At 45.0% G+C, this 72,089-nt stretch overlaps 1 protein-coding gene and 1 long non-coding RNA gene across 7 annotated transcripts; both read right to left on the bottom strand.

The window, feature by feature from the left end:
• Positions 1-22,276: 22,276 nt before the first annotated feature.
• Positions 22,277-36,756, bottom strand: LOC125454786 (uncharacterized). Its single transcript, XR_009446280.1, has 4 exons — positions 36,608-36,756; positions 33,796-35,236; positions 28,087-28,236; positions 22,277-24,796 (listed from the first exon to the last, which is right to left on the bottom strand). It is a non-coding gene; the product is annotated as an uncharacterized LOC125454786 (long non-coding RNA).
• Positions 36,757-48,479: 11,723 nt separating this feature from the next.
• Positions 48,480-59,049, bottom strand: LOC125450304 (zinc finger protein 239-like). Of its 6 annotated transcripts, none has more exons than XM_059649404.1 (3): positions 58,986-59,049; positions 57,985-58,055; positions 48,480-54,326 (listed from the first exon to the last, which is right to left on the bottom strand). In XM_059649404.1, the coding sequence occupies exon 3, from the start codon at positions 52,946-52,948 to the stop codon at positions 51,986-51,988; it is 963 nt and encodes a 320-aa protein (XP_059505387.1). In that variant the 5' UTR covers positions 52,949-54,326; positions 57,985-58,055; positions 58,986-59,049; the 3' UTR covers positions 48,480-51,985. The 6 variants fall into 6 exon arrangements, with proteins under 6 accessions (XP_059505387.1, XP_059505392.1, XP_059505390.1 ...); XM_059649409.1 differs by having other exon boundaries at positions 48,480-53,435; XM_059649407.1 differs by having other exon boundaries at positions 59,004-59,029.
• Positions 59,050-72,089: the final 13,040 nt, after the last annotated feature.

The following is a 72,089-nucleotide window of genomic DNA, read 5'->3' as shown; positions in this document are numbered from 1 at the left end:
CCTGTCCCCCAGGCCCGACCGGACCCCCTTCACTGACACCCTTGTCCACTTAGCTGAACTCGTCCTGACCATTAATAACTTCTCCTTCAAGTCCTTCCACTTCCTACAGACCAAGGGGTTGGCTGTAGGACCTGCATGGGCCCAAGCTATGCCTGGCTCTTTGCAGGTTACATAGAACAATCCCTTTTCCAAAGCTACGCTGGCCTTAAACCCCACCTCTTCCTCCGTTATATTGATAACTGTATCGGTGCTGCCTCGTGCTCCCACAAGGAGCTCAAACAGTTCATCCACTTCACCAACATCTTCCATCCCAACCTTGAGTTTCCCCGGACCATTTGTGATACATCTCTCTCCTCCCTTGGCCTCTGTGTTTCCATCTCTGGAAACCACCTGGAAATCAATATCCATTTCAAGCCTACCAACTCCCACAGCTACCTGGAATACACTTCTTCCCACCCACCTTCCTGCAAAAATGTCATCCTCTATTCCCAATTCCTTCGCCTCCTCTGCATCTGTTCCTGAGATGAGGCTTTCCGCTCCCAGACATCCCAGATTTCTTCGTTTTTCAAGGGTTGCAACTCCCCCTCCACAGTGGTTGAAAATACGCTCAAACGCATCTCTCATGTTTCCCGCAACTCATCCCTCAAACCCCCTCCCATCAATAAAACCAAAACAGAATCTTCTCGTCCTTAGGTACCCCACCCGCCCCGACCACCCCCACCAACGTCCGGATCCAACACATCATCCTCCAGCACCTGTCCCATCTGCAATCTGACCCCACCACCAAAGACATTTTTCCCACGCCACTCTTCCCTGCTTTCCGGAGGGACCACTTTCTCCATGAATCTCTTGTCCACTCCACACTCCCTTCCAGCTCCATGTCACCTGGCTCTTTTCGCTGCAACTGCGAGAAGTGCGGAACCTGCTCCTACCCCACCACCCCGTACCCTCCATCCCAGGCCGCAGGAAAACCTTCCACAACAAACAGATGTTCACCTGCACATCTGCTGATGTATATTGTATCTCCTGTTCCTGATGTGGCCTCCTCTTCAATGGGGAAAACAAGCGGAGCCTTCGAGACCGCTTTGTGGAACATCTACGCTCCACACCCTGGATGACATGTCCATCCTGGGCCTCATCCAATGCCACAACGATGCCACCCGAAGGCTGCAGGAACAGGACCTCATATTTTGCTTGGGAAACCTGCAGCCTAATGGTATCAATGTGGACTTCACAAGCTTCAAAATCTCCTGACCCCCAACTGTGTCCCAAAACCAGCCCAGCTCATCCCTGCCTCCCTGACCTGTTCATCCTTTCTCCCACTGATCCACTCCTCCCACCTCAACCCCCACCCCTACCTCCTACCAACCAGTCTCATCCCTGTCTCCTTGGCCTGTCCGTCTTCCCTTGACTGACCAATCTCCACCCTAACTCCCCACCTACACTCACCTTTACTGGCTCCATCCCAGCCTCCTTGACCTGTCTGTCTCCTCTCCACCTATCTGTTCGTTTGTCCATCTTCCATCCGCCTCCCCCTCTCTCTCTCTATTTATTCCAGAATCCCTTTCCCTCCCCCATTTCTGAAGAAGGGTCCAGACCCGAAATGTCAGCTTTCCTGTTCCACTGATGCTGCTTGGCCTGCTGTGTTCATTCAGCTCGATACTTTGTTATCTCAGATTCTCCAGCAGCAGCAGTTCCTCCTATATCTGGAGACTGCAATGGTAGGGAAAGAAATTCTGCAGACATGTTCTGCACTATGAAGAATCTCGATTAGACATTACTGAAGGTGTTGCTGGTCACAGGGGAAGGGCCGTAGGGCTGTGGGGAATTGTTGGGGGTGAAGGAAGCATGTACCAGTGTGTCCCGGAGAGAACGGTTCCTGTGGAACGCAGGCCTGTGATGCTGCTTGGCCTGCTGTGTTCATCCAGCTTCACACTTTGTTATCAAGGGAGAGGTGATCTGGTGGTGGCATCTCACTGAAAGTGGCAGAAATGGAGAAATGGCATCTGATGATCTTCTAGATGTGAATGCTGGTGGGATGGTCGGTGAGGCTAAGGGGAACCCTATCGCTGTTGCGGGAGGAAGGAGAAGGAGTGAGGGCAGAAGTGTGGGAGATGGATCGGAACTGGTTGAGGGCCCTGTCAACAAAGGAGCTGGGGAATCCTTGGTTGAGGAGGAAGGTGGACATGTCGGAGGCTCTCTTGTCGAAGTTAGCCTCATCTGAACATATGTGCTGGAAACAGAGGAAGTGAGAGAATGGGATGGAGGGAGCCTTTGCGAAAATAAAGACCAGAGTTTGTAGGCCTTCTGGAGCTGAGAGGGTCTTTCAAAACATGTTAGGGTTGTTTGGGGGTGCGGTGGGAATATCACTCACTGGGCTGTGGTGTGGCAGATTGTGTTTAATTTGCATAAATGCAAGACATTTACAGGATTTTACAGGAAGAAGGGTGTGAGGACGTATAGCCCAGGTAGCTGTGGGAGACAGTGGATTTGTAATGAATATTAGTGGCCAGTCTATTCCAGAAATGTTGAAGAAGGGAAGGGAAGGTCAGAGATAGACCAGGTGAAAGTGAGGGCAGGGTGGAAGTTGGAAGCAAAATATGTGAAGCTTTCCAATTCCAGACGAGAGAGAGAAGCAGTACTGATGATATCTCAGATTCTCCAGTATCTGCAGTTCCTACTATCTCCGATGATATCATTGATACAGTGGAGAAAGAGCTGTGGGTGGGGGAGGGTAGCAGAATAGGACTGGGAAAAGGAATGTTCCACGTACCCAATGAAGAGACAGGCATAACTAGGGCCCATCTGGGTGCCGACTGGCAAACTCTCTACCCTGACGAAAATGAATCTCCCCATCACAGGCTGGTCTGCAATCCACACTCCCACCACCACCACCCCACACCTCCTGCTGCCCGCACAAGGCAAACCAAGCTCAGGGTCTTTGCGAAAATAAAGGCAGGAGTTTGTAGGCCTTCTGGAGTTGGGAGGGTCTTTCAAAACATGTCAGGGTTGTGTGGGGGGGGGTGGTAGGAATATCACTCACTGGGCTGTGGTGTGCTAGATTGTGTTTAATTTGCAAAAATGTGAGACATTGCTTTTGGCAAAACAAACAAGGGCAGGACATATACAATTTAAATTAGGGCCTTTGGTAGTGTTGCAGAACAGAGACTCGGCCGTCAGGTATAATTCTTCGAAGTCTGTGTCACATACAGACAGGCTGGTTAAGAAGGTATTTAGTTCGTTACCTTCTTTGCTCAGACCTTTGAGTTTGGGAGTTGGGATGTCATTTTCATGTTGTACAGGATGTAGGTGAGGCATCTTCTGAAGTACCGTGTCCAGTTCTGGTCGCACTGTTATAGGAAGGATAATATCAATCTGGAGAGGGAACAGCAGAGATTTACCGGGATGTCGGTGGGAATGGATGGTTTGAGATATAAGGATTAGATTAGATTCCCTACGGCGTGGAAACAGGCCCTTTGGCACTACATGTCCACACCACCCCTTGAAGCATCCCACCCAGACCCATCCCCCTATAACCCACACACTCCTGAACACTACGGGCAATTTAGCATGGCCAATCCACAAAGCCTGCACATCTTTGGACTGTGGGAGGAAACCGAAGCACCCGGAGGAAACCCACGCAGACACGGGGAGAACGCGCAAACTCCACACAGACAGTTGCCCGAAGCTGGAATTGAACCCAGGTCCTGGTGCTGTGAGGCTGCAGTGCTAACCACTGAGCCACTGTGCTGCCTGTGCCAGGACAAGGGGTGCCATGGGTGTCACTGCCAGAGAGAGATGGTCTGGAATCGGTTTAAATATGAACAAATGGGATGGGTTGGATATATAGAGAGAGGGGGAGATAGAGAGACAGTGCCATGGAAGGATGTGTTCGCAAGTTTCAGAATGCTGACATGTAGACATACTCCCTTACACCGAAACACTGCATGGGTCCAACACTGTCGCCTGATTCAATCCGGATACATCACCACTTCAGAGTGTTTTCAGAGGCTGGATAGGCTGGGACTTTACTGACTTGTGCACAGGAGGATGAGGGGTGACCTGATTGAGGCTTATAAATCATGAGGTGCACAAATAAGTTGAATGTCGGTTACCTTTTCTTGGGGATGGAGGATTTCAAGGCTGTGGGGATGTTTCAAGCTTTGAGGATCAAACATTTTAAAAGAGACATGAGGGGCAATTATTTTACAGACAGTGGTTCGCGTGTGGAATAAAATTCCAGATGAAATGGTGGAAGTGAGTGCAGTTACAACATTTAAAAGACATTTAGAGAAGTACATGAAGAAGAAATCAGTTTGGATGGTGTTGTGAGCTGCTGCCCTCCCAGGCCCTCTCTGAATAAATCCCTGATGGTCCTCATCCTCTGCTGCTGCCTGTGCAGTGGCGTGTGGAGGCCAGCAGAGGGAGGCATCGCTTCACATCAAACAGCACAGAGACTGTCAGAGACAATAAAGTGTGGAGCTGGATGAACACAGCAGGCCAAGCAGCATCTCAGGAGCACAAAAGCTGATGTTTCGGGCCTAGACCCTTCATCAGAGAGGGGGATGGGCTGAGGGTTCTGGAATAAATAGGGACAGAGGGGGAGGCGGGCTGAAGATGGAGAGAAAAGAAGATAGGTGGAGAGGAGAGTATAGGTGGGGAGGTAGGGAGGGGATAAGTCAGTCCAGGGAAGACGGACAGGTCAAGGAGGTGGGATGAGGTTAGTCGGTAGGAGATGGAGGTGTGGCTTGGGGTGGGAGGAAGGGATGGGTGAGAGGAAGAACAGGTTAGGGAGGCAGAGACAGGCTGGGCTGGTTTTGGGATGCAGTGGGTGGAGGGGAAGAGATGGGCTGGTTGTGTGGTGCAGTCGGGAGAGGGGATGAGCTGGGCTGGTTTTGGGATGCGGTGGGGGAAGGGGAGATTTTGAAGCTGGTGAAGACCACATTGATACCATTGGGCTGCAGGGTTCCCAAGCGGAATATGAGTTGCTGTTCCTGCAACTTTCGGGTGGCATCACTGTGGCGCTGCAGGAGGCCCATGATGGACATGTCATCTAAAGAATGGGAGGGGGAATGGAAATGATTCATGACTGGGAGGTGCAGTTGTTAATTGCGAACTGAGTGGAGGTGTTCTGCAAACCGGTCCCCAAGCCTCCGCTTGGTTTCACCAATGTGGAGGAAGCCACCCCGGGTACAATGTATACAATATACCACATTGGCAGATGTGCAGGTGAACCTCTGCTTAATATGGAAAGTCATCTTGGGGCCTGGGATGGGGGTGAGGGAGGAGGTGTGGGGGCAAGTGTAGCATTTCCTGCGGTTGCAGGGGAAGGTGCTGGGTGTGGTGGGGTTGGAGGGCAGTGTGGAGCGAACAAGGGAGTCACGGAGAGAGTGGTCTCTCCGGAAAGCAGACAAGGGTGGGGATGGAAAAATGTCTTGGGCGGTGGGGTTGGATTGTAGATGGCGGAAGTGTCGTAGGATTATGCGTTGTATCCAGAGGTTGATGGGGTGGTGTGTGAGAATGAGGGGGATCCTCTTTGGGCAGTTGTGGTGGGGGCGGGGTGTGAGGGATGAGTTGCGGGAAATGCGGGAGACGTGGTCAAGGTTGTTCTCGATCACTGTGGGGGGAAAGTTGTGGTTTTGAAGAACTTGGACATCTGGGATGTGCGGGCGTGGAATGCCTCATCATGGGAGCAGATGCGGCAGAGGCGGAGGAATTGGAAATAGGGGATGGAATTTTTGCAGGAGGGTAGGTGGGATGAGATGTATTCTAGGTAGCTGTGGGAGTCGGTGGGCTTGAAATGGACATCAGTTACAAGCTCAGATGGAGACTGAGAGGTCCAGGAAGGTGAGGGATGTGCTGGAGATGGTCCAGGTGAACTAAAGGTTGGGGTGGAAGGTGTAGGTGAAGTGGATGAACCGTTCGAGCTCCTCTGGGGAGCAAGAGGTGGCGCCGATACAGTCATCAATGTAACGGAGGAAGAGGCGGGGTTTGGGGCCTGTGTAGGTGCGGAAGAGGGACTGTTCCATGTAACCTACAAAGAGGCAGGCATAGCTGGGGCCCATGCGGGTGCCCATGGCCACCCCCGCTGTCTGTAGGAAGTGGAAGGAATCGAAGGAGAAGTTGTTGAGGGTGAGGACAAGTTCGGCGAGGCAGATGAGGGTGCCAGTGGAGGGGGACTGGTCGGGCCTGCAGGACAGCACGAAGCGGAAGGCCTTGAGGCCATCTGCATGCGGAATACAGGTGTATAGGAACTGGAGGTCCATGGTGAAAATGAGGTGTTTGGTGCCAGGGAATTGGAAGTTCTGGAGGAGGTGGAGGGTGTGGGTGGTGTCACGGACGTAGGTAGGGAGTTCCTGGGCCAAAGTGGAGAAAATGGAGTCCAGATAGGTGGAGATGAGTTCTATGGGGCAGGAACAGGCTGAGACAATGGGTCGACCAGGGCAGGCAGGTTTGTGGATCGTTTGGACGTAGAGCAGTTTTTCCGCCGCCTTCGCCTCCACGCTTACTTCTTCAACCGGGAACCTAACCCTCCCTCCACTGACCCCTTCACCCACTTCCAACACAAGTCCTCCTCCTGGACAGCACCCCCAGGCCTCTTACCCTCCCTTGACCTCTTCATCTCCAACTGCTGTCGAGACATTAACCGCCTCAACCTCTCCACCCCTCTCACCCACTCTAACCTCTCCCCCGCAGAACGGGCAGCCCTCCGTTCCCTCCGCGCCAACTCCAAACTCACCATCAAACCCACAGACAAGGGTGGTGCAGTGGTAGTATGGCACACTGACCTCTATATCACCGAGGCCAAACGCCAACTCTCCGACACCTCCTCCTACCGCCCCCTTGATCATGACCCCACCACCGAGCACCAAACCATCATCTCCAACACCAGTCGTGACCTCATCACCTCAGTTGACCTCCCACCAACAGCCTCCAACCTTATTATTCCCCAACCTCGCACGGCCCATTTCTATCTCCTTCCCAAAATCCACAAACCTGCCTGCCTTGGTCGACTCATTGTCTCAGCCTGTTCCTGCACCATCAAACTCATCTCCACCTATCTGGACTCCATTTTCTCCCCTTTCGTCCAGGAACTCCCTACCTACATACGTGACACCACCCACGCCCTCCGCCTCCTCCAGAACCTCCAATTCCCTGGCCCCCAACACCTCATTTTCACCACGGATGTCCAGTCCCTATACACTTGTATTCCACATGCAGATGGACTCAAGGCCCTCCGATTCTTCCTGTCCTGCAGGACCGACCAGTCCCCCACCACCGAAACCCTCATCGGCCTAGCCGAACTCGTCCTCACCCTCAACAACTTCTCTTTCGATTCCTCCCACTTCCTACAGACAAAGGGGGTGACCATGGGCACCCGCATGGGCCCCAGCTATGCCTGCCTCTTTGTAGGTTACATGGAACAGTCCCTCTTCCGCACCTACACAGGCCCCAAACCCCATCTCTTCCTCCGTTACATTGATGACTGTATCGGCGCCACCTCTTGCTCCCCAGAGGAGCTCGAACAGTTCATCCACTTCACCAACACCTTCCACCCCACCCTTCAGTTCACCTGGGCCATCTCCAGCACATCCCTCACGTTCCTGGACCTCTCAGTCACCATCTCAGGCAACCAGCTTGTAACTGATGTCCATTTCAAGCCCACCGACTCCCACAGCTACCTAGAATACACCTCATCCCACACACCCTCCTGCAAAAATTCCATCACCTTTTCCAAATTTCACAGCCTCCGCCGCATCTGCTCCCATGATGAGGCATTCCACTCCCACACATCCCAGATGTCCAAGTTCTTCAAGGACCGCAACTTTCCCCCCACAGTGGTCGAGAACGCCCTTGACCGTGTCTCCCGCATTTCCTGCAACTCATCCCTCACACCCCGCCTCCGCCACAACCGCCCAAGGAGGATCCCCCTCGTTCTCACACACCACCCCATCAACCTCTGGATACAACGCATAATCCTACGACACTTCCGCCATCTACAATCCGACCCCAGCACCCAAGACATTTTTCCATCCCCACCCTTGTCTGCTTTCTGGAGAGACCACTCTCTCCGTGACTCCCTTGTTCGCTCCACACTGCCCTCCAACCCCACCACACCCAGCGCCTTCCCCTGCAACTGCCGGAAATGCTACACCTGCCCCAACACCTCCTCCCTCACCCCCATCCCAGGCCCCAAGATGACTTTCCATATTAAGCAGAGGTTCACCTGCACATCTGCCAATGTGGTATACTGTATGCATTGTATCCGTTGTGGCTTCCTCTACATTGGGGAAACCAAGCGGAGGCTTGGGGACCGCTTTGCAGAACATCTCCTCTCGAGTCGCAATAAACAACTGCACCTCCCAGTCGCGAACCATTTCAACTCCCCCTCCCATTCTTTAGATGACATGTCCATCATGGGCCCCCTGCAGTGCCACAATGATGCCACCTGAAGGTTGCAGGAACAGCAACTCATATTCCGCTTGGGAACCCTGCAGCCCAATGGTATCAATGTGGTTTTCACCAGCTTCAAAATCTCCCCTTCACCCACAGCATCCCAAAACCAGCCCAGTTCGTCCCTCCCCCCACTGCATCCCAAAACCAGCCCATCCTGTCTCTACCTCCCAAACCTGTTCTTCATCTCACCCATCCCTTCCTCCCCCCACAAGCCGCACCTCCATTTCCTACCTACTAACCTCATCCCACCTCCTTGACCTGTCCGTCTTCCCTGGACTGACCTATCCCCTCCCTACCTCCCCACCTATACTCTCCTCCCCACCTATCTTCTTTTCTCCCCATATTCAGTCCGCCTCCCGCTCTCTCCCTATTTATTTCAGAACCCTCTCCCCATCCCCCTCTCTGATGAAGGGTCTAGGCCCAAAACATCAGCTTTTGTGCTCCTGAGATGCTGCTTGGCCTGCTGTGTTCATCCAGCTTCACACTTTATTATCTTGGATTCTCCAGCATCTGCAGTTCCCATTATCTCAGAGACTGTCAGACCTGCCCCACACAGAAACACACACGAATACACCGATAGTTACACAAATAAGGGGAGCCTATCAGAATTTCTCTGGTTCCGTGGTTTGTTAATAACTGCATTCATTCCATTTGGTGTGGGTCGGGATTCCTGTTATTCCGTGGACAGCATTTCATTATTTGAGTCACTCCATGAGAGTACATCAGTATTTGCTCACTCCAGTGTGTGTGACAGTATTTCAGTTGTTCCATGGATACTGTGACTCTGTGAGATTTTCAATGCTTGATTATTGAAGATGTAAGGACAAGTTGGGAGACTAGTAAATATTACAGGTTAGTTTCAGTATCTGAGCTGTCTGAAGGAGGAGGTGTAGGAGGGAGACTCCATGCTCCCTTCCTGGGAGCTGGTGGAGACGATGTGTTGTGAGCCCACCCTCCTGCCCACCAAGACCATGGGGATTCCATTTGTACCGGCTCGATATAAAAGGGAGATGGCATCAGGGGCACGGTTTCTGAGCTGTGCCAGGTGGGAATGGAACTGACAGTGGGGTTAAAGTGAGAATTACCCTTCACTGAACATTGCTCCTTACTCGGTCGGTGGGACGTGTATATTTTGAAATCTCCACACGGGTCGTCCTGGTTCTCTCCGGCTCATTCCAGGGCCCTACCCATGGGGCGGGGGAAGGTGGGTGAGGGAACTGATGTGGGGAACACCACCGCCCTGCTTGGCCTTTTCTGTCCTATTCCAGGCTGTTCCTCCTGGAATGAGGGAAAGGGAGGGAGGGAATGAAGCTGAATGTGCATGGCCCTGCTGTTAGTGATGGTGTAGGTGAGGGGGAAGTGGTGATGTATCCGGATTGAATCAGTCGACAGTGTTGGATCGATGCAGTGTTTTCAGTTTTGGGGAGTATGTCTACATGTCAGCATTCTAAAGTTGTCAACACATTCTTCCATGACACAGTCTCTCAATCTCACCGTCTCTGTCTGTTTATCCAACCCATCCCTTTTGTTCGTATTTAAAGTGATTCCCCACCATGTCTCTCTGGCAGTGATTTTCACACCCATGGCACCCCTTGTCATGGCACATTGGAGATATGGAGCTGTAAATGGATGGGAGCCCCATATCCTGTCACTTCCAGCATGGGCTGCAAGTTTCCCCAGGCAGGGCAGCAATTTAACATAGCGTTACCGAGCACTGCACTGGGGTGGTCTGTACAGATCTACACGCTGGGAGGGTAACTGCTCCAGGTTTGCAGATCAGTTCAGTGGTGTTCACTTCACAGCCGCCTGTGCTGGAGAGATACCTGGTCCGGGTTTATAGATCAATGCACTGGTGTGGTTTGCACAGCTCCCCGTGCTGGACTGATATCTATTTGACTGGTGAGGCCTGCACAGTGTCCCACTCTGGACAGATTGCCGGGTTGTATTGAGCAGGACACTAGCCTGGTCTGCACAGTGCTCCATGCTGAACAGATATTCCATCTGGGTTTGTGGTGCCTGGGCTGGTTCTGTGAGGTGGATTGAGAATGTGAGATAACTGACCAGTTCAGCTGATCTGGCAATGCCTTTAATTTGTGTTTGCCAGTTGTGTTGAGTTTGGGGAGAGATTTCCACCGCGAGGCTGAGTGGGTCTCACCAAAACTGATGGACAGAAGGGCCTTTGTGATGTGGATGTTTGTGACTCCATCACATTCTGTAACGGACATTCCCCGGAACATTTTGTCACCAACGTTATTTGTGAACGATTAGATGTCACTTAACTGAACAAAAGATAAGATCCCGAGGGAAAAGATCCCATTCCTGGTAGAAGGATACACTGTTTCAAAATCTCCTCAGGCAGTTAAAGGGGTGAGTACATTTTTCCTGTGTTCATGTTTCTTCACAACTGAAAATTTACCACAGTTTAGACTCAAAGACAGAAATTTCCAAACTCTGTTTGTCTTCAAGAAACTGGGAGACAATCCTTCAGGACTGCAACGTCTTCACCGTCTGTATCAGGAACTGTAAAGAAGTGACCTATGCCTGCTCTTGACCGATCGAGTGTGTGGGAATGTTTTAGAAACCATCTGTTCTTATGGATGTCTGTTTGTGTCTTCAGGGAGGGAGAGTTTCTTGTGTTTTACATTACATTTCTTATGAGAAAAAATGAGACATTACTATTTGTTATTTCAGCCTCATTTTCTTTTCAATATATCGGTGATACGTTTCAAAATGTGACTGGGTCTTCAATCAAACTGGTAACTTTGCATCCAGACTGATGTGTAATTTATTTATTTTCTTTCCTCACAGTTAACGTAGTGACGATCTACGTCCTGCTTTACAAAGATTGTGGATTGTCTCCATGTGTCAGACGTTACCTGGGGGCCATGGCAGTGGCGGATCTACTGGTCATTATCCTCGACCTGATATTGAGACACATTCCCATTGTTTATCTGGAACAGTTTTATTTCCTGTGGTACATCCCCGTGTGTAATATCCACGCCGTCCTGCTTTATGCAGCCACTGACTGTTCTGTCTGGTTCACCGTCACTTTCATCTTTGATCGATTTGTGGCCATTTGTTGCCAGAAGCTGAAGAGTATATATTGCAGTGAGAAAACGGCGGCTGTGGTTCTGGGAACAGTGACTGTGCTGAGCTGTTTAAAGAACATTTTCTGGTGTTTTATGCTCACAGCTCACTATTGGCTGATGAACCCCCGCTGGTTTTTTGAGGTAACAGATGATGTTTATGTGTCTCGTGTCTGGGTCACAATCGAGTTCCTCCACCACATTCTAACCCCGACTCTCCCATTTCTCCTGATTCTGCTGCTCAATGTTTTCACCGTCAGACACATTTTAGTGACCAGCAGAGCCCGCAGGAGACTCCGGGCTCACACCAATGGGGACGGTCAGGGTGACACAGAAATGAGAAATCGAAAAATATCCATCATTTTACTGTTTGTGATCTCAGCCAATTTCATCCTGTTATGGTCAATGTTAATGGTGTATTCTGTTTGGGGCCGAATGTGGATGATTGGGTATGACTCTATTTATCTACATGACTTTGTGCAGGAATTGGGCTTCATGCTGCAGCTCCTCAGTTGCTGCACAAACACCGCGATTTATGCCGTGACCCAGACTAAGTTCAGGCAGCAGCTGAAGAATGTGCTGAAATATCCCTTTACCCAAGTTCATCAATCAATCAAATTCACTCATTAATCAATCCATCCAGGATTTTCTCATTTCAGTTCAATGTTTCAGCAATGAAGCAGCCTGTCACTATGGTAACAGACTGAGGGTAGTGCTGGTTTATCCAACCTTATCCCACAGGGATTTACAGGGAAACATGTCAATGTTTCTCTCAACTCACAGGCCAAAGAGAAAAGGCACCATTCCACTGACTGCTTCCATCACTTCAATTTGTAATTTCATCAAGATATTCATTAAAAAGTGCCAAGCAGCATAGCAAAGAATATTGTTGTTTCTCTTTGTGTTGTAGAAGCTGAGCTGGAGAGAGACAGACCCAGCCCCAGGTCCTGCCCTCAGGGAAGGGGTGGGGAATGGGGTCAAGCTCAGGATTTGGTTTTAAGTCACTCTGTCCTTGCTTTCACCTGTGGGTCACCCATTCTGACCTGGCCTCTCCCTTGTTCCATCTTCCTCCATATGTCCCTTTGAATCTCATCATGTCCCTCTCTCTCCTCATTCTTTTTACTCTCTTTTTTCATGGACCCTCTCTCCCGCATTCTCCTTCACACTCTCCCCTTCCCAATCTCCCTCTCTCTCAGCTTTTGACAGCCTCCATGGCTCACTTCATCTAAATCTTCTCTCACCTCCCATTGCTGGGGGAACAGTGTGGATTGGGGAATAGGATTTGGGTGAAGGCCACGCCTGTTGTTAAAGGATTAGTGTAGTGGGGGTGCAGCAGGTCAGTGGTTGGGGAACAAAGTGGGTGTAGTATCCTTGGCATTTTCCAGGGGAACAGTGTTGTTGTGGGGCTGAAAGTCATCTCTGTGTGGGTTATGAACAATGGACACTGCTGTGGGAAACATCTCGGTGTGGGTCCACATGCCATTGCCATGGTCAAGGACTCAGTGTGTCAATCTGGTGATATTAAATATAGGAGTTACTTAAGAATAAACAGTGAAAGCAGCTTGTGATTGGCACAGCTCAGAGACGACCCAAACAGCAGACCAGGTCTGAGCTATGCAGTCCTGCCAAGGGGGATTGTGAATGGAGGTGGGCAATTAGAGCCATAACAGGAAGACGCATCTCCATAAATATTCCCAGAGGCAATGCTGAGGGAACACAGGACATCATTCCACTGACAAGGCAGTACTGTTTGCTTCCATCCTCAAAGAGAAGTTTTGAGTTGATGACCCATCTGTTTGATTTGGTTTGATATATTACTGTCACATGTACCGCGATACAGTGAAAAGTTTTGTTTTGCGTGCAGTACAGGCAGATCACACAGGTATACCTTTTGTATATTCTTGTTGTGGCCTCTTCCTGAAAACCTCAATGTCATTGATGTTAATCTTGAACTAATTTGACTCACTCCATGGAATATCGGGAAACAGCTGAAGGAACTGGATATGACAAAAGCTGTAGATGCTGACAACCGTCCAGCAATAACACTGAAGGGTCATGTTCCAGAACTGGCATGGACACGAGCCAATCTATGCCAGTATATCTGCAGCATTGTCATCTACCCAGAAATGTGAGCAATTGCCCAGCAACGTTCTGAGCGCAAAAGGAAGAAAAAAAAACCCAGTCGAGTGAATTTACATCCAGTCAGTTGTCTCCCAATGTTCAATGAAGTGATGGAAGGGAAGTGGACAGGACTCTCAAGCATCACATTCTCAACAATTCGCTGCTCACTGACACTCTATATCTTCTAATGCTCGCTGTCTTTGTTCATAGTCTCAATTTGCTTCTTGTTTTAGATTTATCACCTTCCTTCCGGCAGGGAGGTGGCGTTCAAACACAATCACATCAAACATGAGCTTTCCGAATGGTGGCCCAGAGCCAAGGGACGAGACCGAGAGGGAGACAGAGAGAGAAAGAGAGAGAAATGTGGAGAGAAATGGGGGTGGAAGAAAGGGGAGAGATGGTGAGAGAGTGGGTGAGGGGGGAGATGGAGAGAAATGGAGAGGGTGAGAAAGGGACAGAGAGAAGGAGAGAGAGAGGATGTGCGAGCTCAGAGATAGAGAGAGGGAATGAAAAAGCCCCCTGTCTCATCACTGACTGGTCCCTTTTGGTTAAAGTGATACAATACCGACATCTGCTGGCCTTCACACGCCACTACACAGGGGATGGTGATGGGTGAAAAGCAACAGAGGTTCAGTCAGAGAGAAAGAGAGAGGAGCTAGCTCACAGCAACAGCAACACACATAAAGAGTGTGCTGGTGTAGAGAGGATTGCAACTGTACTGAGACTGGTCAGAATAAATATGCTAATGTTCAGAAATGTTTGTGTTCCCTCTGCAAATGAGGAAATGGTTTGCCTTTGGGCATTGTCCTGACATTACACACAGTTAATAGAGTATTCCCTTTGCAAGTATATTCAGGTACCTTCGAGTAAACAGTTTTGTGAGGAGGCATGGTGAATCTTATTGCACTTTCTGCAATTTGTCATGTTTTGGAATCTACTCTCCCAGATCCTAAGCGGGAAAAAAATTCAAATGTGAAGGGAGTGAGATACGCAGTGGGTTTATTCATGCCTCATTCTGTTCATATCTCAGGGACAACATCTACCGGACAAAACTGCTTTGTGTCTCCAAAGACATTGGTTGAAGAACAAAACAACTGCAACCAGAGAGGTTCAGAGACTGTGATGCCTTGTGAAGCGAAAAAGAAAATTGGTGGCTTGTGTAGTGTCGTGGGGAGGCAAGAGGGAGCAAGAGAATGAGTCTTTGATTCATAACTTTTTAATTCCTTCATGATTCATTTGTTCAAATTTCCCCCCAGGGAGTCCCACTGCAGCCAAAGATAGAAATACAGATGCAAACACACAGAGACACACATTAACAGGACAGGTGTATCACTTTAAACAAAAGAGGGAGAGACAGAATGAAAGAGGAGTGGGGGCAAAACACATTTCAATGGATTCACCCCCAAGACAAGAGATAGCCCATTGAACAGAGACACAGGCACAGAGACACAAACAAAGAGCGAGACAGATACTAATGCACACACTCAGAAACACTAAACAACAACTCATATTCCGCTTGGGAACTCTGCAGCCCAATGGCATTAATGGGGGTTTCACCAGCTTCAATATCTCCCCTTCCCCCACTGCATCCCAAAACCAGCCCAGCTCCCCCCCAGCTGCCTAACCTGTTCTTCCTCTCACCAATCCCCTCCTCCCACCCCAAGCCGCACCTCCATTTCCTACCTGCTAACCTCATCCCATCCCCTTGACCTGTCCGTCCTCCCCGCACTGACCTATACCCTCCCCACCTCCCCACCCATACTGTCCTCTCCTCCTATCTTCTCCTCTGTCCGTATTCAGTCTGCCTCCCCCTCTTCCTATTTATTTCAGAACCCCCTCCCCATCCCCCTTTTCTGATAAAGGGTCTGGGCTCAAAACATCAGCTTTTGTGCTCCTAAGATGCTGCTTGGCCTGCTATGTTCATCCAACTCCAGTCTTTGTTATCTCAGATTCTCCAGCATCTGCAGTTCCCATTATCTCTCTCACACTCACACACACAGTTACAGAGTCACACAGGCATATTTATACACTGACACAAACATACACAGACCTAGAGACACACAGCCACATTTATACACACAGAAAAACAAAAAAAACAAAAACATTGATAGACACAGAGGCACACACTGAGGCACAGACATACAATCCGATACTGACATCCACACAGACACACTAACACACAAATACACAGAAACATACACACATACAGCGAAACACAGCCACATATATACCGACACACAGGGAGACAGAAACAAAGCATACACGTACAGATTCTATATGCAGTAACTGACACTGCGCTGAGATTAACCACCGTTAACATAGTTTTTGTTAATCAGATAATGCCCAGTTTTTCATGATGAAATGTCAATGAGAAAGTGGGAAAGCGCCTTGATGTCCCTTACTTTATTGTCAGGGCAAAAGTGAATGTAAACTCACTGACTTTACAAGATAACACGATGTGAAGCTGGATGAACACAGCAGGCCAAGCAGCATCTTTGGAGCAGGAAAGCTGAGTTTTCGGGCCTCGACCCTTTATCAGAAATGGGGGAGGGGAAGGGGGATCTGAAATAAATATGGAGAGGGGGGAGGTGGATCAAAGATGGATAGAGGAGAAGATAGGTGGAGAGGAGACTGACAAGTTAAAGAGGCAGGGATGGAGCCAATAAAGGTGAGTGTAGGTGGGGAGGCAGGGAGGAGATAGGTCAGTCCAGGGAGGACGGACAGGTCAAGGGGGTAGGATGAGGTTAGTAGGTAGGGAATGGGGGTGCAGCTTGAGATGGGAAGAGGGAATAGGTGAGAGGAAGGACAGGTTAGGGAGGCAGGGATGAGCTGGGCTGGTTTTGGGATGCGCTGGGGGGAGGGGAGATTTTGAAGCTTGTGAAATCCACATTGATACCATTGGGCTGCAGAGTTTCCAAGCGGAATATGAGTTGCTGTTCCTGCAACCTTCGTGTGGTATCGTTGTGGCACTGCAGGAGGCCCAGGGTGGACATGTTATCTAAAGAATGGGAAGGGGAGTTGAAATGGTTCGCGACTGGAAGGCCTGGTGGTTGCATGTTGAGGTTGGGGTTGGAGCAGAGGGAGCGGAGGTCTGCAAGTTCTGCAGGGGCGAGGTTGTAGTGGGTGAGAGGGTGAGAGGGTGGAGAGGTTGAGGCGATTGATGTCTCAACACCTCCCTCACCTTCCTCGACCTCTCTGTCTCCATCTTGGGAAACCACTAGAATCCGATATCTATTTCAAGCCCACCGACTCCCACAGCTACCTAGTATACACCTCCTACCACCCACCTTCCTGCAAAATTGCCATCCCATACTCGCAGTGCCTCCATTGCATCTGCTCCCAGGATGAGGCATTCCACTCCGATACATCTCAGATGTCCTCGTTTTTCAAGTGCCACAAGTCACCCCCGCAGTGGTCAAGAACGCCCTCGACCATGTGTCACACATTTCCTGCAACTCATCCCTCACGCCCCGTCCCCGCAATAACAACTATTGTGATGAGAAAAGGGTGGGCATTGGTTCATAGATCATTGCCAGGAGAAGAGATTGGGATGTTTTGCACCCTGTAGCTTGTGGAAAAGAGTGAACATGAGTTCACACAACGACATAAGTCATAGCATGAAGGAAGTGTGAATGCTTTCACAGGCCGTTACTAAGGAAACAGTGTCGGGATGGTTTTGTAGACTATAGCAGGAAGAATATTGTGGGTTCCGGTTCGCAGCATGTTGGTAGGGGAACTGATGAAGGATGCGTTCACAGGCTGTTGCTTGCAGAACAGTGGAGATGTGCTGATAGGCCGTTACTAAGTTAACAGAGTGGGGCACGTTCACAGGGTTTTGCTGTTAGAGAAGAGAGGGGATGGGTTTACTTGTTGTTGCTGTGAGAAACGATTGCGGATGGTTCACAGGTCAGAGAGAGGGTAACATAGACAGGATGGGCTCACAGGCCACCGCGAGGGCGTCCAAATGGAATAATTTCACAGGTACTTGCTGAGGAAATGGAGTGTGAACGTGTTCACAGGATTTTGCTATGAAAGAGAGTGGGGTGGGTTCAGAGGCCGTTGATTGGAGAACAGAGTGGGGAGGGATTAACTGGCTGCTAGTGTGAGAACAGATTGTGGATGGGATCTCAGGTCACTGTTAGGATGACAGAATGGGGATGGTATTATAGGTCACTGTTAGGATGACAGAGTGGGGATGGGTTCGCAGGTCACTGTTAGGCAAACAGAGTGGTGAAGGGTTCACAGGTTACTGTTAAGATAACAGCGTGGGGATGGGTTCACAGGCCATTGGCAGGGGATCAGAATAATGAAGGGTTCACATGCTTTTTCTAGGGGATCAGCATGGGGATGGGTTTGCAGGCCGTTGCCAGGAGAACAGAGTGGGTTATCATCTCCCAAGCCATTCACAACCTCATCGCCTCAGGTCACCTCCCACCCACAGCCTCCAACCTCATTGTTCCCCAACCCCACACTGCCCACTTCTATCTCTTTCCCAAAATCCACAAACCTGCCTGCCCCTGTCCCACCAAACTCATCTCCACCTATCTGGACTCTATTTTCTCCCCCTTGGTCCGGGAACTCCCGACCAACATCCATGACACCACCCAGTCCCTCCACCTCCTCCAGAACTTCCAATTCCCCGGTCCCCAACACCTCATTTTCACTATGGGCGTCCAGACCCTATACATCTGCATTCCCCATACAAATGGCTTATAGGCCCCCTCGCTTGTCCCTGTACTGCAGACCCGACCAATCCCCCTCCACCAACACCATCATCCGCCTAGCTGAACTCATCCTCACCCTCAACAACTTCTCTTTTGATTCCTCCCACTTCCTACAAAGGGGGTGGCCATGTGTACCCGCATGGGCCCAAGCTATGCCTGCCTCTTTGTAGGTTATGTGGAATAGTCCCTCTTCCACACCTACACTGGCCCTAAACCCCACCTCTTCCCACGTTATATTGATGACTGCATCGGCGCCGCCTCTTGCTCCCCAGAGGAACTTTAACAGTTCATCCACTTCACCAACACCTTCCGCCCCAACCTCAAGTTCACCTGGGCCATCTCCAACACATCCCTCACCTTCCTAGACCCTTCTGTCTCTATTTCAGGCAACCACCTAGAAACCAATGGCTATTTCAAGCCCACAGCTACCTAGAATACACCTCCTCCCACCCACTTTCCTGCAAAAATTCCATTCCCTCTTCACAATTCCTGCACTTCTGCCACATCTGCTCCCAGGATGAGGCATTCCACTGCCGTACATCCTAGATGTCCCCGTCCTTCAAGGACTGCAACTTCACTCCCGCCCCCCTACCCCCCCCCCCCCACCCCGCAATGGTCGAGAACGCCCTCATCCATGTCTCCCGCTTTTCCCACAACTCATCCCTCACATCCTGTCCCCGCAATAACCGCCAAAAGAGAATCCCCCTAGACCGCACATACCATCCCACCAACCTCCGGATACAACGCATCATCCTCCGACACTTCCGCGATCTGCAATCCGACCCCACCAACAAAGACATTTTTCCATCCCCACCCTTGTCTGCCTTCCCGAGAGACCACTCTCTCCATGACTCACTTGTCTGCTCCACACTCCCCTCCAACACCACCACATCCAGCACTTACGCCTGCAACCGCAGGAAATGCTCCAATTGCCCCCACACCTCCTCCCTCACCCCCATCCCAGGCCCCAAGATGACTTTCCACATTAAGCAGATGTTCACCTGCACATCCGCCAATGTGCTGCATCCGCTGTACCCGTTGTGGCTACCTCTACATTGGGGAAACCAAGCGGAGGCTTGGGGACCGCTCTGCAGAAATCTATGCTCGGTTCGCAATAAAGAACTGCACCTCCCAGTCGCGAACCATTTTAAGTCCCCCTCCCATTCCTCAGATGGTCATCATGGGCCTCCTGCAGTGCCATAACGATGCCACCCGAAGGTTGCAGGAACAGCAACTCATATTCCACTTGGGAACCCTGCAGCCCAATGGTATCACTGTGAACTTCACCAGCTTCAAAATCTCCCCTCTCCCACTGCATCCCAAAACCAGCCTAGCTCGTCCCCGCCTCCCTAAACTGTTCTTCCTCTCACCTATACCCTCCTCCCAACTCAAGCCGCACCTCCATTTCCTACCTACTAAAATCATCCTGCACCCTTGGCCTGTCCGTCCTCCCTGGACTGACCTATCCCCTCCCTACCTCCCCACCCATAATCTCCTCTCCACCTATCTTTTCCTCTATCCATCTTCGGTTGCCTCCCCCTCTCTCCCTATTTATTTCAGAATTGTCTCCCCATCCCCCTCTCTGATGAAGGGTCTAGGCCCGAAACATCAGCTTTTGTGCTCCTAATATGCTGCTTGGCCTGCGGTGTTCATCCAGCTCCAGTCTTTGTTATCTCAGATTCTCCAGCATTTGCAGTTCCCATTATCTCAGACAAGCCCAACAGGTCTGGCAGCATCTGCGAAGGAAAAAACAGAGTTAATGTTTTGGGTCCAGTGACCCTTCCTCAGAACTTTGTTTTTGTTCTTGCTTCACAGCATCTGCAGTTCTTTCAGTTTTTATTTAGTATTTAACTCACTGCCACATCTCTTCCAGGCATGCCCACCTTGAAGAATTTCTGCTCCTCTCTCTAATGGGATGTCTGTTCCGATCTTTCTTCTTGTCCACCAACATTAATTTCACTGTCACTCCTGGTGTTTGCCCAAGTATTGCTCAAACTTCCTCGCATGGACATATCACATTCTTCAGTGACTACCTCCAGCTCAGACTTCCCTCACGTGGATTCCAGCTGAAGTTTTATCCGTCATGTTTTGAATCCTCCCACTGTCATAGATCTCTGAGATGTTCAACGTTCCATAGATAGCTGCTGTTGCCGCACCCAGAGATCCAGACTCACTGCCATGCGGTGCCACATATTCACTCTCAACCTTTCTTTCCAATAGCATTGCATCACACTGGCTCAGGGCTGCACCACTCTGTAGTTCCACTTCATCCTCCGGCTTATTCGTTGTGCTAATAAGAAACTTCTTCTTTTCCTTTCAGGCATCAAGGCCCACAAGATGCAACAACTCAGAGATACCCATGAGCCTTTGGAAACTTCCTCTCCTCCCCGTCCCTCAGTCTCCACCTCCTCCCCAACTCCACCTCCTGTCGGGTATTCACCATCCTGCCTAACCTTCTGCTCTCTGATGCTGAACGTTCTGTACTCAGCAAAGGCCTCAGCTTTATTCCTCTGCGTTCTCACCCAGTTCTGAGGAAGGGTCACCGGACCCGAAACACTAACTCTGTTTTTTTTTCTTTATAGATGTTGCCAGACCGCCTGAGCTTTTCCAGCAACTTTGGTTGTTCCAGAAAATCTTCAACTGTACTTTCCTGCCTTATCCCCACAACTGCTAATTCCCAAATTAAACAGAAATTTGTTTAATATCAAGTGTGCATTGCCAAAAGAGCTTTTAAATATCTGATTGCAGGGTATGGTGTGTGTGTGTGTGTGTGTGTGTGTGTGTGTGTGTGTGTGTGTGTGTGTGTTCTGTGGAGCTGACTTGCCAAGGTGCTCACATTGACAAGAGACCATTCAGGTGTTCTCACCATGGGAAAGGCTGGAGACGATCATGGGAATTCACTGTCCATCTGCAAATTCATACAGCAGGGAGAGAGCCATCATCGGTTCTGCGTGTGGCAAAGGATTCAAATCAGTCATTTACCGCATTGTATAGCGACTTGCTCATTTTGATAAGAAAACTTCTCAATATTCTGTGAACATAGTCTTAAAAGCAAAATGGACTTTGTCCACAAAATCCCACAGACACTGGTGAGAAGCGGGTCACCTGCTTCGTGTGTGGGCCAATAGTCACTCAGTCATCTCACCAACTGAGACACTTGTGAGTTTGCTCATGACTGCAGGGGTTTAGATCCTGCAGTTAGTCGCTCCTAGAGTAAATAATGTTCTGATCGCTGGGTTTTGCTTTTGCTCATATTGACAATTCTTGGTATTCTAGATACATGGTTAGTACTTCAGTTTTACTGAATTAAAAACATTGTTGTTGATATTCTTTCCCAAATCAGTGTTTAACATCATCTGCCGGAGCTCAAAGGATAATCTGGAGAGGGATCATTGGTAGGAAGAGAACCCGTAGCCTGGACACAATCCTCGGGGACACACTGTGAGAGGCAAATAGCACATTGGTCTTTCCCATCTCTCTGTTCTCACAGAAAAATCCCCACGTGGGTTAACAGTGAGGTGTGCTGGAAATGTTTTCCAACTGTACTTTTTAATGGTTCCAACTCCTAGGCTCAGAACAGAAGCCACTTTCTAAGTCTGTTTCGAGTCAGGAAGAACATGACTGAATCCTGGAAATGTGTGTCAGTTCAGATACTGATGTCAAACTGTCAACTGTTCCAGAATAAAAGTAAACATGTTGAAACTTCTAATCTGAAATTGACTGTTGCCATTACAATGTAACAGTGCCTGGTGCTAACTTTTAAAATAGACCTGATCAAAGTCTGTATTAAAATAGATGGAGAATGTTAACCTCAGACACGATGATACAATTGGCATTTCATCTGCCAGGGGAGCAAGGACTTCTAGCATCTTTCTAGGATTTCTCTGTTTTATTTTGTTAAATACCAGAATAAAGAAAAGTACATTAAAAAACATTACAAGTCATAGCAACACGGGAGTAGACTATTCTGCCCATCAGATGCCTCTGCACGTGGGTTATAGTAAACAATGGCGCTTGTCTTAAATGGTATTACGTCCTGACCAGTCTGTCCAAAGGTCTCAGAAACTGATAGTCAGACTTTGAGGCACACAGTGACTACACCTAGAGAAATGGTGGTTAGCAGCAAGAAAATGCCTGAGGTCAAGATCAGCAGCAGGACAGCAGTAGGTGAAGGGCTCAGAGGTGAAACCTAGCAATCAGACTGGAGGGAGGACTGTGGTGAGGACAGCCCTGACTAGACGAGAGAACACCTCGAGATTTGACTTATTTATTTACTGCCATGTGTACGGTGTAAAACTTTGTCTTGTGACCACTGCAGGCAAATCATAGTAAGCAAGGATATACAGGTCAAAGGATGCTGGGACTGAGTGAGGTGTGTAGCGTACGTCACACAGGAGATGTGCTGAGCAAGATCAGCATTTTAACATGATTTGAAGTTAGATAGCCCATTCATCAGTCTAATAATGTCCGGAAAAAAGCTGTTCTTGAACCTGCTGGTGCGTTTGTTCAAGCTACTGTATCTTCTGCCTGATGGAAGAGGTTGTGGGAGAGCATTACACAGTGGGAGGGGTCTTTTATGATGTTGGTACCCTTTCTTTGTAGGCATGTAGTCCTTGGGTGGAAGGTTGGCTTCCGTGATGGTGAGGCCTGCGCACACCGTCTTCTACAGTTAGTTCAGTCCTGGGCAGAGCAGTTGTCGTACCAGGGCATTTTGAACCCAGGGCAGTATGCTTTCTATGATGCATCTGTAAAAGTTGGTGATGGTCCTTATGGACTTGGCAAATTTCCTAAGCTGCCTGCAGAAGAAGAGATGTCATTGTGCCTTCTTGACCGTCACATCTAACTGGTAAGTCCAGGCCAGTTTCTTGATTTTTTATCATCACTCCTGGAAACTTAACTCTCAATTTCCGCTCTGTTGACTTAGATGGGAATGTGTTCTCCTCCCTTCTTCCTGAAGTCAATGATTAGTTCTTTTGTTTTGCTGACATTGAGGGAGAGGCCGTTTATCATTGCATCATGACACCATGCCTCCAGTCTCCTTTCTGTAGGACACAAACCTCAATTCAAGTGGGCAATATTTTCACATTGGGCCAGAGCAACTTTCCAGAAGGTCAAGTAAGGGCAAACAGGCCAAGTAAGGGCAGGGCAACAGGAACTTTTTCAGGCCATTCAGCTCAGAGGCTGCAGAACAGAACTTGCACTGCGGTAGTTACAGGGAATTGCTGAACAAGCACTAACCTCCACTCGACAGTGCCCCAATTGTAAGATGCAGAGGGAAATTGATACCAGTTAACAGTCTGCACTGCAGGGTTTATTATTGATGGAGTCGGGGGATGGAAGCTGATGGTGGTGCTGGTGCTGGTCCCTGAGTCTCAAATCAGCAATTATCAATCCTTCAGCTTCTTCCTGTAACACTTGGATGACCACCTGACTGAGAAATTCACCGAGTGACAATCTCCTCTTGTAAATCTCCAGTAAATCTGCCTCTACCACCTTCTCTGGCTGTACATTTCAGATAATAACTTTCCCCATTATTTAAGATTTTACTTTGACATTCTAGCCACTTGTGTGAAACAATGTGGAACGGAATGTTTGTCAATGTTGTCATGGTGACCTGTCTGCAGTGACATGACTGGGTTTCAGACTTCACCCTCTCCACCGCTGCTTCCTCAATCAGCCTGAAACTATTTTCTTTCAAGCACTTGTCCAATTTCCTGCAATCTAGGCATTGGAAAGATTTCTCCCCAGTGTAGATACTGATGTACTAGCAGCTTGGACGAATTAATGAATCCCTTCCCACACACAAGAGCATGTGAAAGGTCTCTCCCCAGTGTGAATTCGCTGATGTATCGACAGGCTGGATGATCGCCTGAATTTCTTGCTGCAGTAAGAGCTTTGGAATGGGGAATACCCAATGGGAATGTGCTGGTTCTCCCTCAGTCCACATGGACATTTAAAGCTGTTATCCCAGTTACAGCAATGACACTGTCTCAATTTTGCAAATAAAAATATGTACCTGTTCCCACACACAGAAATGGTAAATGGCCTCTCTCCAGTGTGAACCTGCTGGTCCATCAGCAAGGTGGATGAATGAACAAATGCTTCACCACATTCACTGCAACAGAACAACCTCTCTCCTGGATGACTGCATCAATGATATTCCAGCTCATATGAATAATTGAATACATTCTCACAGTCCCTACATTTACATGGTTTCTCCCCAGTGTGACTCTGCTTATGTTTTCGCAATCCAGATGATCGACTGTAGCCTCATCCACATCCACAACATGTGTTGCAGTTTCTTCATCCTGTGAATGGGGTGCTTTCTGTTTCCAGGAATCAAGCATCACTGTCAGATCCAGATGTGATATTTGAGTTTTCCACTTGTACATGTTCTCCATCTAATATCTGGTGAAATGAATTGAAAAAAGGGAATGAGAGAGAGAGGGAGAGAGAGAGAAACAACAAAAATACAAAATAAAAACTGAAAGAACTGTGGATGCTGTAAATCAGGAACAAAACTGGAAGTTGCTGGGAAAGGTCAGCAAGTCTGGCAGCGTCTATGAAGATAAATCAAAGTTAATGTTTTGGGTCCAATGACCCTTCCTCTGAACTTCCGGGTCACCAGACCTGAAATGTTAACTTTGATTTTTCTTCATAGAAGTTGTCGGATCTGCTGAGCTTTTCCAGCAACTTCTGGTTTATAAACAAAAATACAAAGCAAGATTGAGAAATTGAGCTGAATAAATCTGCTCTTTCATGGGGTCAGCAGGTGAAAGGGAGAGTCTGAAAGCTGCCCGATTTTACCAACTTACAGAAGTGTCCATCAGGAAATGCAACCTACCACCAGGTTTTGGCCAACACAAAAGAAGTTGAGAAGTTAGCAAGGATTTCTATATTTGCATCTCAATGTGATGTTTGATGGAACCTGTCACCTCCACAAGTTGGAGCCAAGAGCAGCAGGTCTGTGTAAACATTATCTCCAAATTCCCTTCAAGTCACATTCTGATTTGGACATAAGTTGCTGTTCCTGATTTGTTGCTGATGAAAATTCTATAAATCTTTATCAGAACGCATTATGGTTGTACCTTCAGCACCTTGTCTGCAACAGTTCAACAACAGGAAAACTATCACCTTCTCAGTGGGGAACTTGGATTAGACAGATCTCCTTAAGTTCCATTTATTGCAATTTTTCTTTGGATTTTGAGTTAGTAAGCAGTGCGTTTCCTGTGCATCTGAATTTAATAATTATCTTGTATTACTGTTGCCACAGTGGTTTATTTTAAAAAAGGTTTTTGAGGCCTGGCTGTAAATTGGATATCTTTGTGTGCACCACTAACAGATTTTTTTGTTCTTCTCAGATTATTTTCTAACCCGATAAGGAAAATAATGGGGCCTCAAGGTTTGATAGAGATTTACAAAACTTTCTTTTAAACAGTTGAGCAAAATGCCCATAGCTCAGAGAGGGAGACTTCAGCTTTCACTTTTACTTTGAGTTTTGAGCAGACTTGTGAAGTTATTGGAATAGGATGGCCGTGCAGATCGGTTCTCTAAATAGCGAAGGAGATATTGTGAACTAGATAACCTGAGAATGAGGAGTTAGAGTTTGCCCCACACCAGACGTGTTGTAACTAAACCTTAAAAGCAGCTGAGCATATTTAAGCTCGAGTATATAATAGCTCCAGGGAGAAGCTCTAGCATTAAAGCATTAAAGCCAAAAGTGTGTTAAACCTACAAAGGTGCAGACACAGAGGCTCTGCTGTGAGTACTGCATAACCCTTGGATACAGGATAGGCCATTTAGGACTGAAATGAAAAACACATATTCATTGAAAGGGTAATGAACCTGTAGAATTTTCTCCCATAGAAGGCTGTGAAGCCAAGTCTGAATATATTCAAGAAACAGATGGACTTTTTTTTAAGATTTTAAAGGTGTCAACAAGTGCAGGGCGAAAGCAGGAATGGTGTACTGAGATGAGGATCAGTCACGATCACAATGAATGGCAAGGCAGGCTCAAATGCTGAATGGTCTATTCCTGCTCCCAGTTACTATGTTTCAATGAGTGCTGTATTGGGTAATGTACAAAAGCTATTTTGTTTCTTTTTAATTTATAACTGAGTTTTTGCATTTTGTGTGGTTATATGTTTACTGTGTTTTTAAAGATAAATTTTTGAAATTGTATTATAAGTTTATTATTATTGTTTGCTTTATTCTATTTTATATTCATCTCTTTTACTAATTAGTTTTTATTTTATTGTTAAAGAAAAATCTGCAGCACTATATGCTTATGTTTTAGTGAGAGACAACATTGTTAAACTATTAGATTTCTGCCTGGCTTGTCTAACAATGACTTCAGCTGGGATCATAACATGTGGAGGGTCATGGGGTCTCTTGATGGGATTTTGGAGTTCCTTAGCTTTAAAAAGTATCTGTGTCTTTCTTGTCCAAATAACAGCTACAGAATAGTTCCAGGGCATAAAGCAGAGTGTAGTGGGCATGTTCATTGCACAAAACCAAACAATGGTTTAGATGTGGCTAAGAGTTTTCCGGAAGTGAAAGATAATTCACTGATCAATCTAAAATCTTTGAAAACTAAACCGAGAGAATTAGCAAATAAATTGAAGGTAGAAGTACAAGTAGGATCTTGTGAGGATGAGAAACTTCAAGTCATTTTACAACATTTAGAATTGGAAGAAAGGAAACTTTGAAGCAGGGTATCACAGTTGGAATTGGCTGATATATAGTTATAAATGAAAAGAGACAGGACTTGGAGAAAAATATAAATACCTGAAATTATAGAAAATGAAAAATAGAGAGTCATGAAATTAGAAGGCAAAGTGAACAGGGAATAATGGAGACTGAAAAGCAAGGAGAAATGCAAAAGGAGGTGGATTTTAAAAATCAAACTCCAAAGAGATAAAGAAATTGGAGAACATGAGTTTGTCAAGGAAAAGGTGAGAATAGAGAAGGAAGAAACAGGTAATACCCTGAAGGGTAATAATGATTCCATTGAGGGAATTGATTTACACAAGAATCTATGCTTCGTATCTAAATTAACAAGGATGGAGCCAAGACATGCTTTACCTCATTTAAGAAGGTAGTTGCACAGATTAAATGACTAAAAGTGATTTGGACTCCCATGTTACAAAGTATTTTGGCATGCTATGACAGTATACACCAGCTTCCCAGGAGAACAGTCTGCAATGTAGGAAGCTTTCTAAGTGACAACAATGAATGCTTTTCTGCTCGTCTCTAAAGCTTATGAATTGAAGGTGACATTTACTGATACCCCCCCCACCAAACCTCCATTAGTGTACTCGCGCAAAACACACACGTGCAATACACCAGCCTGTACTGCCAATGAATTCTTACCATCCGGTTGTTAATCTTCATGCTTACTTGAGCCCCACCGCATTTTGTTTTGTAACTAGTAGGGTTTTCACAGTCTGCACGAGCAGAGCTTTCTGCATCGTGTATGTCAGGAAACTCGTTTTAATTGAAGTTAGAGAAACATTTTGAGAAGTTATGGGAAATTACCATCACGAAATAATTCAAATAGCAGTCTTTCAAATTTAGAAACTTATTTGATAAGCACCAAGTATTCACGACCAGTGAAGCAGCAAATCTGGCAGATACTGTTACTATCTCACACAGACACATATGTGGAGAAATGAATGTATGGCAATATTTCATCTCACCTGATTTTATGTTACTGGAGATGTTCTTTTCTCTCTCTTTCTCAGTCAATTCTTGTCGGAACCAAAAAGAATGTACTATTTCCTCGGCATGAGGAAATCCTTCTAACACACAGCCAGTATGTTATCACACCCAAAGTGAAGGTATAGGATCTAGATGATTGGCAAACATAAGAAAAGTGAGAATTCAAACGGTGTGAAAAAAAGTAGTATTTGCACACAAGAACAAGGGAAGGTCTCAGACCTGAGTGAGTGAGGTTTATGGACTGTCACAGAGTCAGATACACAAATGGACTGAAGTTGAAGCTCAAAATGCAGCTTCGATGATTTGACAGTGACTTCACAGGCAGTCTGGCCAGAAGGTGGCCATAACTGGGTGTTAAATATCACAAGTTACAATGAATTTGAAATGAAAATAAAGGATGCAGCAACTGGATAGAAGGAAGACTGGTGCACTGGTACAAAAGAACTGTAGATAATCAAAGCAGTATGGAGGTTTCATTTCAATAAAACAAACCCCTGTGAACATTGGAAATTTTAAACTAAAACAGAAATCGGACAAATGCAGCAGGTCTGGTAGCATCTGATGAGGAAGAATAGTTAACATTTCAAACCTGTGACTGTAGTCTTGTATTCTTTGTTTCCAATTATGCAATGTCTGCAACATTTTGCTTTTATTGGTGGCATGAGGCTTTTCTCCTTGGAGAAGGGAAGTTAACTTGAGATCTGATTTGTATGTCTAGAATCATGAGATATCAGAACAGAGTCGATAGTGAGACATTGTTCACTGTGTTGGTGAAATCAGAAGCAGAGGATACCAGTTCAATGAGACTAACAAAGGAATTCTCATATGAGGAGGGTGAAACACCTTTCCCATTGCAAGTGGGAGAATGCATTGTCAGGTTCATTCAATCCCTTTAAAAGAGAATTGGACAATTACGTGAATGGAAACGATGAAGGATTGGGACACGATGTGGTGCTCATGCACAGACACTGGGGATCAAATTCTGTCCTTCGATTCTGTAACAAGATGCAGGGAATTCTGGGACTGCATGTGGCTCTCATAACCTCCCCCATCCCCAAACATTCAAATCAGATTAGAGAAATGAATGTGTGGATCACAGACTGGTGAGAAGAAGTGGGTTCAGGGCTGTGTGGGACTTGCACCAGCACCAGCACCAGCATGGTGGGAAATGAGGAATTTAAACTGCAGCTAAACTGGAAAAATCAGATGCGCTAATGTAGCCTTGATGAAGAGTTCATAAAATGTTCTCAAAATAGTCGCTTTGAACAGCATATTCTAAAGCTAACCAGAGAGCCAGTTGTACTGGACTTGATGTTGTGCAATGACAGAGGTTTAGTTAACAACCTCACAGTGAAGGCCCTCAGAGGTAGCAGTGACCCTAATCTGATGGAATTTTACAACCATTTTCAGGGACAGGAGTGGGTATCAGGCTATTATTTTAAACTTAAATTAGGGCAGTCATGTGGGTGTGAAATCAGAGCTGGAGTGAAGTGGCAATTTAGCTTCAGAGGTCGGTTGAGATACAATGGCAAATAATTAAGGGGATACATCAGTGTACACCCATCAGATACATTTGAGTGAGAAAGAAAAGTTCCAAGTCAATGAGTATGCTCCAGTAATCATCACACAGACATGGTGACAGGCTGACATGGATTTGGAGCAGGATATTGAAGGATTCATGACATTGGAGGATTGGAAACTGGGAAAAAATGGAGGAAATATGACATCATCTGCGGGTAACTATAAAATGCATTTTAGATGATGTCAACTACAAAGAAGAAGCATACAATTGCTGAAGTATGGGTGGCAGATTAGACAAAACAGAAGGTATAAAATGGCAAAGAATGATTACAAGATTAATAAGGAGAGAAAAAAAATAGGAGACAAAGTTAGCCAAAATACAAAGACAGTTTAGCAGTTTCTCTGCATATTTAAAACAAAGTTCATAAAGGAAGCATCTGTACTAAAGGAGAAAAGTCTGACGAATTACTAATAGAAAACAAACAGCTGGCGGGTGAATTGAACGGGTATTTTTCATTGGCCTTATTCAATAAGCAGGAATTAATCAGGAAATGGAGGAACTGAAGAAAATTACAATCACCAGAGAAACATATTGAGTGAATTGTCGGAACTACATGCTGAGACACGCTGAGTCCTGATGGACAGTATCCTGGAATTTAAAGGAAATGACCAGAGAGTTGATGTGTTGGTTTTGGTTTTTGTTTTGGATTTTAAAATTCCCTAGATTTGGGGAAGATTCATAGATTGGAAAACAAAGAAATTTAAATCCTTTATTCAAATGGGTATAGACAGAGAATGCAGGTAACTGTGCACCAATTAACTTATAACGTATTCCCTGTGATGGATGTTATGATCAAAGATGACATAGCAGGGCAGGAAGCAAATTTTAAGGTGAGCAGTCAGTGGTTCGGTAAGAAGAAATCAACTTTAAACAATTTACTGTCATCCTTTCAGGAAGTAACACATTCTTGATGAAAAGGAACCAATGGAGCATAATGGCACAGGTTTCTTGGGGTAATTCAAGAGACACTGCAGAAATTCATTCCAAGGAAGAAGAAACACGCTAAGGTGAGGAGGAGACATTCACTACTGCACGGGATGGTGGGTAAAAATATTCCCGTTGGTGAGATTGTTAGCTATGATGTGAGTGTGAATTGGGACGGCAATCAATATAACCTGAAACAAAATAGTGTGGAAATAAGCATAAATGACAAGAATTCCTAAATATTTTCAGGGAACTGTTCAACAGCATTTTTTTATTCATTCATGGATTTGCACTTTATTAACTGGGCTAAGTTTTACTGTCTGTCCTCAAATGACCTTGACATGGTGGCAGTGAGCTCGTGTGCGTTTGGTTTGGAGACACCCACAATGCTGTAAATGAGGATTTTAATCCAAAATATGTTTTCAGTCCAGCGAGTAAGGACGTATGCCTAGACTTGGTTTTTGGAAATGACGAGGGCTAAGATTACTCAAGGGATCTAGTATTAATCCCAATGGTACACCACAGGACACTAGCCTCCAGTCACACACACAGCCTCCTCCCATCACCCACTGTCTCACCAGTCAGCCAATTTTGTATCTAACTTATCAAGTTACCCTAGATCCCCTGTACTTCGATCTTTAATTTTATCATGTGGACTTTCCTGTTTGGTCTCACTGGTTAGCTCCTTTTAATGGTTTAAATGTTACTTTACTGTCCATAAATAATATAAAGAATGGGTGGTTGTCCCTGGTGTATTAAAATGTGTAACACCATCTTTTCCACTGCCTGTACCAGGGAGCATGCAGAGGTTTTTTGGAGGGTTGAAGAAACTGATCTGATGATCCTGAGTCTGATGAGTAGCGAAAGGGAGTGGGATCCCAGTCATGGGAACAATCTGATTTGGCCAAATTGTCTTGAGCGGTGACTAGAGAGTGAACAGGAGTGGAGAGCTTGGTGATGAGCGCAGCAGGCAAGATGGTGATCTTGATCATATCATCAGCTCCCTGTTAACCATCTGACTGGAGTTTAAGTGTTTGGAGATGTACAAATGTTGTATTTCTTCAGCTGTTGCATTATTTCTGAGTTAACTTGGCCCCACGTTAATAATGTCATGGCAGGATATTATATGTGAAGATTTATTGAATTAAACTCTGAGGTACTCTGTGATGAAATAAAGAGTGAATACTGAACATATGTTGAGTACATGGAGGTATTTGTCGATCTATGGGGTTGACTAGGTCTGAAAAGTAAACAACTGGAAAACCTTTTCCAATCACTTCTTGCATTACTACAGCAGACAGGCCTTGTTTTAACAGCAAGTCAATTGTACTACAATTGTTGTAGTAGTTTAAACATACTGTAAGTTTAACATATTTGAATTATTTGACTTTTATTGAGAATATTAATCCCTATAACTGGAATGAGATTTATCCAATATTATCACAAACAGACCTCAATGAACACTGTTCATCCCCAAATGTGCTTAGCAGCAAATCTCTGTCACGCAAGTAACTTGTGAATTGGCTGGTGTCTTAGCAGATTGGAAGAGTGAGTGAATCTCTTTCCACACTTACACCAAATGACAAACGAGAAGCTATCACATTTCAACCTCAGAAGTGCCCTGTGTACCTCAGATTACCCAGGAATGGCAAGGTATTTGTGAGCGTTAAATGAAACCAGCTGATTCAAACTGCTACTGCAATTCAGAATTACAGGACTGGTGTTCAACAGTACTGGAATGCTGCTGTCCAACCAAGAAATGTTCTGCCATTCACATAAATGTGTAATATGGGATCTGTGTGATGCTAGGCATGTCTGCCATAATCCCAAAGACTGGCTGATCATGCCAAACAGCATTTCCTTTTGAATGTTTGCAACGGCAAGATACTGATCACACTCAACTAGTCCATGCTTGTAAAATGCAAATGACAGTATGAGATGCAATTCTGCAATTTGACAACATTTTCAAAGTATTTCATAGTTATTAATTACAGTTGCTAATTGTTAAGAGTTACACTGACAATCAATTTAGAGTTGTCAGTCCAGCTCACAGTGTGGTCCAGTTGCATGCACTGGAATCTACGTGTGTTAGTACACCACACCCTGTTATTTGTTGACAGGCAAAACATGTACAGATGCTGCACCTGTTTCAACTCAACAAAACAGGCATCAGCCATTAGGTGGTAAATTTTTCAGGTCAATGCCAATCACAGGCAATCTGCCTGGTTTAAAATATAAACAAAGCCGTGAAATGTCTGCTCCAGGCCCACAGGGTTCCATCTGTTTAAAAATCACAAAAAGTTTCCAAGTGCGGCAGAGTTTCAGCCAATAGGGGAGCTCCAGATCCAGCCCAACCCCTCAGTCACCCCAAAGGGTTGGAGGACCGGCTGTTCACGCTTGGTCCTCCAACTAACAAGAACGTCATGAACACCTGATATGGGAGTTGGAAAAAATTCCTTCCCCAATCCTTATAAATTAATGGGAAAATAAATTACATTTGGTCTTTTCCACTATTTCTTAAATTCTCCCATTTCTTGGAGTTTTACTACTCGATTATTTAGTGATAATTAACTGAGTTTTTAAAACTTTTCACTTCTAAGTGACTGAGCATAGTTCGCAAACATCAAGAGTTCACTAGATAGTTAGGTACACACAGTACTGGGAGGTGTTTCATTCAACAATTCTGTTCTATTTTTAATCTTTCACGAGCTGTGTGCTCACAGTCAAGTTGGGGATATCCTTACTTTCCAGGTGTTTGTTTTGCTGAGCTCTCCTCATTCTCAGCCGTTATGTTTGGATTTCCTCTGTGTGCATCAGTGACATTCAGTTGCACATTTTAAAAAATACAGACTTTATTCACTATGGTATATGGGTTTGATTTTAAATGCTGCCGGGATAAAATAGCAGAAAGATCTAAAAGATCCAAGAGAAAGAAATGTTTTCTTTTTTAGTGGAACGTGCTTCGCTAATGAATGCTTGTTGGTTGATTGACGACAGACTAACAGCAAACTCCTATGGTTAAGTGGTTAAGCCAACAGATACAGAGAGCATGATGTAAATATAAATATTCCAATCTGAATCCCTCAGATCTGAAACATTTCTGAATGTGTCATAATTCGCAAAGGCTAGCAAAGTAAAAGTTCAACCACAAATATCACATGAAGGAATAGGTTATACTCACTAGGAAAGCCTGAAGATCTTTTCCTTGGAAAAGAGAAGGCTGAGAGATGCCATATTAGCAATGGAAGGTTTTGTTCCAGTTTTGTGTTTACTAATGTAGGGAAAACATAAATCTGCCCATTAACTTCCAGCCAGGAAAGGTCATCGTTCTACACCAATTTTGATCTGACAGCACATTTCCAGCTTTCATCATTGTTATTTCTGACATTATATACAATTGTAAAGAATTTTCTGATCAAGGGCTGGGAGTTCTGAGCCAGGGAAGAAAAATGGCTGGAACACACTTCTTGCTCTCCTCAAGATCAACTTGCTAGGTCAGTCCTGGCTGTAATGGCCAGCAGCAATACTGTCAGAATCTGACTCCCAGTCAGTAGTGAACTCGCTGATGTTGCAGCAGATTGGATGACTCAGTGAATCCCTTCCCACAAACAGAGCAAGTCAATGGCCTGTCCTCTGTATGAGTGCATTGGTGTTTCAGAAGGTGAGATGCACATGTGAATTTCTTTACACACATAGAGCAGGTGAATGGTCTCTCCCCAGTGTGAATTTGCTGGTGTGTGACCAGGGTCGATGATCATGTAAAATGCTTTCCTACACACCGAGCAGGTGAATGGCTTCTCTCCAGTGCGAGTGCGTTGGTGTCTCAGCAGGTTATTGCTACTTTTCAAAGTCTCCTCACAGTCAGAACATTTAAAAGTTCTCTTCGCAGAATGAACTCGCTGGTGTCTCAACAGGTTGGATGAATTAATGAACCCCTTCCCGCATGCAGAGCAGGTATATGGCCTCTCCCCAGTATGGGTGCGCTGATGTACACTGAGTTCAGATGATTTTCTGAATCCAGTCTTGCAGTGAGAGCACCTGAAAGGTTTCTCATTGGTGTGAACACGTTTATGGGACATCAGGTCCCCAGAACATTTGTAGCACTTTCCACAGTCTGAACATTTAAAAGGTCTGTCATTAGTGTGAACCCGCTGGTGAGCAAGCAGGTTGGATGACTCTCTGAATCCTCTTCCACACTTGGAGCAGGTGAACGGCCTGTCCCCCGTGTGAGTGCGTCCATGTATTTCCAGCTGGGATGGCCAACTGAATCTCTTCCCACAGTACTCACATTTCCACGGTTTGTCCATGGTGCTGGTATCTTTGTGTCTCTCCAGGTTGGATGATTTGCTGAAACCTCTTTTAAATAAAAAAAACGTGTAATTTCTCTGGGTTGAGAATGGTGGAATGCTTATTCAGGCATCGTAATTGGTTAAAGCTCTTTACACAGTCAGTGCATGGTAACATTCTCGTTTGGGTGTTTCTGTGTCTCACGATGAGGTTTTCCCCAACAGACAGAAGAGGCAAGCATTTCTATTTCCACATTGAAAAGCTGATGATAATCAGATCCTGACTAGTGAGTTTAGTTTTCATTTGCCATTCACAAATCAGCTTCTCCCAATCCTCTGTAAAGGAAATATAGAATGTCAGTATTTTGCAACGATTTGTAGCTCAGGTCATGGGTGAGATTGTTGACTTGCTCACCCTGAAAACAAAAACAAGCCAGCTCGACGAGCAAGTCAACAACCTCAATGCCAGAATCACGATCAGTCCATTGATGGCAATTCAGAGCAAATAATTCTAGCTTCTCAGTCAGTCAATCAGATTGATATTGTGAAGAGCCAGTGCAGACATGGCTGGTCAAAAGGTCTCCTTCCACACTGTAACATTTCTGTGACGGAATGTTCTTTCCACTCAAACTAATAAAAGCAAAAATAAAGAACAAAGTCATGAGGAAATTCCCAGCGTCAATGAGACATTTTTTTTACTCCATATTCCTTCCTGGGATGAGGGCACCGCTGGCTAGGCCAACACTTATTGCCCATCCCTAACTGCCCAGAGGGCAGTTATGAGTCAACCACATTGCTGTGGGCCTCGAATCACATGTAGGCCAGACCAGGTAAGGATGGCAATTTCCATCCCTGAAGAACTTTACTGAGCCAGATGATTTTTCCAACAATCAAAAATTGATTCACGGTCATCATTAGACTCCTAATTCTAGCTATTTATTGAAATCAATTTCCACCATCTGCCGTGGCAAGATTCAAACCCAGGTCCCCAGAACATCACCTGGGTCTCTGGATTAACAGGCCAGTGAGAATACCACGAGATGATTGCCTCCCCTTATGCTGACATGTTAGCATTGTGGAAGATATCAAATGTAATGGTCGGCAGTGTGTGCCCAGGGACAGTTGGGCATGGAAAAGACTTCTCATGGAGGGCAGGCAGGAAAGTAGAATTAAAGTAAAAATCTGATCAGCCATGATCTTACCAGAATGATAGAGAAAGCTCGCTGGGCTGACGACTGTTCCAGTTTCTTAAATAAGAATGTTCAGTAATAACCCATGTGCCAACTCCTGTGGGTTTACCCAAGTACTACAGAATGCTGTTTTAGCCAGAATTCCCTGACTCACCAACTCTTCTCCACGTTGAGCAGCCACAGATGAGAAATCAGGGCTGAAGTGACACAAAACGAGACGTTCAGCTCTTCTACGTATCAGGAGTTGCAGCCGCAGCCACTCAACTGAATGTATCCAAGGCCCATGGCAACTTGAGGCTGCATAGGTCAGCTGTGGCTGGGAATGGGTGAAGCTGCTGAAAACCCCATTGTTAATTACGGTTACACGCCTGGCGCTAGGACCCACCCGAGACCGTTGGAACCCCACTCACGCTAGGAACCCAGTCAAGATGGTGACCACTAAACTGGAACCGCTTCCTGGGCAAGGGCCTGGATCTGGAAATACAGCACCTGTAGATTCATTTTTAGTTTTCATTACCTTCCAGAGGTGTTTAGAAACCCCTCCCGGGCCACTGTGGTTTCCATCGCTCCCCTCGCACTTTCAACCTTTACCGACTGCGAATGTGACAAAAGAGCGTCTTCTACCGCCGCCATTACTCTCAGCGTACACATTCCAAAGAACGCAACGGCACGACGCCTGCGCAGTGCTGTCCTGTAATGTTAATCAGGGACCTTTACCAGCGCGGGGACTGCTGGGTAGAGACCCTGCCATTGAAATCCCTCAATCAATAAAAATTTTACTGTGATGCAGCAGATGGAGAACGGTGCAGTACAAAAAACGATACAGCACAGAAGCAGAGATAATAAAATGTGAGGCTGGATGAACACAGCAGGCCAAGCAGCATCTCAGGAGCACAAAAGCTGACGTTTCGAGGCCCAAAACGTCAGCTTTTGTGCTCCTGAGATGCTGCTTGGCCTGTGTTCATCCAGCCTCACATTTTATCATCTTGGAATTCTCCAGCATCTGCAGTTCCCATTATCTCTCACAGCACAGAAGCAGGCTCTTCAGTCCTCCAAGCATGCGCTGACAGGTTTTGCCCTTCCATATTAAAACTGTGTTCTCTTACATCCCTCTGTTCCCTTCCTATTCATAGACAATGTATGCATAATATTTACTTTTTTCAATATTTCAAGTCTGAATCTATAAATAAGATAATTTTGTTAATTTATTGCAGAAAGATGTAAAAGGAACCTAAGGGGCATTTTTTTTCATGTCGAGGGTAGTGCATGTATGGAATGAGCTACCAGAGGAAGTGGTGGAGGCTGGTACAATTACAACATTTATAAGGTATCTAGATGGGTGCGTGAACAGGAAGAGTTTGCAGGGGTATGGGCCAAATGGTATTAAATGGGACCACATTAATTAGGATACCTGGTTGGCTTGGACGCATTGGACCAAAGATTCCGATTCCATGCTGTGCAACTCTGTGGCTCTAAGTTGGAGAGTGGCAGAGTTGCTTCTGAGACTAAGATCCTGAATTTAAAAAGAGGAAACCATGATGCATGGCACACAAACCGGCCATAATAAATTGGGGAGTATTACTTAAGGGGATAGAAGTGGATAGGCTAGTGAATACACTTAAAGAAAATATTGGGAACTGCAACAGTTGTTCATTCCTTTCTGGCACAAAAATGAAATGAGAAATGTGGCCTAGCCATGACTCGGAGGGAAATTAAGAATAGTGATATAGTGTCTTAGGAAATAAGAACATCAGGTGCCGGTGTTGGACTAGGGTGGACAAGGTCAGAAATCACACAACACCAGCTTATTAATCCAACAGGTTTATTTGAAAACACAAGCTCTTTGAACCTCAGACCTTCTTCAGGAACAGATCGCTCTTTCGCCCTTGAGACTGTTCTGCCATTCATGCTGATATTGCTGATCTAAAACTCAGTATCCTCTCACGTTCAACACCCTTTGATCCCTTTGTCCCTCTTAAACAATAAGCTAAACCTTCTTCACAACGTTCAATATTTTGCCACAACCACTTTCGTTGGTAATTGAACTCCACAAATTCACTCCTCTTTGAATGAGGAAACCCGCTTCCCGGAATCAGTCTGGTATATCTTCATGGCATTGTGTCTACAAAGACAGACTATCATTCCTTAGATGAGGAGAACAATACTGCACAGAATACTCTGGGAGGGGTTACCCTGGTGTCACGCAGTGTTGTTCAGTTCACCGAGTGTGGGTTACATTGGCTCCGCCCCAGCACTGTGACACTTGGAACGAGTTTCAGCCAATGAGGAAGAGCTACATAAACTCTCGCCGGTCGTTCACTCCGATTGGTTGGAGGATCGCCCGTGCTTTGTTGGTCACTCCTGTGTCCTCCCACCCAACTTTCACATTGACGGCGGATCGAGGCCAATCACATGGGCCGAGTTGTGACCCGGAACATGTGCAGTGCGGGCATTGCAGCAGATCGTAGGTGGTGCCAAATCGGAGGAGAGGGGTCACATTTTTAGAACCTCTCCAGGCCGAAGCAACAAAATCCCTGTCCTGCTCTCGAGGCAGGGTAGGAATAGAAACCATCGGGGGTTGTTGCCTGGGCAGTTTATAATCGCGTGAGGGAGGCCTGGGGACCCGAGTACCAGGCCCACGGATCACTAACCGCCATCTTGGCTAGGTCAGGGACGAGAATTCTCCCCAGATACTTGGCCACTATCTTCGTAAAGGGAAGCCATGTCCGACTTGGGGAGAAATCGATGAGGTTGTGACTAGGAAAGAAACCCTAGAAGTGTGTGGGGAGGATTCACCAACACCTGCTGGAGACTCAAACCCCGAATCAGACTCATTGTTTTGATTTTCAGTCAGCAGACAGGAGTTGGGAACTTCATCCAGAGAGGAGAGGACGGAGAAAGGGAGAAAACTGGAAGAGGAGAACAGAGATAGGGGGATAGATCTGGATTTCCTCTGGAAGGAGGGTAGAGCCAGGAATTTACAGATTTGAGAAATAAGACAGGAGAGTAATGGACTTGTCTGTTCTGAATTTCTAGCCTGCAATGACAGTAAAAGTCTTTTGTAAACTCCTTTTGCAGGATATTAGAAAAGAAGGATTTGCAGATATTAAACACAAATCAAAATTCCTGCTGAGACGGGTTGACTCTTGCAATTTACAAGGACCTGAGTACCTTCAGCCTCTGAATACGGAAGGAGAAATGTTTGACCTGTATGTAGGTGATACACACAATATTCAGCTGAGAGAGTGTTGCAGTGAGTGGACTGCATAAAAGATTTACCCTGTTACATGTCCCAAGTGGGAGCATTCCAGTGAATTTCCAGTGGAGAGAAATTGAACCAATCAAGCAGGTTGGGAAAACATTTACACCATTCACAGTGGGGAGATACTATGCTCGATCAGTGTGCTGTCAAGGCTTCAGTTGATCAACTATTCTGAAGTGATACAAAGGTGACAGTACTGTGGAGAAACTGTGGAAATATGAGGAGTGTAGTAAAAAGATTCAATTACCCATCCCAGCTGGAAATCTATCAATGAATTCACACCAGGAAGAAGCCATTTACCTGTTGTGTGTGGGGGAAGGAACTTCATCAAAACAAACAAACTCATGTCACACCAGAGAATTCACACTGGGGAGAGACTGTTCACCTGTTCAGAGTGTGGGAAGAGATTTACACAAACATCCTAGCTCATGTGACATCAGTGGATTCGCACTGAGGAGAGGCCCTTCAGCTGAATTTACTGTGTTAAAAGGCTCATATCTTCATCTGATCCGAATATACACCAGCTAGTTCATACGGGGGAGAAGCCATTCAGTTGTTCTGTGCATGGGAAGAGATTCCCTCATTCATCCGGCCTTCAATCACACCAGCAAACTCATACTGAGCAGAAACTATTTGGCTGCACCTCCTATGGAAAGAAGTTCAGACATGCATCTGCCCTCATTGGACACCAGCGAGTTCACGCTGGGGAAAAGCCATTCATCTGCTCTGTATGTGGGAAGGGGTGCAGTCAATCATCCAGCTTGCTGAGACACCAGCGAGTTTACCCTGAAGAAAAGCTGTTCAGCTGCACTTCCTGTGAGATAGATTTTTGGCAGTCATCTACCCTGTTTGCACACTGGCAAAAAACTGTTCACTTGCACTGTGTGTGGAAAGGGATTCTTCAATTTGTCCACAATCGAGTATCACCGGCTCATTCACATGCAGGAGAAGCCATTCGGCTGTACTTCTGGTGGGAGTAGTTTCAGGTGTTTATCCTCTCTGCTTGCCAGCGAGTTCACACCAGAGAATGGCCATTCATCTGCATGTGCGGGAAGGGATTCATTCAGTCCTTCAACCTAGTGATACATAAGTGAACCTCAATAACCTTTATTGTTCAAGGAGGAAACTCACCACCATCTTCTCCAGGGCGACTAATGATGGCCCAGCCAGAGATTTCCGTATCTTATGAAAGATTTGAATTCTGCTGTTATTGATCACTTCCAAAATTAACAGTCTGACAATATTAGATTTGTTTCAACTGATGTAAACACACCTATAACTGTCTGCAGTTTGGTACTCTGGATATATTGCTGATGGTTTGGACAAGTGTCCCTTTTAAAAGCACCAACGGTCGTTCTAATTCAAGATTTGTGTTTGGAGAAAGAAACAGATGCCTTGTGGAAGGGAAAGCACAAAAATCATCAATTTATAGACAGAAAGCTGACAAAGGAGATGGCCTAAAAAGCTTTGTTCATCAATGCTTCCAGGGCCAACTGCTCCTTTCATTGTCCTGTATTGCACAGATTAACAGCATCACATCTGAGAGGTCCAGGGTAAAGAATGAAGTGAAACTGGGCTGTGTCGGAACCCCAACTTTGTTTCACATTTTCTTCTTCATTCTCTCAGCCTTGACATTCCCCTCTGAAATGAAGTTTACCTGTATACCTGGTCAGGCAGCAAGCTCGACTCTCAATCCAAACCGAAAACAAAAGACAAAAATAAAGCTTGTCTTCAAATCTCTACCGTACACTGATGACAATGCACTGCTCCACTCAACTTTCTTTACCACCTTATCCAACTGTGTTCAGGGAGCTATATGGAATTGGACCCCAAGATCCCCCTTTATACCAATGCCCTGAACGGTCCTGCCATTTACTGTATACCTTCCCCTTGCATTTAGCCTCCCAAACTGCATTACTTCACTCTTCTCTGAATTAAAGTTCATCTGCCATTTCTCCATCCAACTTTCCGATTGATCTACATTCTGCTGTGTCCTTTGACAACCAACCTCATGATCCTCAGCTGCACCAATTTTCACTGCATTAGCAAACCTATTAAACAGACAACTTAGATTTTCATCCAAATCTTTTATAAAAATTACAAACCTTGTGGAACACCAATGGTCACAGATCTCCAGTCAAATGCTTAGGTAGAGTACATGCAGACAACATCCACCGTGCTGCCTTCAATCATCTTCGTCACTTGTTCAAAAAACTCAATCCAGTTTGTGAGACATGACCTCCTCTGCAGGAAGCCGAGATGCATGTTATCCACATGAAGTTTAGCAAGGCCTTTGACAAGGTCCCTCATGGCAGGCTGATAGAGAAGTTTAAGTGACCTAAGTTACACTGAGTTGGGTACAGAACTGGCTTTGTCATCGAAGATGAAGAGTAGCTATAGATCTGTGACCAGTGCCTTTCTGTAGGAATCAGACCCCTGTCGTTAACATATTTATTATTAAAAAAATTTGGAGGACAATGTAGGTGATCAAATTAGTAAATATTTCAATGACAAATATCTGGGGAGCTGTGAGTAGTGAGGAGGAATGCCAGAGGATACAGCAGGATATAAATTGACTGGAGACTTGTATGGAAAAATGGCAGGTGGTATTTAATCCAGACAAATGTGAGGTGATGCATTTTGGAAGGTCTAATGAAGGTGCGAAGTGTACTGTAAATGGCAGAATTCTGAGAAGCACAATCATAGAGCAGTATCTAGGTATACAGTTTCACAGTTCCCTGAAAATGGCAAGTCTAGTGGAGATGATGGTCAGAGCAAAGTGCATAAAAATTGGGCATGTTGCAGCTCACTAGAACTTTAGTGCGGCTACATTTGCAATGCTGCGTACAGTTCTACTCGCCAAACCACCATAAGGACGTGTGGCTTTGCAAAGGGTACGGAAACAGGTTACCAGGATGTCACCTTGTTTGGAGGATATTAGTTATGAGGAGATGTTGGATAAATTTGGTTTATTTTCTTTTGAACATCAGAGGCTGAGGGGCAATCCGGTAGAAATTTACAAAACTGAGACATGGATAGTTGGCGTCTAGAGTAGAAATGACAGTTTGTGTAGGGGGCATAAGTTTAAGGTATAAGGGAAAAATGTACAGGAGGTGTGAAATGTAAGTTTTTACACACAGGACAGTATGTGCCAAGAATGCATTGCCAGAGGAAGTGGGATAAACAGATACAATCACAATGCTAAAAGGACATCTTGATGGATTCGTGAACTGGCAGGGAATAGAGAGATACAAACTGTGCAAGGGAAAGAAAGAGATTTCATGATTAGAAAATCATGTGTTAATGGAGGCTTGTGGGCGAAAGGGACTGTTCCTGTTCTAGTGTTCTTTGAGACCTCCGTTTTTCAAATACAGACTGGAATATTGGTAGAGTAACAGGCAGTGATGGTAAGTTTTCCTGGATTATATGCACGATAAATTTCCGAAAACAGTGCATTCAGTTCAAAAAGGAAGAGCGCTCGTTTGGTCCTACTACTTGGAAATGATGGGGGCCAAGTAGATCAAGTGTCAGCGGCAGACCATTCAGGAGACCATGATCACGTGTAGGAAGGTACAGAATAATGTCAGATAATACCCAGCATTAATTCAGAATAAGAAAGCTCAGTTAATGGAGAGTTGTCTTCAACAGACCAAGATCAAAGCTGGACAGCAATGGCTGGAGTGGCAGGTTGATGGGACAAAGTATAAATAATAATAAGGGCTACTTTCAAAGAGAAGCTGGCTCAAGTACACTCAAAAAGAAAAGGAAGGGCAAACATTCACGGCTGCTTGTATGACAAATAGAATTTAAGATTAGAAGAAAAGCACTTATAATAGGTATCAAGGAGAAAAGTCCAAATTGACAGTCACAAGGAATACAGAAGGTTCAGAAGTTGGGGCAAGCAGATGAAAAAGCACACAAGGAAGGGAGACAGTTCGGAGAAAAGGTTGGCAGCCAGTTGAGAGGGGCTGATAACACACTGGCTATAACAATGTAGGAGAGAAACATGCAGGTTCTGGGCTCAGACACAGGGCAAAATTTAGGAGCCCCTTGGCCTCATCAGAAGCAGCAGAGGCGATGGATCGATTGTCACCATGAGTGAGACAATGAAGCTCTTTGAGGTCCTCAGTTGTTGTTGTAGGTAAGGATGGAGGCTACATGGGGGAGGGGGAGAGATCTTCAATGAGAACAAACTTGTATTCGAGATATCATAAATAAAAAACATACTGCAGGTCACACAGAAAGCTGTTTGATTTGACTCTTATGCTAAATATAAAGACTGAGAACTGGAGTTATTCAAACCAGTGAAAACAGATTCCGTTGAAACGGTTCAGTACTGGATGTGATTGAAAGCAAAGTCCAAACATCCAACAGCTACCTACAAACTCACTTCTGTGTCAGCAAATGAGATAAATGAGTGAATCCCTTCCCACCCTCAGAGCAGATGAATGGCCTCTCTCCAGTGTGAATCCGCTGGTGTATATGGAGGTTAGATGATCATCTGAACACGTCTACAAAAAGCACACAAACGATCTCTCAACGGTGTGAACATATCGATGATTCATCAGTTGCCCAGAACAATTAAAGCACTTCCGACATTTTGGACATTTAAAAGGTCTCTCGTCAGTGTGAGCAGCTTGTATGCCAGGACTGTGGTTAACCAAGTGAATCCCTCCCCACAATCAAGACTTGCATTGTGTCAGTCCTGGTAGTTAACTAAAACCGTGTCCACACACACAATACATGTACGGTTTCTCCTTCCATGTTCAAAATCTGATAATGTTCTGTTTACAATAAACTGAGGGGTCCATAAGACCCTGGGATTATGCCTGGTGTCAGTTTCCCTTTGAATACTCTGCGAAATCAATTTAAAACAGAACAATGCGAGGAAGAGAGAGTCCACACAAATGCCAGGCTGCCTATGAAATCAGCTGGTAATGAATTCGGTAGTTTGTAGGATTAATGACGCAAAAAAAGTGACCACAAAAGCCAAGTGGTTCACTACGTCGATTCAGGGAATGGAACTTGCCACCTGGTCTGGACTTACAAGACTCTGGCCTCTTTGTGAGTGGTCAGACAAAGAAAGAATGTGGAGAAAGAGGTGAAATACAGGTATTGACTAAATCCACATCTCAAATCAGGACTTTGACATCATGTCACAAACCATCTTCACTATTGTGAATGTCTAGTGTGGAAGATCTATATGGAATGCCATCACCATGAGGACCCCCTCCAAGTCACACATCATCCTGACTTGTCCGAATCCAGTGCAGGATGAACAGCAATTTCCTCCAATTAAACACAGACAGCTTCTACACTGACTCCAACCTTCTGTCTAGTAACCGCACGAAGCTGAACCAGACTGTTCACAACTCTGATGAAATACTTCACATTAAGATGAGCTTTCAACCACATCATCACCAAACCAACTGTTTCCATCTCAGTAACCTCACCTGACTCCATCCACGTCTCAGCTCATCTGCTGCTGAAACCTTATCCATTCTTTGTTACGTCTAGATTTAACTGCCCTAACACTGACCGGTCCCCCACATTGAACCTTCCTGTAATGTTGGAGTGATTCAAATCTCTGCTCCCTCAGTTTGTGTTGTTGGCCCAAAGTGCATCACAGGTGCTGAAAAATAAGTCAGCAGATCTGTTAAAAGACTATCCAATTTAGCATCATGATAGTACCATGCAGCATGAGAAGTTTTTCTCAAAGTGAGAATGGGACCTACTTTCCACAGGACTGTGCAACGGCTACTCTCACCGAATGCTGTTCTAGATAAATGCTGAGGATGAGGTAACATAGGTTTTCCCCTCCCTCTCTCCCACTGTTCTTCCTCATCCCTGCTGTACCTATTTTGTTTCTACGTCTCCTGTACACTCAAACATATCTGTGTAGCTCCTTGAAAAATAACTTTAAATAGAACTTCAAGTATATCTCTTTTTTCTTCATGCAGCAAATTATGTGTATTGTCTCCTCTTTTCTTACACACAGCAAAATCCTGTGGAGAAGAAAATGCCACTTGCTCAAGGGACATTCACAGCAGTGAGATTCAAACCCACCTCCCTAACCGGTTCTTCCTCTCACCCATCCCTTCCTCCCACCCCAAGCCGCACCCCCAGCTACCTACTAACCTCATCCCACCTCCTTGACCTGTCCGTCTTCCCTGGACTGACCTATCCCCTCCCTACCTCCCCACCTACACCCTCTCCACCTATCTTCTTTACTCTCCATCTTCGGTCCGCCTCCCCCTCTCTCCCTATTTATTCCAGTTCCCTCCCCCCATCCCCCTCTCTGATGAAGGGTCTAGGCCCGAAACGTCAGCTTTTGTGCTCCTGAGATGCTGCTTGGCCTGCTGTGTTCATCCAGCCTCACATTTTATTATCCATGAAAAGACTGGAGTCTTAATTCAGCACCTTAGACTGTTCAGCCACAGTAACTGACAAGTCGTGGTCATCCTTATTGTCTTCGATGATAATGACTCTGCACCAAATTTGAGTCATGGAGCAGGAGAGGCCTCGAGACTGCATTACCATTTCTCAAATCTAATGGGTTCCCAACCTCAACACCAATTTTGCCTCAAATCCCTGCAAAGTCTCCAATTTCTCTCAGGTCACCTCTCAAGCTTTTCTCTTCTCAAGAAAAGAACTTTTTGCTGTTTAACAGAAAGTGCTATCGAAACATAGTAGGTCTGGCAATGTCTAAGACAAGTGAAATCATGTTAGTTTCAAGATCTTAGCACTATTTCTCTCTCTCTCTCTCACCCTCTCTCTGCAGCAATGGCTTCACTACATCCTACACAGTTGTTACAATTTTTAACAATTATGTAGCAATTAAAGTTAAAATTCTATTTTCTTTCTTTATCATTTACAGCACCAGCAAAGGACTTTAGACCCATTTCTGTCCTTTTCCATACCAATCCTGAATCAAAAAAGAGCTATAATAACTAACTGAGAGACCTGCTGCATTTATCCAGCACTTTTTTTTGGACAATTTGTGTTTCTAAATTAATTCCCCTCAATGTGTCAAATGCCTTAAATACTTGCTCACAAGGTCTTGGTGTCTGTTGTTTGAACACTGCACTGTGAAGACTTCAAAGCCATTTTATAAGAAGCACACAGTAACTGAAGTCTTCACTTAAAAATACAAAAATATATTTCCTTCCTAATCTTTTAAGCCTGTTTATTTCTTTGTACTGCTTAGCAGCAAGTCATACAACTGCACCAGAAACCGCTGATCCTTAGAATCTTTTTAACCAGTGTCTGAACATGTAGTCCATAACATGAGAATTGGCAAAAGTTGTAGACACACAGAACAAAGAAAATGTTGTCTGAGACTCAGCAAATAAAGGAACATTTCTTATACTGTAGCTGAAAAGAATTGGTTTATTGAAACAGATTTATTCACCATTTGACCGAGTGACTGGAGTCATACAGCCTGCTTAAAGATGAGGGAAACAACATCACAAAATTAATTTTGAATGTTAAATCATGGAGCAAGTACTGAAAATGGATTGCAATGTGAATGATAAGAACACATTGGAACCTTAGGATTTTCTAAAGCAAACACCTTTTACTTCCTTGGACTGCAGTGGCGTCAGTGAAAAACCCATTCGTCACCTTATAAAGCAGGATTTGAACACTGACTGTGGGAGGCCAAGTTAGCTCAGTTGTCAGAACATACGCTGCTTAAGTGCAGGGTTGTGAATATGAGCCCAACACTGGGCACCACCTGTTTAATTATTTAGTATTTCCCCTCTGCAAATTCCCTTCCTCCAGCTATTCATGATAGGCTAACCCTTTCATCCCATGAATCAGCTTAGTGAATCTCTTTTGCACTGCATTCAACACCAGCATATCCTTTCTTAAGTATGAGCACCAAAACTGTTAATAATATACCTGTATGGCTTCACCAACATCCAATACAGTGGTTACAAGATGTCCTTATCCTCAAACACCAACACCTCGCAATTAAGGCCAAAATTCCATTTACTTTCCTCATAACTTCAGCAGCAGTTTAGGACTTAAGACCCGTCCTTGTCCTTTTCTTACAAATCCTGAATCGAGAAGTTATAATAACTATCTGCAAAATGCCATCCCACTGAAACTTCAACCACTTGCTCAACTTTGTAACCTAAAGTTAAGTCCAGGACCTTCCCCTTCCTTGTTGGGACTTCTACTTAGTGGCTGAAAAAAAATGCTGTCCTGGATGTATTTTAAAAATTCTGATAAATCCTTCACACTTTGATGACTACATTAATGTCGAGGAAGTTGAAAGCTCCTGCTACCACAATCCTGCTACTTTTACACTTTCTCAAAATTTGCCTCCTTATTTATTTGTGGAGTTTTCAAAGATGCCACCCCTCCTTATTGCTGTAATAGATTCCCTAAACAAAATAACAATATCTCCTCCTCCTTTACCACCTCCACTGCCTTGCATGAAGGCCCTGTATCCTGGAATACTGAGCTGCTAACCATGTCCAAGTGACAGCTTTTATGGCCCCATTAATTTGTATCCTCGAATCATCTGCCTTATTCATCTGACTCCAAGCATTAAATACCATTCACCCTTAAACTTCCTTATACCTTAAACTGGCCTGTGACAATGCCTTCCAGACTCTCGTTTCTCCTCTTTTTGGCCCTTATTATTATTTTGAACATTCTCTCTGGATATCAGCCCACTGCTAAGTGATTTACAAGACCCTCAACAGTACTGGAAACGCACCCCCACCCCCCACAAGGATGCAGGTCCCATTCTGGTTTAGGTGTAACCGCTGTGTGTAATTCTAGTCTTCCTGCTAAAGCAAGGGTGTTGTAAAACTTGAAAAGGTTCGGAAAAGAATTGTAATGGTTATTATTGTAATAGTGTACCATTAGTACATTACGTTTCAAGCATTATGGGATGACCCTGTTCCCAATTGCTCATATGAAGTGTACTGACTGTCATTCTGAGTGAAAAATAAAAACCACAGGTTCCTCACACATGTTGGAGGTGAGGATGGACGAGTTAGGGGAGATGGAGAGCCCTTCAAAATAAACTAGTCTGCTTTTGAGATGAAGACTCAATGCACAGTCGTTTTAATAAAAGGTTGACTTATATTGTTTTTTTTTCCCAACTAGGTAACCAGACACGTGGTGTTTTCAAACATCATGAGAAACAAGCCCAGATAACATGACTTGGATACAGATAATACGAGCAACAACAAAAATTCCTACAGGTTCTTGGGAACTCATTGGTGGTTATCCACAGTGGCTCAGCGGTTAGCACTGCTGCCTCACAATGCCAGGGACACAGATTTGATTCCACCCTTGGGCAACTGAGTGTGTGGAGTTGGCATGTTCTCCCTGTGGCTGCGTGGGTTTCCTCTGGGTGCTCTGGTTTCCTCCCATGTGTTGGTTAGGTGGATTGGCCAAGCTAAATTGCCCATAGTGTTCAGGGATGTGTAGATTAGGTGGGCTACGGGGAGATGTGTCTGGGTGGGATGCTCTGAGGTTTTCTGTGGAATTCTTGGGCCAAACGGCCTGTTTCCATACTGTAGGAATACTCTGAATTCTATGAAAACCAGTCCTAATGAACTAGGAAATCCCTTTTCACAGTGTGCAGGTGGATTGTCTTTACCCAGTGTGAATGTGTTGATATACAGCAATAAAACGTCATCATTTTCAAAACCTACCCTACAGTTACATAATTGTTATTAAGATTAATGTAAAAGGACTAATAAATTAAACACCATTTATTTCAATGCCAGAGGCCTAACAGCTCAGGCAGATGAACTCAGGGCAAGGTTGGAAACATGGAACTGAGTTATCATTGCAATTACAGAGACAAGGCTCAAGGATGGACAGGGCTGCCAGCTTAATGTTCTGAGATATAGATCCTATAGAAACGATAGAAAGTCAAAAGCGGGAGGGGAAGCAAAGCAAGAGAGGAGTGAAAAGTGGCATTTTTCAGCAAGGGTAACATTATGGCTTTACTTAGGCAGGATACATCTGAGAACACATCCAGGGAAGTTATTTGGGTGGAACTGAAAATAAGAAAGGGATGATCACCTTGTTGGGATTATACTATAGGCCTCCCAATAGTCAGCAGGAATGTGACAAACAATTTTGAAAGAAGATCTCAGTTATCTGTAAGAATAAGAGGGTGGTTATGGAATGGATTTTAACTTTCCAAACACAGACTGGGAATTCCATGGTGTAAAAGGTTTGAATGGAGAGGAATTTGCTGAGAGTGTGCAGGAAAATGTTCTGATTCAGTATGTGATGTACCGACTAGAGAAAGTGCAAAACTTGGCAAATAAAGCAGGACAGGTGACTAGGGTATCAGTGGGAGGGCTTTGGGGCCAGTGACCATAATTCTATTAGTTTTAAAATAGTGATGGAAAAGTGTAGACCAGGTCTGAAAGTTAAAGTTCTATATTGGAGGAAGGCCAATTTTAATGGTATTACACAACAGCTTTCAAAAGTTGATTGGGGCCGATATTTGCAGGTAAAACGGAAAGGTTCGGAAGTGGGAAGCCTTAAAAAAATAAGATAATGAGAGTTCAGGGACAGTATATTCCTGTTTGGGTGAAGGACAAGGCTGGTAGGTGTAGGGAATTCTGGATGACTAGAGAAATCAAGGTTTTGGTCAAGAAAAAGGAAGGACATGTCAGGTATAGACAGCAGAGATTGTCATTATACTCTTATAAGGATTCACTAATGGTATAATTAAGAGGGAATTTAGGAGGGCAAAAAGGGGACATGAGGTAGCTTAGGCAAATAGCATTAAGGAAAATCCAGAGGGATTCTACAAATATATTAAGAACAAAAGGATAACTAGGGAGAGAATAGGGCCCCTTAAAAAGCAGCAATGCCGCCTATGTGTGGAATTGCAAAAAATGGGGAATATAATAAAACAAGTATTATGCATCAGTATTTACTAAAGAAAAGGATATGGAAGATATAGACTGAGGGGAAATAAATAGCAACATCTTGAAAATTAACCATATTTCAGAGGCAGTGATGCTGAACAGCTTACCACGCATAAAAGTGGATAAATTCCTGGGACCTGATCAGGCGTATCCGAGAACTTGGAGGAAAGCTGGGCAAGAGATTGCTGGGCCTCTTGCTGAGATATTTGTATCATCGATAGCCACAGGTGAGGGACCAGAAGTTGGCTAATGTGGTGCCACTATTTAAGAAAGGTGGTAAGGAAAAGCCAGGGAACTATAGGCCAGTGAGCCTGATATTAGTGGTGGGCAAGTCGTTGGAGGGAATCCTGAGGGATAGTACTTGAAATATTTGGAAAGGGAAGGACTGATTAGGGATAGTCAACATGGCTGTGTGTGTAGGAAATCATGTCTCACTAACTTGATTTTTTTTTGAAGAAGGAACAAAGAGGATTGATTAGGGCAAAGCAGTGGATGCGTTCTATATGGATGTCAGTAAGGCAGTTGACAAGGTTCCTCATGACTGATTAGCAAGGTTAGATCACATGGAATACAGAGAGAACCAGTCATTTGGATACAGATCTGACTTGAAGGTAGAAGACAGAGTGCTGGTGGAGGGTTGCTTTGTAGACTGGAGGCGTGTGACCAGTGGTGTGCCGCTAGGATCAGAGCTGGGTCCACTCCTTTCTGCCATTTATAAAGATGATTTGGATGTGAATGTAGGAGTTATAGTTACTAAGTACCAATCCTTGCAGCATACTGCAGGCCAAAGGCCTTTCCAAATGGCCAGCTCTCCCTGGATTCCATGTGATCTAACCTTGTTAATCGGGTACCATGCGGAATTTTACTTACTGAAATCCATATCGAAAACATCCACCGTTCTGCCATCAATCTTCTTTGAATTTTTTTTTGAAGAAGTTACAATCAAGTTAGTAAGACATAATTTCCTACGGACAAAGCCATGCTGACTATCCCCATTCAGTCCACGCTTTCCAAATACATGTAAATCCTATCACTCAGAATTCCCTCCAATAACTTACCCACAACTGACGTCAGGCTCACCAAGAGTTTATTGTTCCCTGGTTTTATGTTACCACCTTTCTTAAACAATGGCACCACATGAGGCAACCTCCAGTCTAACAGCTCACCCATAACTGTCAATGGTGCAAATATCTGAGCAAGGGGCCCAATCGCAAGCCTAGCTTCCCGCAAAGTTCGAGAGTACACCTGAAGAGATCCTGGGGATTTATCCACCTTTATGCTCTGTAAGGCATCCAGCACCATCTCCTCTATAATATGGAACTTTTCAAGATACACATTCATTTCTAAGTTCTCTAGCTTTCATATCCCTTTCCACAGTAAATACTGATGTAAAATACTTGTTTTGCACCTCACCCATCTTGCACATTCCCATACATAGGCAGTCTTACTGTGCTTTTAAGGGGCATAATAGTGTCAAAATTGGCCTTAGTCCCATTTAAAACTTTAACTTTTAGACCAAGTCTATCCTTCTCCGTAACTATTTTAAAACTAATACAACTATGATCATAGGCCCCAAAATATTTCTCCCACTGACCCCTCAGTCACCTGCCCTACCTTATTTCCCAAGAGAAGATCAAGTTTTGAGCAGGGACGAATGACACCAGTACAAAACAGCCCAAAGATCAAAGTTCATTCCTTGATTTAAGAGCAAAATCCTTCAAATGTGTTTGTGGTGAACTTGCTGGTGTGTTAGCAGTTTGGATGATTGAGTGAATCCCTTTCCACACATAGAACAAGTGAATGGTCTGGCCACAGAGTGAACTCGCTGGTGTCTCAGCGGGTTGGTTGAGTGAGCAAATCCCTTCCCACACTCAGAACATGTGAACAGTTTCTCTCCAGTGTGAATTCGCTGATGTATCAGCTGGTGAACTGTCTGAGTGAATGCTTTTCCACACTCCGAACAGGTGAATGGTCTCTCTCCAGTATGAAGTCGCTGATGTGTCAGCAGGTTGGATGAGTGAGTAAATCCCTTCCCACACTGAGAACAGGTGAAAGGTTTCTCTCCAGTGTGAACTCGCTGATGTACCAATAGTTTGGAATTGCGAGTAAATTCTTTCCCACATTCAGAACAGATGAATGGTCTTTTCCCAGTGTGAACTTGCTGGTGTTCCAGCAGAGAGGATGACTGAGTGAATCCTTTCCCACACACAGAACAGGTGAATGATTTCTCTCCGGTGTGAACTTGCTGGTGTCTCAGCAGGTTGGTTGACGAAACGAATCCTTTCCCACAAATAGAGCAGGTGAACAGTCTATCCCCATTGTGAATTCGCTGATGTATCAACAGGCTGGATGACAAAGCAAATTCTTTCCCACATACAGAGGAAGTGAATGGCCTCTCTCCTGTGTGAATTTGTTGGTGTTTCAGCAAGTGAGATGTCTGCGCAAATCCTTTCCCACACACAGAGCAGGCAAACGGTCTCTCCCCACTGTGAACTCGTTGGTGTTTCAGCAGGTTGTTTGACTGAGTGAATCCCAGCCCACAATCAGAGCAAATGAATGGTTTCTCCTCAGTGTGACTGCGTTGGTGCATTTCCAGCTGGGATGGGTAAATAAATCCCTTCCCACAATCCCCACATTTCCACAGTCTCTCCCCAGTGTGACTGCGCTGGTGTTTGGACATTTCAGATGTATCTTCACAGACTCTTCGACACACAGACAATACGCATTTCTCCCTGGTGTGAACAGTGCTTCTTCCTTCAATGTTCAAAATCCTGAGCTAATTAGGTTATGACAAACAGATTGAGTGTCAGATCTGGATGTGGTTTTGTTTGATTTCTCTGAATGCAATCAAAATTTCAAACTGAAAAAAATGTAAAGTAGACAGAGAGAAACCAGAACAACACACACAAAGATTGTGAAACTCAAATTAATCTGGTCAATTGTGGATCCAACACTGAGGGGCACTGCGGATTGTCAGTAAAACTGAACTGGTTCATTAAATGTCCTTCAGGGAAGTCAGCATTTGCCCAAAACTACAAAAAGAGATAGAGTTTGGACAGACATGCAGGACAGGCATTTTATACATCTGAAAATGAATCCAATTCCTGTTTTGTCCCCATACCCTCTGATCCTTCTGAAGGACTAAGACACAGCAAAGTACCCGAAATCTGAAATAAAAACAGAAAAAGATGGAGATACACAGCAGATCTGGCAGCATCTGAAATAGATACAGGAACCAGTGCAATCTTGAAGAAGTGTTGAGATGATCATCCATTGCACCATAATGTAGGTTACACAGCGAGTGCCAGAAAACGGGCCTAGCTTAAATAGGTGCTTGATGGCCAGCACCGATACAATGGGGACAGTGTGTTCATCAATTTTACCCTAGTGTCTGACCCCATTTAGTTCCGTGTTTCTCTCCTATTCTCTTTTAGGAAACAGGCAGCAGCAAGTAGTGAAGAATGCAAATGATATTTTGGCCTTCATTGTGACAGGATTCGAGTACAGGAAGAGGGATGTCTTTCTATTAGGGCCTTGGTGAGACCACACCTGGAGTAGTGTGCACCTTTGTTCTCCTTTCCAAAGGAAGGATGCCCTGGCTACTGAATGATCATAAAGAAGGTTCACCAGACCAATTCCTGGGATCACAGGACTGATGTATGAAAAGAGATTTGATCTTGATTAATCCTTCTTTCTTTTAATCTTTCAGTCACCGACAACATCATGAACTAATTTCACGTCCCATTTGCTGATCTGAGTCTTTTACTGCTAAAGCTATACTTTGGTTCCCATTCCCCTGTCATACGAGTTTAAATCCTCACCAGTGGAACTAGCAAAAGCATCAGGAATATCTGTCCCAGCTCTGCCCAGGACAATTGTTCAAGCTTGTGCATGTCCCACCTTCCCCAGAAACAAACAAACAGTCTCAAAAGGTTTAGATTCCTGAGGCATCAAGTTATAGCTCCAGCCAAGCAGTCATCTCATCTGTCCTCTTATGCTTTTACTAGCACGTGCATTGTAGCAGCTCACACTGTTACTGGATTAGATCACGAAAGGTCCTGTGGGGGTCATAAAAAAGAGTCCTGTTGAGAAGGAACATTAGGGAATTTACTTGGGTTTCTGTAAACAGGCAGTTCAAAACACATAAGCATTTTAACAAGAGGCAGTTTTTAAAGGCCTGGACCAGCCACAATCACAAGTTTGTTACTTAATAAAAAGTAGAAGCAAGAGTCTGATCCTACAGCATTCTGAACTGTTTAGGTAATTTTAACCAGAAATGCAAACAACCAATTAACGTGAAATGGTTAGCTGAATTCCTTGAGCAAATGTTTGTCAGCAATAAAAGCAGCTCCCTGTATCATTATGGAAGGCAAAGCAATAAATGGTGTAAACACAACCTCGAAAAGACCAACAACAGAGGAAGGGGCAAAGCAAGATGATAAAGAGAGAAGTCAGGGCTGCAGAGAGATAAAACAATTGAAATGTAGATATGGATAATTTGAATAAATTCTTACATGCAAAGATTAACTGAAGAGTGACAAAGATAGATTACAAAATCCAAAGTGAAGATATGGTTAGTGCCTTAGTTTTTTGTGAAATCTAAACAAGTTTTGCTTAACGGCTTGGTAAAGCTCTAAAGTGACTGAATTTCACCCTCGGTGGAATGTGAATAGATGCTCTTTATTAAAACAAGAAAGTAATAATGCAAAGCGCTTAGAGTAGAAAATGAAACTTCAGTTTAAAATTCATTTACATCATGCAAATAGTTGGGGTTGTAAACTGCAGCAGCAAGTCAGAAACACTGTTTGTTTGATCTTTTAAGCTGAAGTGAGAGAGGGATTTTCCACAATTTGTCAACTGTATTACAAAATTGTAGTTACTTTATATCAGAGTTGAGTTTAAAAGACTTAATCACAATTCCAAACAATCCACACTACAGTTAGTAGAGAATTTGGAAATGTTCTTACTGATAAGCTACTATTTTGGTTTTTTGGCAAAAAACATGGTGCAGCTGGCAAATGTCTGAGGAGGAATATAACTGTCAAAAGCATTGTAAGGTCCCAAAGACAGATGAAGTCGTTTTCCAGCTAACCTCAGGGGATTATAGGAGGGTTTAGGACTGAACATCGTCCACGATTGTTCGCTTACTGGATTGGATATATTGATTTGGGGTGTGTGGCTAACAATGACAACAATATTGCACGTAAATAACATCTAGCGAAAGGAATAAAAATATGACAATCAGCCAGGCAAAGTCTGAGTGTCATTGTCCACTCTTCCAATCTGAGCTGTATTTAAGAGGGGAATTAGGCCTCATGTGAAGGCCAGGTTTGGAGTGGACTCTGGCCTCTCCCACACACGCGGTAACAGAGCTCTCAAAAAAGGTCGCTTGTACAACTGAACACAACACAAAACTCCTCCCTACCACAATGTGGCAATGGGTGTAAGCTTGACAATACTACATTTGAGATCTTGTATTTTAGTGTATCTCTTATCTTCCTATCTTCAGCTTTCAGGTCCTCCTATGTCACTGGTACAATCGGATGTTCACCCTCCCACTCCAGAATGTCCTGAAGCTGCTCCATGTCATCGCTGATCCTGGCACCAGGGAGGCAACATACCATCCTGGATTCATGTCTCTCTCTACCCGTTACTCTTGAAACCCCTGTCTCTACAGTCATATTTATCATTTTCCTCCCCTTCTATGCAGCGGAGTTACTCTGTGCCATGAACTTGACTGATGCTGCTTCCTGAGTGGCCACCCCACCACCACCACCAGCCCTCCCCCCACCAAACAGTATCCAAAACAGTATATCTATTGGAGGAGGATGACCACTAGGGACTGCAGCACTTCCTTTCTGAGCCTTTTACTTGTCTGATGGTCATCCATTCCCTTGCTGTCTGTGTAATCATCACCTGCTGCGTGACCAATCTGTTGAGAATGCTACCACAACCTTCTCAGTATCATGAATGCTCCATACTGACTGCACCCACAGCTCCAGCTCTGAAAAGCAGTTAACCAGGAGCTGCAGATGGACACACTTCCTGCACAAATAGCCAATAGGAACACTGATAATATCCCGGAGTTTAATGCGGAAAAGCGTGAGGTGATTCACGTTGGAAGGAGTAACAGGAATACAGAGTACTGGGCTAATGGTAAGATTCTTGGTAGAGTGGATGAGCAGAGAGATCTCGGGGTCCGTGTACATAGATCCCTGAAAGTTTCCACCCAGGTTGACAGGGTTGTTAAGAAGGCATACGGTGTGTGAGGTTTTATTGGTAGAGGGATTGAGTTTCAGAGCCATGAAGTCATGGTGCAGCTGTACACAAGTCTGGTGTGGCCACACTTGGAGCTCTGGTCGCCGTGTTATAGGAAGGATGTGGAAGCACTGGAAAGGGTGCACAGGAGATTTACCTGGATGTTCCCTGGTATTGAGGGAACGTCTTATGAGGAAAGGTTGAGGGACTTGAGGCTGTTTTCATTAGAAGAAGGTTAAGAGGTGACCTAATAGAGACATACAAGATGATATGAGGATTAGATAGTGTGGACACTGAGATCCTTTTTCCTCTGAGGGAAATGGCTAGCACGAGGGGACATGGCTTTAAATTGAGGGGTGATAGATATAGGACAGATGTCAGAGGTAGTTTCTTTACTCAGAGAGTAATAAGGGTGTGCAATGCCCTGCCTGCAACAGCAGTAGACTCGCCAAGTTTAAGGGCATTTAAGTGGTCATTGGATAAACATATGGATGATAATGGATTAGTGTGGGTTAGATGGGCTTCAGTTTGGTTTCACAGATCGACGCAACATCAAGGGTCTCTGTTCTATTTTGCAAGAGGAGCACACCACAAATCTGAGGTCTTCTGTTGTGACTTTTCTCCAGATTAAGCCAGTTTCTGCCTTAAAGAGAATTTAATTAAGATAGGTCCTTCCCCTTCATTTCAAACATTACTATTATAAATCAAAAGTCCCTAACTTTATTTAAGCTAATATATACTTTAAAAACTGTAAGAAAATTCGTTACGGTATCAATTATCAATTGACTGTTTCCGTTAGGACTGAGAGACTTTCTGAACTGCCCAAACTGAGACTGAGCATCACACTCAATCTTTCAGCTTCACTTTCTTTCTGTTTCACCCAACTCCAAAGCACTCTTATTTAGCCAAGCAGCACTCACAGTGCAGCCTTTTCATTTTCATTGTCTGCTCACACCCACTCTGATCTCAGCCTCCCATACTGTTTCAATGCAGCTCAATGGGAGCTCAGGGAGCAGCATCTTCACTTTAAATGCAGTAATTTATAACCCTCAGGGCTCAACACAGACTTCAGCAGTTTCAGGATCAATGGAGTTGTCAGGAAATGGAAGATTCCACCTGAAGGGGTGCTGGAATTTGTGCCCATAAGGAATTTTAAAAGGAAGTTTGCAGATATTCAAGAATGAAGAATTTATAGATTAAAATCATGAAGTGGGCGATTGGGACTAAACATGACAGTTCTTTCAAAGAGGCAAGGTGTTGTTTGGATAAATCTGCCCCTCTCAGGCCAATATCTCCTTTCTCAGCTGCAGGGTATAGAACTGAACACTTATCCCAGGGGTGATCAAACCAAAAATTTTAATTTTCTGCTTTCAAGTTACAAACTTGCCAGGAGTATTCTCCCACGGATAGAATGATTAAACCTCTTTCCTTTCCCAGTTAAGTGTCAATGATACTCACATCCTGATCACTCCGCTTAATGGAGAACTTGCTTTGTGATCCTGGTCTGCAAATTATTTTTAATTAATATCCTGTAAAACAAATCCATAAAAGACAAATAACTAACTGTCAGCCCTGGATAGAAATCCAGAAAACACAGCAAGATTGTCTGGAAAAGGCAAACATTTCTCTTGGTTTCTGTTAGCTATGTATAAATCCTCCTCTTCAAATCGCCCTGCTCCCCCACACAAAGATGCAGAGGTAAAATACACCCACTATTAGAGGCTGAGGAAGTCAGATATTAATAAATTTGACCAGGGAGCACAAGGGGACTCAGAGCACTATGAGTGATTTGATCCCAATCATATGAACATTGGACAAACGGATATGCTTCAGTAGATCATAATATTTAAAGCAGGACTTCCTACAGTGAGAGTGCAACAGGTAACATGAAGTTCTAAGGAAGGGTTAGCGGATCCGAAACGTTATTTTTTTTCTTTCACAAATGCTACCAAACCTACTGAGCTTTTCCAGCAACTTTGTTTTTGAACATGAAGCTCTGAACGCGTTTTCAGCATTTCTCGTGTAACTGCAGCAATTATACTGCCTGAAACCAGTACTCCGCCACCGTCAAAAGTCCTTCCGAGGAAATACACGCCGCGTCTCACAGTCTGAGAAAGAAGTCCAGAAAAACAATAACAAACATTTCGCTTGTATTAATCCTCCCCTCCCAAGCAAGAAAGGCTGCGCTTGCGTTCCACTGCAGGTTGCCACCTATAAATATGGCGATCCGGCATGAGTCCCGAAGATCATTGCCCCTAATAAAGATGGTGGCAATCACCTCTGCCTATCGCAGCCTCAGGTCCGCAGCAGTTTTTCCGTTTGCTGCAAAACATGGGGCCGGCATGTTAAAATTTATGTTTTCTGACATGCATCAACGGCTATTAAAACCTCTCAGTAAATACCGAAAGTATTTCCGTCCCTTCTTTTTGCAGCTTTCCTTTTTATCCCGTGTACTGTACCTTCGGCAAGCAGCTAACCTTCAGTCGCAGAAATATTGCGCCCTCGGACAAAGACGATCACGTGATTTTCACACCGACAAACATCTCACTGGCTCTGATTGGTTGGAGGATAGGCCGCTTCCATTGGGTCCTCCAAGCCCCGCCCCGTGCTCCGATTGAACCAAAGCTGACATCGCTCACAGGGAGAGAGCAATAACTGCAGGTGCTGGAGTCACGGATGACACAGGGTGGAGCTGGAGGAACACAGCGAGCCAGGCAGCATCAGAGGAGGCGGAAAGTTGATGGTTCAGGACCCTTCTTCAGAAATGGGGGAGGGGACGGGAACTGAAACATAAACAGAGTGGGGGCTGGGGAAGGTAGCGGGGAAGGTGATAGGTGAGTGCAGGTAGTCAGTGGTGAAGATTTTTCCTCCTGTTCATCAGCTCTGTGAGTGATGGTAAGGTTCATCCCGAGATGGGGGAAAAAATGGGCCACTCCTGATTCTCCTAATGTAAGGCAAAACAACAGCTTGTATTTTATGGAAACTTTTACTCTGTCATTCTCCTTGATGTTTTGGCTGTTTCGGAAACATGGATAGAGCAGGGTCAGGAATGGATGTTGCAAGTTCTAGGGTTTAGATGTTTCAATAAGGTCAGGGAAGGTGGTAAAAGAGGGGGAGGTGTGGCTTTGTTAGCCAAGGACAGTACAACGGTGGCTGAAAGAACTTTTGAAGAGGACTTGTCTACTGAGGTGGTATGGGCTGAGGTCAGAAACAGGAGAGGAGAGGCCGCACTGCTGGGAGTTTTTTATAGGCCCCCGCAAAGTTCCAGGGATGTGGAGGAGAGGATCGGCAAAACTATTCTGGGCAGGAGTGAAAAGAACAGGGTGGTCATTATGGGAGATATTAACTTCCCTAACATTGAATGGAAATGCTATAACTCTAGTACTTGGATGCATCAGTTTTTGTCCAATATGTGCAGGAGAGTTTCCTGACTCAGTATGTAGAAGGGCCGACAAGAGTGGAGGTCACACTGGATCTGGAACTTGGTAATGAACCAGGCCAGGTGTTTGATTTAGTGGTAGGTGAGCACTTTGGAGAGAGTGACCATAATTCGGTTATGTTTACTTTAGTAATGGAAAGGGTTAGGAATTTGCCACAGGGCAAGAGTCATAGATGGGGGAAGGGCAATTATAATGCGATTAGGCAAGACTTAGGAGGCATTGAATGGGTTAGCAAAATGCAAGGGATGGGGACAATCGAAATGTGGAGCCGGTTTAAGGAACACATATTGCGTGTCCTGGATAGGTATGTCCCTGTCAGGCAGGGAGGAAGCGATTGAGGTAAGGGAACTGTGGTTTACGAAAGAAATTGTATCTCTTGTTAAGCGGAAGAGGGAGGCATATGTGATGATGAGACAAGATGGTTCAGATGAGGTGATGGAGAGTTACAGATTAGCTACGAAGGATTTAAAGAGACAGTTAAGAAGAGCAAAGAAGGGACATGAGCAGACATTGGCAGGTAGAATAAAGGAGAACCCTAAAGCGTTCTATAGGTATGTGAGGAATAAGATGATGTCTTGGGTAGAAATAGGGCCAGTCAAAGACAGAAGTGGGAAGTTGTGTGTGGACCCTATGGAGATTGGAGAAGTGCTAAATGATTATTTCTCATCTGTTTTCACTGAGGAACAGGAGAATATTGTAGAGGAGATAACTGAGTTACGGGCTACTAGAATTGAAAGGATTAAGGTTAGTAAGGAGGAGGTGTGATCAATTCTAGAAGGTGTGAAGTAGATTAAATGCCTTGGGCCATATGGGATTTTTCCGAGGATTGTCTGGGAAGCCAGGGAGGAGGTGGCGGAGCCTTTGGCCTTGATCTTTGAGTCCTCATTATCTACAGGTTCAGTACCAGAGGTCTGGAGGATTGCAAATGTTGTGCCCTTGTTCAAGAAGGGCAGTGGGGCTGACCCAGGTAATTATAGACCTGTGAGCCTTACATCAGTTGTAGGAAATATTTTGGGAAGGATTATAAGAGATAGGATTTATAGTCATCTAGCAAGCAACATTTTGATTGGAGATAGGCAGCACGGATTCGTCAAGGGCAGGTTGTGTCTCTCAAACCTCAGTGAGTTTTTTGAGAAGGTGACCAAGCATGTGGATGAGGTAAGGGCAGTTGACGTGATGTACATGGACTTCAGTAAAACCTTTGATAAGGTTCCACATGGTAGGCTATTGAAGAGAATACAGAGACACGGGATTGAGGGAGAATTAGCAGTTTGGATTAGAAACTGGCTTTCTGTAAGAAGCCAATGAGTGGTGGTTGATGGAAAATATTCAGCCTGGAGCCCAGTTACTAGTGGTGTGCCTCAAGGATTTGTTTTGGGACCACTGCTGTTTGTCATTTTTATAAATGACTTGGATGCAGGCATAGGTGGATGGGTCAGTAAATTTGCAGATGACACTAAAGTCGGTGGAGTGGTGGACAGTGTGGAAGAATGTTGCAGGTTGCAGGGAGACTTGGATAAACTGCAGAATTGGGCTGGAAGGTGGCAAATGGAGTTTAATATGGATTAAATGTGAGGTGATTCACTTTTGGAGGAATAATAGGAAGGCAGAATACCGGGTCAATGGAAAGATTCTTGGTAGTGTGGATGTGCAGAGGGATCTTGGTGCCCATGTGCATAGATCCCTGAAAGTTGCCACCCAGGTTGATAGTGCTGTTAAGAAGGCTTACGGTGTGTTGGGTTTTATTGGGAGAGGGACTGAGTTCCGGAGCCGTGATGTCATGCTGCAACTGTAGAAAATGCTAGTGTGGCCTCATTTCGAATATTGTGTGCAATTCTGGTCGCCCCATTATAGGAAGGATGTGGAAGCATTGGAAAAGGTGCAGAGGAGATTTACCAGGATGTTGCCTAGTCTGGAGCGTAGGCCCTATCAAGAAAGGCTGAGGGACTTGGGTCTGTTCTCAGTGGAGAGAAGGAGGCTAAGAGGGGATTTAATAGAGACATACAAGATGTTCAGATGATTAAATAGGGTGGACAGTGAGAGCCTTTTTCCGAGGATGATGACTTCACCTTGTACAAGGGGACATAGCTACAGATTGAGGGGTGATAGATTTAAGACAGATGTCAGAGGCAGGTTCTTTACTCCGAGAGTGATTAGGGCATGGAACGCCCTGCCTGCCAGTGTAGTTAACTCAGTCACATTAGGGGCATTTAAACCGTCCTTGGATAAGCATATGGATAATGATGGGATAGTGTGGGGCGAGGGGCTTAGATAGGTTCACAGGTCGGCGCAATGTCAAAGGCCGAAAGGTCTGCTCTGTGCTGTATTGTTCTACGTTCTATGTTCTAGGTGCTTCACAGATGAGCAAAACATCGATTAAAGATATCGATTTTATGATGTATCATAAAGAATGAGAGAGAGGTTTAGGGAGGAAATTCCATAGTTTGGGTTGTCAGCAGCTCCAATCCTGGAGTGTTGTAAGTGGGGTGGGTCAGAAAAGCATCTGGGAAGGGGAATTGCAGGAGTGGAAAAAACACATATGGCCTTAAGGATGGCAAAGGTTTCAGAGACTGTCATTAGAGAGTACGGTTGTCTCATGGAGCTTAAGGCATGGCACTGCACTCGATCCATTGCAAGTCATGACCACAGAGGTGCAGAAGACTTCTGATGCCTTAAACAGGCTGATCAATATTTGTATCGATGGGCTTGCAAAATGTCAGTAATCACCTCTACCTCAGAGTCGAGGTATTGATGGGATGCTGCTACAGGAGAGGAGACAGGGAACAAGGAATGTCACACAAAGCTCTCTCCTCTTCTCACTATTTTCACTGCAAAACCAAGGGAGCACCTAACATACCACCTCTATCTCCCGTCGCAACACTTTGCCCCTCAATAGCTGTGTCTGCCCCTGCACAAGTAGAAGTGGGAGTCTTTTCCAGGACCATGTGGTGCCCTGAAATTCTGAGTGAAGACCAAAAGCATCTGAGCGGTGAGAGCAAAGATTTGAGAAGACTGTCTGCACCTTTGCTGAAACTTACAGGAGCACCAGGTCAAAGCAATAGGCAGCATGTGGAATACAAACCGGAATTGATTAAGTGTGCATCTGTACAAATTTGGACAGGTGGGCGGTGTGGGACACTTGACAAAATTTTCAGTTTCCTTTTTGAATAGTCACCTGAAATGCCTGTTTGGAACCACTTCTAACCCTTATCCATGCTCAGATCTGGAGGGCCAGGTCACTTGCTCCGGTTTCATCCTGCAATTTTATGAAGTCAGCAACAAGATGAGTTTCAACGTAGCTTTTAATAATCTTCAAAATCAAACATCGATTGCCATTAGAATGTTTTGATTGTGATTTATGTTGTCTTGTGTCCCTAAGTACAGTGAAGTGTTTTTGAGAGCGGTGCAGGCTGATCATAGCAAACAATGATTTACAGATCAAAGTGTGCTTAACCTTGCATGCCTTGCTCTGTCTATGTCTGCACAGGAGGTGTGCAAAGCAAGATCAACACTATTTGGAGTTACAGAGTCCATTCATCAGTCTAATAATGGCAGAGTAGAAGCTGTTCCTGAACCCCTTGATAGAACATAGAACATTACAGCACGGTACAGGCCCTTCGCCCCTCAATGTTGTGCCGACTTGTCATACTGATCTCAAGCCCATCTAACCTACACTATTCCATGTACGTCCATATGCTTGTCCAATGATGACTTAAATGTACCTAAAGTTGGTGAATCTACTACCATTGAAGGCAAAGCATTCCATTCCCTTACTACTCTCTGAGTAAAGAAACTACCTCTGACAGCTGTCCTATATCTTTCACCCCTCAATTTAAAGCTATGCCCCCTTGTGCTCGCCGTCACCATCCTAGGAAATCGGCTCTCCCTATCCACCCGATCTAACCCTCTGATTATTTTGTATTTCAAATAAGTCACCTCTCAACCTTCTTCTCTCTAATGAAAACAGCCTCAAGTCCCTCAGCCTTTCCTCATAAGACCTTCCCTCCATACCAGGCAACATCCTAGTAAATCTCCTCTGCACCCTTTCCAAGGCTTCCACGTCCTTCTTATAATGCGGTGACCAGAACTGTACACAATATTCCAAGTGCGGCCGCACCAGAGTTTTGTACAGCTTCACCATAACCTCTTGGTTCCGGAACTCGATCCCTCTATTAATAAAAGCTAAAACACTGTATGCCTTCTTAACAGCCCTGTCAACCTGGGTGGCAACTTGCAAGGATCTGTGTACATGGACACCGAGATCTCTCTGCTCATCTACACTACTAAGAACCTTACCATTAGCCCAGTACTTTGCCTTCTGGTTACTCCTACCAAAGTGCATCACGTCACACTTGTCTGCATTGAACTCCATTTGCCACCTCTCAGCCCAGCTCTGTAGCTTATCTATGTCTCTCTGCAACCTACAGCATCCTTCGTCACTATCCACAACTCCACCGACCTTTGTGTCGTCTGCAAATTTACTAACCCATCCTTCTACGCCCTCATCCAGGTCATTTATAAAAATGACAAATAACAGTGGACCCAACACCGACCTTTGCGGTACACCATGGGTGTGTTCGATCATCTGCCTAATGGAAGAAGTTGGATGAGAGCATTACCGCGATGGGACGGGCCATTGATGATGTTGGCAGCCTTTCTGCAGCAACGAGACGTGTAAATGAAGTCCATGGAAAGGAGGCTGTTGCCGTTGTGGCCTCCTCTACATTGGGGAAACCAAGCGGAGGCTTGGAGACTGCTTTTTCGGAACACCTACACTTGGTTCGCACAAAACAACTGCACCTTCCAGTTGCGAACCATTTTAACTCCCCCTCCCATTCCTCAGACGACATATCCATCCTGGGCCACCTGCAGTGCCATAACCATGCTACCCGAAGGTTGCAGGAACAACATCTCATGTTCTGCCAGTGAAACCTGCAGCCCAATGATGTCAATGTGGATTTCTCAAACTTCAAAATCTCCGCTCCCCCCACTGCATCCCAAAAGCAGCCCAGCTCGTCCCAGCCTCCCTAACCTGTCCTTCCTCCCACCTATCCCCTCCTCCCACCTCAAACCCCACCCCCATCTCCGAACTACTAACCTCATCCTGCCCCCTTGACCTGTCCATCCTCCCTGGACTGACCTATCTCCTCCCTATCTCCCCACCTATACTCACCTTTACAGGCTCCATTCCCACCTCTTTGACCTGTCTGCTCTCCACCTATGATCTCCTCTATCCATCTTCAATCCACCTCCCCCTCTCTCCCTATTTATTTCAGAACCCCCTTTCCCTCCCCCATTTCTGAAGAAGGGTCTAGGCCTGAAATGTCAGCTTTCCTGCTCCTATGATGCTGCTTGGCCTGCTGTGTTCATCCAGCTCTACACCTGTTATTCTATGGATAAGAAGTTGGCTTCTGTGATGATTTGTGCTGTGCACACAACTTTCTGCAGTTTCTTATGCCCTTGGGCTGAGCAGTTGTTGCACCAGGCCATTATGCACCCGGATAGGATGCTTTCTATGGTGCATCTGTAAAGGTTGGTGAGGTCCTTATGGACATGCAGTACAGTAGATAAACAAAACATAAAAAATAAAAGTTCAAAAGATGCCAAGTTAGACATGCTGGGATTTTAAGTCGGATTTGAAACTGTTTTGTGCAGGTAACAGTTAAGGAAAGCTCTTGCAGTTCTTTTGTCAGTGAATAGAGAAGTGCTGATGTAATAAAGGATTATAGATGTAGCAGCCCTGAGTTAAGAGGAAAACAGAACAAGCATGAATATGCAGAAGATCACGAGGTTGACTAAGGTCAATGTTGCTTATATGAACTGTGACTCGGCACAGTGGGGAGTTAATCAGATAAGAACAAGGATAAAGTACGACCGTAAGACATAGGAGTGGAAGTAAGGTCATTCGGCCCATCAAGTCCACTCCGCCATTTAAATCATGGCTGATGGACATTTCAACGCCACTTCCCTGCACTCTCCCCGTAGGCCTTGATTCCTTTTGAGATCAAGAATTAGTCGATCTCTGCCTTGAAGGCATCCAACGTCCCGGCCTCCACTGCACTCTGCAGCAATGAATTCCACAAGCCCACCACACTCTGGCTGAAGAAATGTCATCTCATTTCAGTTTTAAATTTACCCCCTCTAATTTTAAGGCTGTGCCCATAGGACCTAGTCTCCCTGCCTAATGGAAACAACCTCCGAGCGTCCACCCCTTCTCAACCATACATTATCTTGTAAGTTTCTATTAGATCTCCCCTCAACCGACTAAACTCAAATGAGTACAATCCCAGGATCCTTAGCCATTCATCATACGTTAAACCTACCATTCCAGAGATCATCCGTGTGAATCTCCGCAGGACACGCTGCAGGGCTAGTATGTCCTTCCTGAGCTGTGGGGCCTAAAATTGGACACAGTATTCTAAATGGGGCCTAACTAGCGCCTTATAAAGCCTCAGAAGCACATCGCTGCTTTTATATTCCAACCCTCTTGAGATAAACAACAACATTACATTTGCTTTCTTAATTATGGACTCTACCTGTAAGTTAACCTTTAGAGAATCCTGAACCAACACTCCCAGATCCCTTTCCACTTCTGATTTGCGAATTTTCTCACCATTTAGAAAACAGTCCATGCCTGTATTCTTTTTTCCAAAGTGCAAAACCTCACATTTACTCACATTGAATTTCATCAGCCATTTCCTGGACTACTCTGCTAAACTGTCTAAATCTTTCTGCAGCTTCCCCACCTCCTCAGTACTACCTGCCTGTCCACCTATCTTCGTATCATCAGCAAACTTCGCCAGAATGCCCCCAGTCCCTTCATCCAGATCATTAATATATAAGGTGAACAGCTGTGGCCTCAACACTGAACCCTGCGGGACACCACTCATCATCGGTTGCCATTCCGAAAAAGAGCCTTTTATCCCAACTCTCTGCCTTCTGTCAGACAGCCAATCCTCAACCCAAGACAGTAGCTCACCTCGAACACCATGGGCCCTCACCTTGCTCAGCAACCTCCCGTGAGGCACTGTATCAAAGGCCTTTTACAAGTCGAGATAGATAACATCTACTGGGTTTCCCTGGTCTAACATACTTGTTACCTGTTCAAAGAATTCTAACAGGTTTGTCAGGCATGACCTCCCCTTACCAAAACCATGCTGACTTGTTTTAATCTGACCCTGCACTTCCAGGAATTTAGAAATCTCATCCTTGACAATGGATTCTAGAATTTTGCCAACTATTGAGGTTCGGCTAATTGGCCTATAATTTTCCATCTTTTGCCTTGATCCTTTCTTAAACAAGGGAGTCACAACAGCAATTTTCCAATCATCTGGGACTTTCCCTGTCTCCAGTGACTTTTGAAAGATCACGACCAAAGCCTCCGCTATTTCCTCAGCCACCTCCCTTAGAACTCTAGGATGTAGCTCATTGGGGCCAGGATATTTATCAATTTTTAGACCTTTTAGCTTTTCTAGCACTTTCTCTTTTGTAATGCATACCATACTCAACTCTGCCCCCTGTCTCTCCCTAATTGTTGGCATACCACTCATGTCTTCCACTGTGAAGACTGACGCAAAGTACTTATTAAGTTCCTCAGCTATTTCCTTATCTCCCATCACTAGCCTTCCAGCATCAATTTGGAGGGGCCCAATATCTACTTTTGCCTCTCGTTTGTTTCTTATGAATTGAAAGAAGCTTTTACTGTCATTTCTAATATTACTAGCTAGCCTACCTTCATATCTGATCCTCTCCTTCCTTATTGCTGTCTTTGTTATCCTCTGTCTGTTTTTGGAGCCTTCCCAATCTTCTGATTTCCCAGTGCTCCTGGCCACTTTATAGGCTGATTCTTTTCTTTGATATATTTCCTGACTTCCTTTGTCAGCCATAGCTGTCTAATCCCACCCCGGATAATCTTTCTTTTCTTTGGGATGAACCTCTGTACTGTGTCCTCAATTACACCCAGAAACTCCTGCCATTGTTGGTCTACTGTCTTCCCTGCTAGGCTCTGCTTCCAGTCAATTTTCGTCAATTCCTCTCTCCTGCCCCTGTAATTACCTTTATTTAACTGTAACACCATTATATCGATTTTGCCTTCTCTCTTACAAACTGCAGACTGAACTCGACCATATTATGATCGCTGCCTCCAAAGTGTTCTCTTACTTTAAGTCTTTTATAAAGTCTGGCTCATTACATAACACTAAGTCCAGAATAGCCTGCTCCCTTTTGGGCTCCACAACAAGCTGTTCCAAAAAGCCATCCTGCAAACATTCCATGAATTCCCCTTCTTTGGATACACCGGCAACATTATTCACCCAATCGACCTGCATATTGAAGTCCCCCATGATCACCGTGACCTTACCTTTCCGACATGCCCTATCAATTTCTCGGTGCATCTTGCGTCCCTGGTCCTGATCACTGTTAGGAGGTCTGTACATAACTCCCATTATAGTTTTTTTGCCTTTGTGGTTCCTCAATTCCACCCGCACAGACTCCACATCTTCTGACCCTATGTCATTTAGTGCCGTAGATTTAATTCCATTCTAACTAAGAAGGCAACCCCGCCCCCTCTGCCCACCTCCCTGTCTTTTTGATATGTTGTGAATCCTTGGATGTTTAACTGCCAGTCTTGAGCTCCCTGCAACCATGTCTCTGTGTAATAGATCTGTGTCTGTGCAGTGGAGAACAACCAAAATTAGAAGATGAAGGCCCAAGAGAGACACTTTGAAGATCAAGGCTGCAAAAACTATCAAAAGTCTTTTTAACACCGTCCTGTTTAGTCACTGACAGGAACAGTACGACTGTTTTTGAGTGTATATCGTTGTCTGCATTTATCACTGCAGTTTGCCTGACAGCAGATCACCTTCTCCTGACTCTGTCTCAACAAAGTTGATTGTTGCTTCACAGCCCAGCTCTGCTGCCAAGTCTGTTCCTGCCTGAAAAGTGTAGATGACAAAAGACAATGCTTATTGCCAGTCCAGGCTGGGAGTGATTGTGGATGAGTGGTTGAAGGAATGTTCAGTGCACAGAAAATGGGCAGTTTATATTAGTGCTGGGAAATGCTCATTCTGAAGAGATTGATCTGAAACAGTGACCATTAGTTTACTACTTTGCTCCTATGTCTTTCCCCATTTTTGACATGTCAGTTCAAACTGTGGTGATTTTGCTGAGTGTTCAGATCACAAGACCATAATGCATGCGAACAGAATTGTGCCATTCCGTCATGACTGAATGGTGTGCAGTTCTGGTCTCACTGCTATAGGAAGGACGTTGTGAAACTTGAAAGGGCTCAGAAAAGATTGACAAGGATGTTGCCGGGGTTGGAGGGTTAGCGACTCGCTTGTCAAACTGACTTTATTTCTGTTTATTACAATCGTTGTTCTGCTCCAGTTCATATTTTAATCAGATGTCGATAATAATGCCCATTTATTCGAATGAGAATTCGGTACAAGGCAGAATAGATCTATCTCCATTAGCAGGGTATCAACCCCCTAACATTTCACCATTTCGATTAAGTTTTTTTCAATCTCACTCTGCTGTCTGGTTGCATATCTGTCTCTGTTTTCTTTTTTTTCGCCACTTCGTCACTTTACAGTCTGGAGGAACATTGAAATCTATAACTAAACTGACCACATGATATCTGTTCTCCTGCTGTCTTCCACCTTCCACGCACCTTCCTTCCATTGATGTTTGGTGAGGATTTTATCAGTGCCAGCAGCCGTGATCGAATCGGAGAAACAGGTTACATTGCAATTACATTGAAATCCTCCCCCAGTTGAGAAATCCCTCGAAAATTGATCACAATTTCAAGGAAGCTATAAAACACATATGGAGCAATGAATTGAATTATTAATAATGTTTAATCCGTTTGTTAGGATTACAGAACGAGAAAACACTGCTGATGATTCGAAGCTGAAAGACTAACAGTGAAATGCAAGAGACACTCAGCAAGGCGGGACAGTCTGACACACACGACAAGATAACCAGGGGAATGGGGAGGGAATTTGTTGGTTATACTGAGATACAGGGTCAACAGCGAAAAGTGGGAGTCACTGGAATGGGAATCGCGGGTTAAAGACACGTAACTGGGTCAGAGAATGGGGACAGCACAGCGAGGCTCCCTGTGGTACAAGCCTTGGACCGCCCCGCTTTTGAGCAGGTCTGAGTTCAGTTTCCGGAAACTGCGAGTTTTGTGAAGTGGGCGGGACTAATGTTGTGATTGACAGGTAGGGGGTGTTTTTCAGTCCAGAAACAGCCTCTGCTCCGCCTTTTCTTGGTGAATGTTTCCCTGCAGTCGAGTTGGTGAGTGTTTGGAACTCTGTCCATATCCCGGTAATGTAGGTGAACTGTAGGTCACTGTGTGTTAGATCATATCGCCAACCCTCTCTCATCCCCTTTCTCCCAATCCCCAGTTACACGCTGCTGGCTCAGGGAGCTCTGGCGGATGTGGGACTGTGGTCAATCTCGGCGCTGGTTGGGTGCACAGAAGGCAGTTTAGTATTTGAGGTAATGACAGATCATTCTGCCAAGCAGGACAGATTCTGATGTACCAGCAGGGAACCATACCGCCCTCACAGACTGGGGATAGTTTCTTTCCAGCAGAATAGACTGAGGAAGGGTCATCAGACTCGAAACGTCATCTCTTGTTTTTTTTGTCTTCCCAGATACTGCCAGACCTGAGCTTTTCCAGCAACTTCTGTTTTGTTGTAGACTGAGGGGGGACATGATTGAGATGTATAAATTTATGAGGGAAATCGATAGAGAAAACAAGAATGAATCTTTCTGCTTAGTGGTGGAATCAGTATCGGGGACATGGATTGATGGTCAGCGGCGGGAGGTTTTAATGAGTTGAGAGGATTTTTTCATGCAGATAATGGGGGGAAACTGAAACTCACTGCCTGGCAGCCTGGTCGAGCTAGAAATGGTCATAACATTTCCGGAACTATTTAGATGTATAAAATAAACACGGAAAGAACTGCGGATGCAGTAAATCAGAAACAAAACAGAAATTGTTGACAACATTCTGCAGATCTGGCAGCATCTTGGAGAGAAATCAGAGCTGAAGCTTCGGATCGAGTTTTTGAAGCCAGCATGTAGAACTCCCCAATGAAGAAAGTGGGTACCTCACTTCAGACAACTAACGCGGACAAGTGCTTGAAGTATCAGTGGGGAGCATTTTGCAGGCAGTTATCAGAACTCTTTTGAAAAGATTTAGGATTGTTATGGAAAAGGACAAGGATGGACCTGTAATCAAAGTTCTAACTTGGTTGATTTTAATAAGATATGATTTGGCCTTAGTGCACAGGAAGCAGATACTTTCAGGTATATGTGCAAGAGGGAACATAAATGGGGAGATAAGGAGAGCTCTAAGGGAAATATGAATTGATACTGCCAAGTAAAATAAAGCAAAATGCTCCGTTGTTTTACAGGTAGACATATGGTTAAAGGATAAGGGGGAATGTGTAAGGCCCATTAAGGACCACAGAGGTATCTGTGCGTAGAACTAGAGAGTGTTGGCCTGGGTCTAAGTGAATACTTTGTTTCAGTGCTCACTAGTGAAATAGGTGAATCAGGGAGAAGGTCTGTGACAGAATGTAAAGAAATTAGCGCAGATAGAGGAAGTACTGAGTAGTCTGGCAGGTTTAAATACAGATCAATATCCAAGGTCAAGTGAAATGTCTCCTGTGATGTTAGGATGAAATAGCAGGGTGCTTGCAAGATTCTCAATTCCCCACTAACCACAAAGGGACCCTTCTGAAGGGCCACTGGACCCAAAACGTTAACTCTGTTTTCTCCTTCGCAGTTGCTGCCAGAACTGCTGAGCTTTTCCAGCAACTTTGTTTTTGTTTCCAATACTTTTATTCGTCTCTTTGGACATCAGCAAGGCTTTTGGGAGACTGAAAGCAAAGCTAAGTGCTGATAGAATCCATTGAAATTTGGCAAATTGGATCCACAATTGGCTGAGGTTCAGGAAGCACAGAGGTGGGGTTTTTTTTGTTTCTAACTGCAAGTCTGTGCACATTGGGGTGGCAGAGTGACCAGTGTTGGGCCCTTATTTTTGTTTTATGTAAATGCCTTAGATTTGAATGTATGAAGTTTGATCAGTTAGTTCAGATGACGCAAAAG

Source organism: Stegostoma tigrinum, chromosome 10, assembly GCF_030684315.1.
Source record: "Stegostoma tigrinum isolate sSteTig4 chromosome 10, sSteTig4.hap1, whole genome shotgun sequence".
In the NCBI taxonomy this organism is placed as follows: domain Eukaryota; kingdom Metazoa; phylum Chordata; class Chondrichthyes; order Orectolobiformes; family Stegostomatidae; genus Stegostoma; species Stegostoma tigrinum.
Note: the sequence above shows the minus strand (reverse complement) of the source record. Positions and strands in the feature narration are given on the sequence as shown.

Bases quoted from the DNA above. Each gene is read 5' to 3' on its own strand.
- LOC125450304 (XM_059649404.1), bottom strand. From the start codon at position 52,948: ATGTCCAAACACCAGCGCAGTCACACTGGGGAGAGACTGTGGAAATGT.